A 72,089-nucleotide genomic window follows, 5' to 3' on the forward strand; every position below is an offset into this window, starting at 1 on the left:
AAATCCACACTGAGGAATGACCTATTCTGCACCTAAGTGGTCTACTTGTGAGAAACAAGGAAAAAACTAAAGTCTGGGATAGTAAGACCATATCTGGCATGTAAATTAGGGAAGAAACCCCAATCATCATAAAAGGGCAACATCAGAGATTCTTGTGGTGATAGAATGGTTCTGTATCTTGCTTGTGGTGACAGATACACAAACTTATCATGTGATAACATTGTATAGAACTAAACACACAAACACACATATGTGGATCCAAGTGAAACTGGGGAAATCTGAATAAGGTTGTGGATTGTTGTTACCATTGTAAATTGGGTAAAATTTAGGTGGATCTCTCTGTGTTATTTTGTACAACAGCATGTGAATCTTCAATAGTTTAAATAAAATTTTAATAAAAATGACAGCAAAATAAAGATATTTTCAAATTAAAAAAAAACCTATTTATCCTTCTTTGGATATAGAGGGAGAAATTTAAGGCAACTTTTTCACAATTCTCCCCTGGAATTTAGGTTGATTTTATAATTTTATGAATTTACATTGACTGCATTTATATAATAATTTAGAAAAAATAAAACCAGATTCAAAACTATGATATCAGTTATTTAAATATACTTGTGTAGTTTTTAGATTACAATTATTATTCTTGCAATTAGACATTTTGCATACTTATTTATTGGGGGGGAGAAAATAAACATTTATTCCGTACTATAAGTGAAAGTCATTGCTCTGGAGGCTTACATATTTCTCTGTTTCATGTTAATGAAGAGGCAGCTGTTATTAGAATTATTAATGCACTTTACAAATGGGGAAACCCAAGGGTCAGAGTGCATAAGTACTTGTGTAAAGTCACAGAGTGTTGGGATGAATGTATGCCTGTCTGACTTTCAACCCTATGTCCTTTCCCATTATTTAGGTTCTGAAATACAGACACAAGCACATTTAAAATATTGACTTTGGAGGAGAAACCAAGATGGCAGCATAGGTAAACACCTAAACTGCGGCCTCGCACAACAATTTCAAAATTACAACTAAAAGACAAAACAGATATCATCCAGAACCACAGGAAAGCTGGCTGAGTGGAAATTCTACAACTAGAAGGAAAGAGAAAAGCACACTGAGACTCAGAGGAGCTGCAGGAGCCAGAGGTACTGAGATGCGTGTGCGGACAGGACTGGCAACTGAGTGCGCAGCTGGCTTTCTTAAGCGGGAGGGAGACAAAAGCTCCTGACTGCGTTGAACTCCAGTTCCGGGTGAGACTCTGGGGACCCAGACTCATTTGGGGTGAAACTGGACTGTCAGGAAAGATAAAAGCACACTGAGACTAAGAGGAACTGCACAAGGCAGAGGTACCGAGGTGCTTGGGCAAGGAGAGGGCGGGCAACTGAGTATGCGGCTGGCTTTCTCAAGCGGGAGGAAGACAAAAGCTCCCGACCTCTCTGAACTCCAGTTCCGGGCAAGACTCTGGGGACCCAGACTCATACAGGGAGAAACTGTACTGTCTGGCAGCGGGTGGAACTCGAGGGCGGCTTTCTCTCAGAGGTGCTTGCAGCGATTACCATGGGACCCTGAGACACAGGGGCCTGTTAGGGCAGGGCTGACGGGAAACTGGAGCTGTCTGCTCTGCCCTGAGACTCCGCCCCATCCAAGCTGAGCACAGAGGCTTTTGCAAGTCTTGTCTCATAAGGGTGTCTCCAGCAAAGAAGTTCTCCCAGCATAGACACAGCTGATCCTCACAGCCAATTGGCCTGGAGGTCAATTCCTCCCAGTGATACCAACAACAATCAAGGCTTAACTACAACAAGACTGTGCACACAGCCCACAAAGGGGTGCACCAAGAGTGTCCACCTCAGGTAACTGGAGAGGCTGAGCCACTGGGCCCTATAGGACACCTAGCACACAAAGCCACTCTATCAACTCAGGGAAGCAACCAAAATGCGGAGACAAAGAAACAGATCACAAATGAAAGAAATGGAGGTAAGCAAACGACTGGATATAGAGTTCAAAACCACGGTTATAAGGTTTTTCAAGAATTTTCTAGAAAAGGTCGATAAATTTAGCGAGACCCTAGAGGATATGAAAAAGGACCAATCAGAAATTAAGCATACACAGACTGAAATAAAAAATATTATACAGAGATCTAACAACAGACGAGTGGATTTCAAGAATCAAGTCAAAGATTTAAAAAACAAAGAAGCAAAAAACACTCAACCGGAAAAGCAAAAAGAAAAAAGAATCCAAAAATATGAAGATAGTGTAAGGAGCCTCTGGGACAACTTCAAGTGTACCAACATCCGAATTAACGGGATGCCAGAAGAAGAGAGAGAGCAAGATACTGAAAACCTATTGGAAGAAATAATGACCTAATACTTCCCCCACCTGGTGAAAGAAATAGTCTTACAAGTCCAGGAAGCGCAGAGAACCCCAAACAAAAGGAATCCAAAGAGGACCACACCAAGACACATCATAATTAAAATGCCAAGAGCAGAAGACAAAGAGAGAATATTAAAAGCAGCAAGAGAAAAACAATTAGTTACCTACAAGGGAGCACCCATATGACTGTCAGCTGATTTCTCAACAGAAACTATGCAGGCCAGATGGGAGTGGCAAGAAATATTCAAAGTGATGAATAGCAAGAACCTACAACCAAGATTACTCTACCCAGCAAAGCTATTATTCAGAATTGAAGGGTAGATAAAGAGCTTCACAGATAGGAAAAAGCTAAAGGAGTTCATCACCGCCAAACCAGTATTATACGAAATGCTGAAAGGTATTCTTTAAGAAGAGGAAGAAGAAGAAAAAGGTAAAGATAAAAATTATGAACTACAAATATATATCTATCAACAAGTGAATCTAAAAATCAAGTGAATAAAAAAGTCTGATGAACAGAATAAACTGGTGACTATAATAGAATCAGGGGCATAGAAAGGGAGTGGACTGACAATTCTCGGGGGTAAAGGGGTGTGGGGGGTGTGGGAAGATACTGGACAAAAATCGTATACCTATGGATGAGGACAATGTGGGGGCGGGGTTTAGGGCAGAGGGTGGGGTGGGAACCAGTTGGAGGGGAGCTATGGGGGATAAAAGAGGAACAACTGTAATAATCTGAACAATAAAGATTTATTAAATTAAAAAAATATTCTTTGTTATTGGCTTGTCTGGTTGATCTCTTAGTATCTGGATCCAATTTAGAAATTTCGGTTATACTACTTTTGTGGTAATTATGTAGATTCTTTCAGCTCAGGAAAAATTGTGGCCCTAGCCAGTTTGGCTCAGTGGATAGAGCGTTGGCCTGTGGACTGAAGGGTCCCAGGTTGGATTCCAGTCAAGGGCACATGCCCAGGTTGCAGGCTCGATCCCTAGTAGGGGGCGTGCAGGAGGCAGCCAATCAAAAATTCTCTCTCATCATTGATGTTTCTATCTGTCTGTCCTCTCCCTTCCCCTCTGAAATCAATTAAAAATAAAAATTTGTAAAAAGTTAGCTTTTGATAAAATATTTCACAAAAACAGTGTCTGCCCTAGCTGGTTTGGCTCAGTGGATAGAGCGTTGGCCTGGGAACTGAAAGGTCCCAGGTTCGATTCCGGTCAAGGGCATATGCCTGGGTTGTGGGCTCGATCTCCAGTGGGGGGACTTGCAGGATGCAGCTGATCCATGATTCTCTCTCATCATGGATGTTTCTATCTCTCTCTCCCTCTTCCTTCCTCTCTGAAATCAATAAAAATATATATTAAAAAAAAGTGTTAGATATTATTAGAAGACTTCAGGGAAGTTCCCTCAATCTTTAAATAAAGCAAAAACAAATACAGTAACCTTAGTAAGAGGTTTATAATGTTTAACTCTTAGTGTTTATTATATGTCAGGTACCATGTTATGCAACTTACATATTGTTTAAAATTTCACAACAAAATAGGGACAAACCTGGGGTGTTTGACTCCCAGAGCCATACTTCTAATCGACTAGGTGACAATGCTATAAAAAAAAATCTATCAAGTGAAAATAATGGGGGATGAAGAAAAAGGAACTTTAAACCAAAAGTCTAGCATAGTCCAAGGTCAGTGACCAGGGCCACCATTTTTAGTAATTAGATGATTTAACTACGTTGTGTGACCTGGGAATCTAAGAGGGATCAATGTGCAAAGCTCAATGGTTACTTTAGGTTATTCATCTTCTACCCCTTTGTCTCATTTTATTTTCTTCATAGCTCTTTCACTTACTAATATCTACAATTATTTCATTATTTGTCTGTCACTTGCTCAACTTCACTAAAACTTAAGCTCACTAAAAATCAAGAATCTTGTCTTTCTTGTTCAATGTTGTATTTCCAGTGTCTCAAGTTGTTCCTGACAAAAATATTTGTTTAACGAATGAATAAATGCTTGGCCTTCCCTGGACTTAAATGGCAGAGGTTTAGACTTACAAACTGTGGTTCAAAAGATCACATTAAAAGGCATGATTAGCAATTTGTTATTGTTTAATTTTTTAGATTGACTAGGATACATTGAAAGAAAGGGAGGAGGAAGCTGGGGGAGGATGCTGGAGAAGAGGGGAAAAATATATATATTTACATATATATAAAGACTAGTAATGATAAGCCCTTAAACCTGAGGTTGGGAGTTGAAGCATCAGAAATTTGGGGCACTAGGTCAGTGCCTGAAATTGTTGGGGGCCCCCTGGAGTGGGATAGAAACTATCATGAAGGCTAACTTCTCAATTTGGTCTCAGAAGTTGTTCTACCACCAAAAAGGTTTACGGAAAGGAAGAGAAAGCTATTTAGTTCATTTTTAGTATGTGAATTACCTTGCATTGTGCATAGCTTTGATTACAATACAGTGCTCTTGAGACCTCCACTGAAAATAGTGCCAAATGTATGTACATATTGGGCACTGGTGCACCTAGTTTATGTATTGTGGATTCTTCATGGAGTCATTACTGATGTTATTATAATCCTTGTTAGCCTTACATCATTGTTGAGTAGGATATACATAAAGAAAAAAAGGTTAAAACAATAAAAATATTGAGAAAAACAAAAGAATCACATGTGAAAAACCAAAATGAATAGGTAAACAGGCATCTGTAGCATAGAGTGGGAAAAGCAACTAATTTCAATGAATTGGGGAGTGTCAAGGGAAAAAACTGTACTCTCTCAAATGGAACAGAGATAGTTGCTAAATGTGAGCTTACAATAGATAACTCTAGGCAGTTTGAAGTTTCAAGGAGTGCAACATTTAAAGAAGAGGTTCTCAAACATTTTGGTTTCAGGACCCTTTACACTTAAAAACTGAGGACCCCAAAGAACTATGCGCATTGAAGATACTGATATTTATCACATTAGAAATTAAAACAAAGACATTTTAAGAATAGTTATTTCTTATTTAAAACAATAAACCAATTAAATATGAAAGAATCTTTTATATGAAGTATTGACCCTAAAAAAGAAGATACCTACTAAGTGCTCCCGGTGACTGACTGACGGCTCAAATTTAAAAGCAGAGCCTAGCAGTGGTTTCTAAACAGGGGCCCGCTCAGGCAAACCCCTGCTAAACTGCCTGCCTCCAGCACTGACATGCCTGCCTACAATTCTGAGCCAACTCTTAACAAAGTTCCTATTTCAATCTATAGGACTGAGACTTCCCTTCTACAGTCAGAGCTGTGCTGCTGTATCTTCACTGACCAATCAGAGCAGCTTCATTCTGACCAATCAAACTGAGGAGTTGGAGCCTCATTTACATGAGGGTGGCCCAATCAGGGACCAGGGACAGGGACTTCTATAAATAAGATCCCCTGTGGCTTGGATAGCACACTTTCCACGGAAGACTGAAGACGGAGGTTCTGAGGCTGGAGTTGAAACATTGAGGCCACTAGCAGAGCAGGCGCAGCAGACTGGACCTGACCAGGGCAGAACAGCGCTTTCTGGCTGGAGAGAGGCCTCACCGGTGCTGTTTCATAATTGAGCTGCTCCTCATGCTGTCACAATTGAGCTATTTGCGCCAAGTTTCCTTCTTCACGAACCCACATTGGAGTTCCTGCTGGTTTGAATTAGCCCCAACTATCATTAGTTGACAAAAGTAACTACTTTACAAAACATTCTTTCACATTTTTGCAAATCTCTAATGTCTGGTTAAACAGCAGATGACTGCGTGGTAGGTAACATTTGCTGTTTTCAATGCTTCCATATCACATGTCATGTAGCCTCTGGAAAACTCCACTGTGAGAATAAACGTGCAAAAAGCAAATAACTTTTTATTTTTTTTTAATATATTTTAATTGATTTCAGAGAGGAAGGAAGAGGTAAAGAGAAATAGAAACACCCGTGATGAGAGAGAATCATGGATCGGCTGCCTCCTGCAAGTCCCCCACTGGGGATCGAGCCCACAACCCAGGTATGTGCCCTTGACCGGAATCGAACCTGGGACCTTTCAGTTCGCAGGCGGAGGCTCTATCCACTGAGCCAAACCGGCTAGGGCAGCAAATAACTTTTTAGTATTTTTACATTTGACCTTCCCCTAGAAAGCGTCTGGGAACCCGGACCACACTTTGAGAACCACTGTTTTAAGAGTGACTATTAGTCAATCCAACATCAACTGAAAAACAGCCCAGCCGTTCGGCAATCTTGAGCATTTACATGGGATTTACTTTTTCAGAAAGATGAACCAAGTCTATTCTCACTATAAAGCATCCAGAGAAAACACAAAAACGTGCCACTTTCATCCATCAAAAGAACTGAAGCAAAAATGAGGGACCACGAGTCAAGTAAAAGGATATTGAAGTTGGGATGAGGAGCACCTCTGGAAGGCACGGAGATCCACTCTCAGGAGAAGCAAAACCGGTAGAAGCCGCCACTGAGGTGGTCAGGAGGGAAGCGCTGTTGTTTTTGGGGGAAGAAATGGGCGGGGGGAGAAAATGGTTACCCGGGAAAGGGAGACGCAGGAATTAGGAACTAAACATCGCTCCCCATCACGTTGGGGCCAGCCGGGACCAGACGGCTGCCTTCCCTCCCCTTCATCCTCTGCCAGCCTCACGCCAAGGGGAGCGAGGCGCATAGGGACGAGACGCGAAGTTCAAGGCCTTTCTCGGGAACGAAAGGGCTTGAAATTTCCTTTCCAGAGCAGCGGATAAAATGCGAGATGGCCTGGTGCGTAGTAGGGGGCGGAAGCGGGAACGGAGAAACCCAAGCTGGGCGCCGAGGGCGTGGAGGTCGCTAGAGAAGAAGGACGGTTCTGTTGCTAAGCGACTCGTCCTGGGCCCGCCTCCCGCTCGCGTTGCTAGGCGACGGCGAGGCCAGGGGGAGGGCGGCGGTGTGGCCCTACGTGCTGACGCTAATTGTATATGAGCGCGAGCGGCGGGCTCTTGGGTCTTTTTTAGCGCCATCTGCTCGCAGCGCCGCCTCCTGCTCCTCCCGCCGCTGCCCAGAGTCACGGACTGCGCAGCTCCGGCCGCCGGGCTTCCAGTGCTCGCCATCGGTAACGGATGGGGGCCTGAACGAGAAGGGGGAACGGAATGTCGGTCTGGCGGTCGGCGCGGAGGGTCGGGGCGGAGGGACGGAGGCCAGAGCTGGGTCGCGGGGGGAGTCCGAGGCTCCGGCTCGTTCTGTGAGGCCAGAGCCGGGGCCGTCCGCCGAGTTTCGACCCCATAGCCCGAGAGGGCCCCGGGATCACCCCGCGCCTCTTTTTGGGGACAGCTGAGGAGGCGCGGGGGTTGGTGCGGCCTGGGAGGGCCGGGGGCCGTGCCAGGCAGCGCCGCGGGACCCCGAGCGCCACCGGCTTCTCCGCGTGGACGGGGGCGAGGCCGCGGTGTCGGTCGGCGCTCGGAGGGGGCGAGGACTACACCCCTGGCGCCCGGAGTGCCGGCCGGGCTCGACGTCCCCGTTTCCTCAAAATTAATACCCGGAGGAGGCCGCTGGGGGATGGAAAGAACGGCGGAGGCTGCGAATTCCGATGGGAGGGAGGGGCCGTGAAGGGATGAGGCCCTGGGGCGGGGAGGCTGCAAGGCTCCCGGGCTCTCCGCCCCTGGAGGTGGCGACGGTGTGGGGCGGGGAAACCCTGGCGGGTTCCCTCACACGTGGCCGCCACCTGGGACGGATGGGAGACCCCAGCTTCAGTGGCCCTTTCTTGCTGAAAGTTGTAGAAATGGTGGGATGTAAGAATGAGTAGTGAACAATGAGGGTGTCCAGCTCCTAGTCTGCTTCTCTTTGGTCTTCATCTTTTTATTGATACAGCAGGAGAGTATGAATGTTAGGTGATGCGTAAGCAGGGTCTCCATTGCTAGAATATTTTTGTGAACCTCAGGTACAGCTAGAATTTGGATGGGTGTCTTGACCAGGCTTTTTTATTGGGGGAGAATTGATCCTAACTAATGTACCCCTTTAACGGCTCTGAAGTGGCAATACCGAAGGCTTGCCATGTCTTTCATTCTAGGACTTGCATTGCTTTCTTAAAGTTAGTTCCTTTATTGAAGTTCCCAGAAAAGATAGGTTCTTTGACTTTAAGCGGAACTATGTATAAGGAAACCAGATTACCATAGGCTAGTCAATATAAACAAGAGTTAATTTCCTACACCACGTAGTCAACCTTATAATGAAACAACATTGAGGGGAACCACAATATCCGAGGACCTGCTGTATTTATATTTAGAACTGAGGGGGCCCTGACCAGGTAGCTCAGTTGGTTAAGACTGTTAACCTGTTATGCCAAGGTTGTTGGTTGATCCCTATCAGGGCAAATACAAGAATCAATGAATGAATAAATGGAACAACAAAATCAATGTTTCTCCCTTTGTAAAATCAATAAATAATTTTTTAAAACTGACTGGAGGTAAAAGATTTACAGTGATCTTCTGGGAGTATTAATGAGTATCAAATGCTCAAAAATGGGCCAAATTTAAATGTGCGTTTGTTTTTTAAGAAGCCTGAAGGGTAGATGAAACTAAACATCTAATATAATCTTGACTTCATAGATTGTTTTTCTTATTTGATATATAGCATTTAAAAATTTTGCCTGTACCAAAACTTAATACAAAATGCTATTATATTGATCATTAAAAAAAATAATTATACAGTACTATTGACTTTTTAAATGTTTTGTTTTTTAGAGAGAGGAAGAGAGGGCTAGAGAGATGGAAACATCTATGAGAGACATCTATCTATTGCCCCTAGTTGCCCCCTACTGGGGGATCTAGCATACAGCCTGGGCAATGTTCCCTGACCAGGAGTCTTGGTTCATGGGTTAACGCTCAACCATCCAGCCACACCAGCCAGGCGCTTTTTTTTGCTCACTTTATTACTTATTTAACTTCTCCATGTTATCTCCAGATTATTGATTTGATTCTAAACATTAATTACATAGTCCTTTTGTAGAAAAGGGGGCTAAAAGCAGCAGAATCTGTTTGATTTCAAGATGTTAAAGAACAAAATTAAGCCAAGTACATTTGAAGATCTAATTGGCTTTTTTAAAAGGATGGGCAGCATCCCATCCACCCCTTTGAGGATAGGGCAAGGTTGCTGTTAACAAAAAAGAAAACAGGGTTGTTTTCAGCAGGGAGGTTTCTTATTTTATTTTATTATTTTATTTTAATTTAATTTAATTTTATTTTATTTTATTTTATTTTATTGATTTCAGAGGATAGAAACATCAGTGATGAGAGAGAATCACTGATTGGCTGCCTCCTGCACACCCCTCACTGGAGATCAAGCCTGCAACCCCTAGCATGTGTCCTTGACTGGAATCAAATTGGGGACCCTTCAGCCCTCAGCCTGATGCTCTTTCCACTGAGCCAAACCAGCTAGGGCTGGGAGGTTTCTATTATGCAGTTGTCTCTTTCCAAGCGTGTGGAGGGGGGCAAGGAGATGGTCCATGGGACAGATTACTTAATTGGTGTTGAGCAAAAAATTCCAGATTGATTAAGATTGTTTCTGTCTCTCCCTTCCTCACTGAAATCAATAAAAACATGTCTTTAAAAAGATTGTTTTTGGGAGAGGATGAAACTTCAATTAGATAAGGTATTAAATCTAGGTTTGGTATCATGGGCTTTTAGCATGAGTGAGGCCATTTTGGGCCTGTGGTTTTCTCTTTAATAATGTCAAAATACTACTTTGCTTACTCTTCACTTTTTGCTTGGTTGTAAATTTGAAATACTAATGAAAGAAAGGATTAGAGGGAATGGATCCTGATTAATTTAGAAAACTAATGATCTATTCAAATCCTCAAGTGTAATCAAATCTGTGATGACTTGTATTCTGTTGATTCTTTGAGTCAATATTTTAGCACCTATTTGAATATATATCTTACATTATGAACCAAAAAAGCAAATTGGTTTTCTAGAATTGTGATGATGGTGTGAAGAAAAAGATTGGGGGATGGAGTAGTACTTATAACATTCTTTATATGAAGGAACATATAAGTCCCATTTCATGCTAATTTCATCTGAATAAGAAGTTCTTTCATGTTGGGCAGAGTAGGGGTTAGAAGGTGAGTTCTGTCGTTTTCACTCATCCTTGTACTAGTATTGTTTAGTACATTGACAGCAGACCACCAGATCACATTACTGGGCTTGCCACAGAAGTAACCCGTATACTTCTGGTTATCAACTGCCTTTTACTGCTGCGTACTAGTTCTGAAGGTTACCATGTTTTTATTTTTATTGGGAAAGGGGGCTGTAATTTTGAAGAGTTTATTTGGATTACCTTCTAAGGTAAACAGTTACAGAAGAACACAACAGTCAGCACTTATTGGGTGATTATTCAGGTAACATTTTAAATTCTGCATGTATTTATTAACTGATTTAGTGCTCCTGGAGATAGGTAGTATGACCATTTTATTGAGAAAATTGGATAGTTGAAAGAACTTATCCAAGGATGCATAACTGAGCAATGATGATTTATGAATAGGATTATGTATTGCTTTAAAAGGGACAGTTACCTTAAATTATGCTGTACATCAGTTTGGAATTCAAAAGCCCTCTTGCTTGGGTTTCACTATGCTTCAAAGAAAAGCTGTGGCACTTAATGGTTTTGAAGTTGTCTTCCAACATATGTCACATTTCAGGTGAATAAATTTTTTGTTTATGCTTGCATGTATTTTCAAATCCAGTACATTTCTTTGCCATTGGATCAGATAATACCTTAGGTAATGAGATCCCTTGAACAGAAGATAGTGTTCGCAAATAGGAGTTCATTTTGCTTGGGACTAAAGTACTGAGGCCCTGGACCACTGAAAATGTTATTGGAGCAGCAATACTTGAAAGACAGATTTATTGAAGTGCATTTGGAATGAGGTCTGAGGTAAAGGGAAATCTTATCTGTTAACTCTTTTGTTTTAAAACGTGTAGTTTGTAGTGATTGGCTGTTTCATCACAAAGTAGTAATTTTTCATAAAGGAATAATTAGTTTGTAATCTATGGAGCAGTAGGCTGATAGAGAAGGCACCTTGGTATTTGGAATGGTGGATTGGGTATGGCTTTTAAAAGTCAGATTTTAATTCCTAGTTTCTTCACTTAACCTCTGGTGTGTTGCTGAACAAGTTGCTTACTATTTTTTCTGTAAATAAGAGGAAAGCTTAATTCACTATAGAGTAGGCCCTATAAATGTTAACTTTCCTGCTCATTGAAAGTAAGGAGAACTTATTTAGAATTGGGTTTATTGCATTGATAAGTTACTAGATAGCTCATTTCTGGACATCTAGCTATTATAATATCACAAAATATTCAGTGTATGGCCTGATTCTATCACTTGCTACCCTCTTTTTCTCCACTGAAAGGTTTTCTTTGCATTCAAGTTCTCAGGGTAATGTATGCTTTCAGTCCTGATGAACCTTATCTTTTCATTGAGATCTTCTATATATTATATATTTCGGATGGTGAGTTGAACCTTTCACTTTTAAAAAAAATATGTATTTTTTATTGCTTTCAGAGAGGAAGGGAGAGAGAAAGAAACTTCAATGATGAGAGAGAATCATTGATTGGCTACCGCCTGCACTCCCCTTAAGAGGGATCGAGCATACAACCCAGGCATGTGCCCTTGATGGGAATTGAACCTGGAACCCTTCGGTCCACAGGCCGATGCTCTATCCACTGAGCCAAATCAGCTATGGCGAACCTTTCATCTTTTTATCTCTAGTAACTAGAGTCCTGATGCATGAAATTTGTGCAAGGGGCTCGGGCCTTCCTAGCCCCGGTTTTGTCCAGAAGGTCGGCTTTGACCTGAAGGTCTTCCGATGATCTGCTGTTTGGTCTAATTAGCATGTTAGCTCTTTATTATATAGGATGCTTTTACTTAAAGTTGGTTTTCTAATGTTAATACAGTGATACCAATTTTATTTTTTTGGTTAGGATTGTATTTCACTGACAATTTTTAATGGGGGACTTTAGTTAAAATACTTACTTAAAAACATTTGGATATCCTTTTTGCCCCTCATTTCTTATATCTTAGACCTTCCATTTGGGATCACTTGCCTTCTGCTTGAAGAAGGTCCATATGAAATTTATTAGTGAGAGTGCTGGAGAAATTTTTGCCCAAAAGTTTGTTTTATCTTCATACTTAAAGGTTGTTTTTGTTGGGTGTAATATTCTAAAAATCCTTGGCTGGCTAGTGAGGCTCACTGGTTGAACTTCAACCCATGAATCAAGAGGTTACTGGTTGGATTTCCGGTCAGAGCACATACCCAGTTTGCAGGCTCGATCCCCAGTAGGGGGGGTGTGGAGGAGGCAGTCGATCAATGATTCTCATCATTGATGGTTCTATCTCTTTTGCTCCCTCTCTGAAATCAATAAAAAAATATATTTAAAATCCTTTGTTATTTTCAGCATGTTAAGCATAACAGCACATTCTGTTGTCTTTTGGTATTACTGAAAAGAGCTGACTTATTTATCCTGATTGGGATTTGTGGGACTATCAATCATTAGTTCTGGAAAATTTTTTGCTCTTAATTTCTTTAAATATTCTGCCCATTCTCTCTATTCCTAGTACTTGTGTTAAATCTTAAATCTAACTTGTGTTAGACTTCGTTGTATCCCAAAATGCCTTTGAACTATAGTGTTTTCCATCCTTTAGTTTCTGCCATATTTTGGAAGATTGCTTCCAGCTCACTTAATTCTCTCTCTAACTGTGTTTAGTTTACTGTTAAATCTACCTATTTTTTTCTGGAAGTTCTATTTATTTCTTTGACAAATTAGCTATATCACCTTGAATAGATGACTGTTCCTTGTAGATAACAGATGCAGACATCGTATTTTCAAACACAATTAACATGGTTGTTTTTATCTATGTTTATACTTATACATTTGTAGCCTTTTTGACGATATTTAAATTTTCAGAGACTGGTTTCTGTTGTGTTCTTTTCTGTTGCCCCTATTGCTCTTGAAAATTACTTCAATGAATTATTTCAGGTCTAGGATGAAGGTGCCTTTCGCTTATATTTGGATATGCTGTCAGAGACCACTTCAAGCTCATAGTTTGGGGTTTTGAGGGCAACACTGATGAAATGAATTTGGGCTTTTTTCCAGGAGAACTGGTTTATTATCCCTGAGAATTTAGCACTTTGAGGTTACTGCTTAATTGGGGAGGGTTGTCATAAAGATTGCTCAACTTGAAAAGGTCCAGAGCTTTTGATTTCACCCTACAATAGTTTAAATTTGTAGTCGGCAGAGGAGAAACCAAGATGGCGGCATAGGTAAACACCTAAACTGCTGCCTCGCACAACAATTTCAAAACTACCACTAAAAGACAAAACGGATCATCCAGAACCACAGGAAGGCTGGCTAAGTGGAAATTCTACAACTAGAAGGAAAGAGAAAAGCACACTGAGACTCAAAGGAGCTGCGGAAGTAAAGGCAGAGGTACTGAGGCGTGCGCGGAGCGGGCTGGCAACTGAGTACGCAGCTGGCTCTCTCTCATTCGGGAGGGAGACAAAAGCTCCTGACCTCTCTGAACTCCAGTTCCAGGTGAGACTCTGGGGACCCAGACTCATACGGGGAGAAACTGGACTGTCTTGCAGTGGGCGAAACTCGAGGGTAGCTTTCTCTCAGGTGCTTGCAGGGATTACTGCGGGACACTGAGACCCGGGGGTAGGACTGACGGGGAGCCATAGCTGTTTGCTCCGCTCTGAGATCCCGCCCCATGAAGCCATTGCTGGTTGCTCTCTGCCCTGAGACTCCACCCCATCCAAGCTGAGCGCAGAGGCTTTTGCATATGAATGGCCGGGTCCTTTCAATTCTAAACTTACATAACAAACTGCAGTTGAGTCAGTGAGACCCAGAACATCCAAAAGAAGGCCCAAGGCCCTGCAGCAGCTTGCATTGCTTCACAGCTGGACCTCATCTGGGCACCTCCAAACCCCAAACAAAGAAGAGGAATCTGCAGATCTCTCTGTAGCTCCTGCTGGGTAGCCTCAGACAGAGGCTAAATTAGCACCTCCTTGGAGATCCAAGAGCCAGTGTACCCAGGGGTCAGAGTGGGACCATCCAGATTACAACTCCTCAGATCCATAAGGGACACACTCAAGGGGCAGACTCAGTGAGCACCAAAGCCCCACTGAAGCAAGTCTTGTCTCATAAGGGTGTCTCCAGCACAGAAGCTCCCCATCGTAGACACAGCTGATCCTCATAGCCAATTGGCCTGGATCCTCACAGTCAATTCCTCCCAGTGATACCAACAACAATCAAGGCTTAACTACAACAAGCCTGTGCACACAGCCCACAAAGGGGTGCACCAAGAGTGTCCACCTCAGGTAACTGGAGAGGCTGAGCCACTGGGCCCTATAGGACACCTAGCACACAAAGTCACTCTTACCAACAGGGATGCAGCCAAAATGCGGAGACAAACAGGTCACAAATGAAAGAAATGGAGGAAAGCAAATGATTGGATATAGAGTTCAAAACCACGGTTATAAGGTTTTTCAAGAATTTCCTAGAAAAGTCCATAAATTTAGTGAGACCCTTGAGGCTATGAAAAAGGACCAATCAGAAATTAAGCATACACTGACTGAAATAAAAAACAATATACAAAGATCCAACAGCAGACTAGAGGATCGCAAGAATCAAGTCAAAGATTTGAAATATGAAGAAGCAGAAAACACCCAACTGGAAAAGAAAAAAGAATCCAAAAACATGAAGATAGTGTAATGAGCCTCTGGGACAACTTTAAGCGTACCAACATCAGAATTATGGGGGTGCCAGAAGAAGAGAAGAGAGCAAGATACTGAAAACCTATTTGAAGAAATAATGACCGAAAACTTCCCCCACCTGGTGAAAGAAATAGACTTACAAGTCCAGGAAGCGCAGAGAATCCCAAACAAAAGGAATCCAAAGAGGACCACACCAAGACATAATTAAAATGCCAAGAGCAAAAGACAAAGAGAATATTAAAAGCAGCAAGAGAAAAACAGTTAGTTACCTACAAGGGAGCACCCATACGACTGTCAGCTGATTTCTCAACAGAAACTATGCAGGCCAGATGGGAGTGGCAAGAAATATTCAAAGTGATGAATAGCAAGAACCTACTACCAAGATTACCCAGCAAAGCTATCATTCAGAATTGAAGGGCAGATAAAGAGCTTCACAGACAAGAAAAAGCTAAAGAAGTTCATCACCGCCAAACCAGTATTATATGAAATGCTGAAAGGTATTCTTTAAGAAGAGGAAGAAGAAGAAAAAGGTAAAGATAAAAATTCTGAACAACAAATACATATCTATCAACAAGTGAATCTAAAAATCAAGTGAATAAAAAAATCTGATGAACAGAATAAACTGGTGACTATAATAGAATCGGGCATAGAAAGGGAGTGGACTGACAATTCTCGGGGGAAAAAGGGGGTGGGGGTGCGGGAAGAGACTGGATGAAAATTGTACACCTATGGATGAGGACAATGTGGGGTCGCAGTAAGGGCAGAGGGTGGGGTGGGGACTGGGTGGAGGGAGCTATGGGGTGAAAAAAGAGGAACAATTGTAATAATCTGAATAATAAAGATTTATTAAATAAAAAAAGTAAAAAAAAATAAAAAATAAATTTGTGGTCAGCAGTTGCCCTCATGCCAAAAGGGACTTCCTTATACTTATAATTTTGCTTCCTCTTTTGCCTTTTTTGGGGGGTTAGGAATTCCTTACTATCTTATTAGTATTTTCTTTGCTTTTAGGATTTTAACAAATAATTGTTTTTTTCCTTTTTTTAAAACAATATTTTTTTATTGATTTCAGAGAGGAAGGGAGAGGGAGAGAGAGATTTAACATCAATAATGAGAATCATTCTCACCGGTTTGGCTCAGTGGATAGAGTATCCTCTCTATAAAAAAATCAATAAAATATATTTTAAAAAAGTAATAATGAGAATCATTGATGGCTGCCTCCTGCACGCCCCCTACTGGGGATCGAGCCTGAAACCCAGGCATCTGCCCTTGACCTGAATCAACCCGGGACTCTTCATTCCCCAGGCCTGTGCTCTATCCACTGAGCCAAACCTGCCAGGGCAACAAATATTGTTTTTCATTTGTAGAATTGATCTGCATGATCTAACTTCTTGCTGCCAGGAATGGAAATTCTTTAGTTTTCTTAGAAAGCATTTTCATGTGGGATTAGTAAAATTCTCATTGATTTTAATTTTTGGCTGCAGTAAAATAATTAATGTAGGTGTTAACCTAAACTTGTGTTTCTCAGTGTAATCTGATTATCTTAAGATGGCCTACTTCAGAAGCTATGTTTCTTATTTAGAATGTGGATTTTTGGGTCTGCTCCATCAGACCTGATGATTCAGAATCTCTGAATCTCTTTCAAAAAAATAAACTATTGTTTGAATTCTAAGTGTAATACCACAAATTGGACACTGAGGGTTAGCAATGTAGGTGTAATATTACTCTAAATATTAGATCTTGGCTGTTAAAATCAGTACCTCTTCTTAACACTTTAATAAGCATATGAAGCATGTTGGTATAAGGAATCATATCTTACATCATTTTGTGAGTTAAAGACTAAGGTTTTAACTTTTTAAAGATAAAAACTTCATTTTAATGGGGGGTTCTAAGCTTGATTAAGAACTTTTTTTTTAACTAATCTGCATTATCAGTAGCATTCAGCCATTTTTCTGCCTGACTCTAACACACTTTACCTTAAGTTTTAGTTTTCTAGAAGCAGGGTTTTTAAATTTGTTTTTGGTTAATCCTCACCTGAAGATATTTTACCATTGATTTTCAAAGAGAGTGGGAAAGACAGAGAGAAACACATTGATTGGTTGCCTCCTGCACGAGCCCTGACCAGGGCCCAGGCTGGGGAGGAGCCTGCAACTGAGGTACATGCCCTTGACTGGAATTGAACCCAGGTCCCTTTGGTCAGTAGGCCGATGCTCTATCCACTGAGCCAAACAAGCTAGGGCTTAAGTTAATACTAATCCTAAATAAGAAAGAACTTAGGCTGTGCTTTGATCGGTTAACCAAGAGCATTGTTGACAGTGTTCCAGCAAGCATATCTAGGTTAGGCTAACGGGTGTGGTTGTCATCAGTGATATGATATGAAGTACATTTGAAGAGACAGGAAGGTTTAGTTGACATTGGTTGGGACCCAGACCTTTAAACTATCCTATATACTAGTTAATAGCTAATATGCTAATTAGACTGAACAGCAGAACCAACGTCTGGACGACCTTCCGGATGAAGCCGAGGCTGCGAGGTCCGAGCCACTTGCATGAATTTCGTGCATCGGACCTCTAGTCTATAATAATAATCTATAATAATAAAAGCATAATATTAGACCCAGTCTGCACGAAGCCGTAGCGGGCAGAGGCTGCATTTCGTGCATCTGGCCTCTAGTCATTACATAATTTAAAAGGCTGCCATTTGATATAAGGATTTTTAAACTTTTAAAAAAAGATTTTAGGGGGATCATAATGAGTATAGAAGGTGGCAAATTTTGGCTTTTAAACATGAATTAGATAAAAATTAATGCTGTTCAAAATGAAGGGGGTTTTGTTCTGTGAGGGTACTAAGTAGCCTGAAAGTTTAAGCAAAAATTGACCATTCCTGGGTGTCACAGGAATTTGAATAAAGATCCTTTGTAGTGTTTCTTTTCTGTGATTCTAACATACATTAGACTTTTTAGCAACAGTGCCATTATAAAAGTCCTTACATGATAGATTCTAAATGCCTACTAGTAACTTGCTTATTTTAAGTTGTATCCTCTGAAAACTTACTTGGGCTACATGAAAGTCTCTGTTCCATGATTTTTCTAAAAATATATTTTTATTGATTTCAGAGAGGAAGGGAGAGGAAGAGATAGAAACATCAATAATGAGATTGGCTACCTCCTTCATGCCCCCTACTGGGGATCGAGCCCACAACCTGGGCATGTGCCTTGACCAGAATCTAACCCGGGACCCTTCAGTCCACAGGCCAATGCTCTATCCACTGAGCCAAACCAGCGAGGGCTTAACTGATGCTTTTTTAATGGGAGTATACATTTCTTTTGGGATAGTTTTCAACATGGTTTTGATTTAAAGGGTTTTGGTTTTAAATAAATTGTATGCTTTTTTTTTTAACATTGTTGTTTCTCTCCATAGATATTTGGAGTTCCTAACAACATGGCAGACATTGAAAAGTAAGTGACAGATAGTTCCTTTCTTTTTCAGATATTTGTACTGTGATATAGTTAGCAGTACTAGCTATGTAGTAGGAAATGTATGGTAATGACTAATGTTTAGTGCCTACTCTTTATAAAAGTTCCATACCATGTATCCAAGACAAAAGGTAGTATATATATTCATTGTCATAAATATAGTAAACCACTTATCAGTGTTTATTCTTAGGAAAGTGCTGAGCACAATAATGAATCATAAATACTTGCAGAGTCCACTTTACCCTATATGTATTTCCCAAAGATTTTTATGCCAAACATTGTAATGTACCATACGTACAAGATAGTGTTACAAATTGTCTATGTAGAGTTTAAAGAATAATAGGACACTATGTACAGCTTTTAAAAATAGGACATTACTACTGTTAGAATGTGTGTCCCCTCTCAATTGCTATCTTGGCTTTTGTCTGATTTGTTTCTTTGTTGTTTTTCTTTAGAGATTTACCACCTGTAAATTCTTAATGTTTAATTCTGACAATCTGAATAGTGGTCACACACTTAGATATATAAAGAAAAAGGCAATATTACCATTAGTTGAAAGTTCCAAGATCTACCTAATAAAAGAGTAACATGCTAATTGACCATACCTTTGTGACGCCCACCAGCCATTCAGGACTGAGTATGCAAATTAACCCAACCAAGATAGCAGGTTAATTTGCATATGTAGGCACAGAGCGGCCAGGGGCTTTCCGCACCACCCCAGCCGCTCTGGGCCTCTGGGCAGCGTGGGAAGGGGGAAAGGCGGCTCTGGGCCGGAGCGAAGGTGGTGCCAGCAGCCAGGGGAAGGAAGGCCCATTCTTGCACGAATCTTCGTGCATCAGGCCTCTAGTAGGAAAATAAAAGGCTGTCTGGGTCATAGTCTGGCTTTAACTTTACTGAGGCTTTTTCAACTTTTCAAGGGCTTATTTTGGAGAAGTCATTGGGTAAGGTCATGCGTCCTGCAAACAGGGTTAATAATATAGTGTGGATGGGTATCTTGCAGAAATATGGTCAGGAAAAATGGGATATGCTGCTTGTAATTTTACAGTAGCCTGCCAACTTAGAGGACAGGTTAAAACAGAATACTTGGGGGTAGGGATGGCATGATATGATTATCTACAGCTGTTTCAGACAACAGAGCATGGAGATGGAAAAGCAGGAAAATTTTAGCACAAGGATAACACATTGAAGTACTATATATGTAAGAATCTGACTAATTTTCCCATGCATGCTGTCTTCAGAATAAAAAGAAGAGTGGCAGCAGGCATTTTTGTGATCATGGCTTTCAAAGTATTGTTGCCTCAGTCACATTCCTCCAATCTGGATTTCTTAGCATTAGCTAAGAAATTGTGCATCTGTTTCTATCTTACTGAGGTTTCCTCAGTTTCTCCTCTCTCGGTTTTGCTGTTTGTGATATCCCCTGTTTTCTTTGTTGGTTCTTTAGTATCTTGGAAGAGTACAAGGGAAGTAAATTATTTTAAATGGCATGAATGAAAATGACATTTCTGCTCTTATGCATGATAGTTTGTAGAATTCTAACTTAGAAATCGTTTTTCTAAGAATTTTGAAGGTATTGCTGCTCCATTGTCACCTGGCTTCCAGTCTTGCTGTTTTGAAATTCAGAGTCATAATTCTTGATCATTTGTATGTGGCACTTAAAAAAAAATCACACAATGTATCTTTATTCTGGAAGCTACTCTGGTTTCAGAATTCAGAAATTTTATATTATTGGAACAATTTTTTTTTTTATCGCTTGTGTTGTGCATTCACTGGTGGACCTTAAGTACCGGGGAATATTCTTATTTTGATTCTGTTTTCTCTTTCTGGATCTCCTGTTATGTTGTATGTTGGACTGATTCTTCTAATTACCTTTTGTACTATTTTCCATCTTTGTCTCATTGCTCTTTCTAAGGAAAGCTAAAGAAACTTTATCTTTCAACTCTTTGTATTTTCTAAATTTTTATTTTTTTAGTTTTCATGAGCTCCTTTGCTCTCTGTTCCTGTTTTTTAGCATCTTGTTCTTGTTTTATGGATTATAATATATTTTTCTGGATGCTTCCTTCCCCTGTGTAGTCTTATTTGCTCAAAAATTTTATCCTTCCTCTGTTTTGGTCTCAATGTAAGAGGCTTTCCTCAAAAAAGAAGGTAATCATTAAGATTGGGGTGGGGTGGGACAGGCAGTTGAAGAATGTTTTAAAAAGTTGACTGAACATTTGAGTGTTGTGGGGATGCTTGTTCATTTGGGACTTTAATGTAAGGTCACCAGTGTGGGCATTTGTTATGAATCCCCAGTGACAGAATGTTTTTTTTGCTTTTTTTTCCTGGGCTGGTCAGATACACCTTAGTGAAGGGTGGGTGTTCTGGGAGCCAAATTGGGAGATGACTGCTAGGGAGGAGTCTCTACATATTCAGTATTCTAGTGTGCATATTGTCATATCTTTGATACTAGTAACTGTCTGTGATCCTTCGGTCCAGCTTCTCAGTTTAACCCTTTCCAGAGAAGAAACTATCATCTGCTGTAGTGAGGGAAAGGATCTGAGAATTTAACTGCTTAGCAGGTTTTGCTCTGTCCTCCCTATTTTATTCAGATTAAGTGTTCTTTTTAAGATTCTGTGTTTGAGCTGGTTCTCAGCTTTCCCACTGCTTAGATTTCAGTCCTCAGTGAAGTTGCTGCTCCTGAGTCTCCTTGTCTATTCTTCAGAGTGTGTCTGTTTAAAAACCCTTTATCATAATTTTAGTGGGGATCCTGGAAGGATTGAGATCAAATGATTATGTGCAATTTGCCATCTTAACTGTCTTTTTTTTTTTTAATACATGTTTTTATTGATTTCAGAGAGGAAGGGAGACAGAGAGAGAGATAGAAGCATCAGTGATGAGCAAGAATCATTGACCAGCTGCCTCCTGTGCACACCCACTACTGGGAATTGAACCCACAACCTGGGCATGTGCCCTGACCTGGAATCGAAATGTGACCTAGTTCATAGGTCGATGCTCAACAACTGAGCCACACCCTTCAGGCACTTTCATTTTTTAAATTTTGAGGGGGGAAAAAAAAGAGTTCATGACCTCTTTCATTATTTAATTTTGGATGCCTGTGAGCCTTTGGAGAGGAAAGGGAAGAGGGGATTCTTGTTATGTAAAGCAAAAGTAGCAAACTTTCTGTGTAGAGGACCTGATCTTAAATATTTTAGGCATTTTGGGCCATATGATCTTTTGTAACTACTCAGCTCTGCTGTTACAGTGTGAAAGCAGCCATAGACAATACATAAATTAATTAACTGGCTGTATTCCAATAAAACTTTACTTACAAAAATAGGAGTGGGCTGGATTTGGCCATGTCACATAGTTTGTGGACCCCTGTTTTAAAGCTTTAAGATTTAGATGTTTAATAAGTGGTTGAATGAAATGACACTGAAGGAAGAGCAAGTTTACACTATGTCATAGATACTCCAGAAATGATTATTTTGTTTTTGATGAGAAGGCTGATTTTATTTTTCCCCTTTAGTTGATGGGAATGTAAATTTTGCTAGCAGAATACAGTTGACTTTTTCTGTGCTTGTCCCCATGTGAAACTTAGATAGTATTTGTCCATATATGAAACATTTTCAAATGCTTTTCTGAACATGTAAAGCAACTGAATCAAATAAATAGTAAAATCCCTATATATTGACTTAGATATTATTTACCTTTTTAATGCTGATTATAATCTCAATCTTCAGAAACTAGATTTTTAAGATGAAATGGGAAGACTGTTATCTTACTATTTTTCACCTTCTCTTCCAATGCTGCCATCCTCCTGGCTTTGCTCTAAGCATAAAGTAGTCTCAGGCCTTTTTAATTTTTACTGTTTTTCCCCATCTTCACTGTGAAGTAAAGAAAAAGGATGAAAGTCCACAAAGATAGTGAGTACAGGCTGATATACAGTAGTTGCTCCACAGCCATCAGGGATCCAGAATTCTTCTGTTTTTCCAAACTCCTTCATCCTTAGCTGGTGACTTCTATTCTCTAGGTTGCCTCATGGTCCAGTGTGGCTGCCCAGGCTGTAGCCATCACATCCATATTCTAGGGAGGAAGCAAGGTAAAAAAAAAAAAAAAAAAAAAAGCCTCTTAGCTATTTACCATCCTATAAAGGGAGGTTTCTCAAAGTTCTGTATTACTACGTTTTCTCTTACTGCTAAAATCTAGTCATGTAAGCCACACGCTAACTAAAAGGTAGGCTGGGAAATGTAGATTTTTTTCTAGCTTTGTAAATTGCCATCTCATATAATATTATGGTGCTGTTACTAAGAAAAATCAATAGATATTGGGTAGGAAACATACTTCCTGACATCACATTCTCTGAACCAAAACCTGTTAAACCATATTTTTAAAGCTTGAAGTATAACCTTTATATTTGACCACATGCTTTTAAAAGAAATTTAAAAATATTTGTACTTGTTTACATATGAAGTTAGAAAGAAAACAGAATTACCTTTTGGATTTTCTATTTCATATTTTTGAAAAAGGCATATCAACCTAGGAAATGAATTGAAGTATTTCTACATATTTTATATTTTCGGTAATTTGGTACATTTGAACCTTGGTGTGATACTATGATATTGTAGCAAAGAACAGTCTGAACTTGATCAAGATTTGGATGATGTTGAAGAAGTAGAAGAAGAAGAAACTGGTGAAGAAACAAAAATCAAAGGTATTATTTTAAATTTTTTCAGGCTCTAGTGATTACTGGCACTTGTCTTCCAGAGCAGCGGTCGCCAACCTTTCAGACCTCACGGACCACTGGTTGGCGACTGCTGTTCTAGAGGGTAGTAATAAATACCGTTCTCTTTTTGATCCTTATCCCCCAGCCCGTACCTCAGTTTAGTAACAGTTTGATGTTGGGGGAGGGAAGAAAGAAAGGAGGACAAGAGGAAGATGGGGATGAAATGATAGTAAAGGAGGAAGGTGTGAGTATAGTGATCCCTCAGAAGTCACTGTGTTTGTACCCTCTACTGCTAGAGTGACATGGCATAGTTGGGTCAAACAGCTTAGCTACCCATGAGTTTTGTCTGAATTTAGAAATGTTAGAGATGTTGGGAGTTGTTTTTGGTGATGCTTCTATACAAATACCATTTGTTTAGATTTACTTGAAAATGTTTCGTATTTAATATGTAGACAATATATATATAGTGTGTGTGTGTGTGTGTGTGCGCGCGCGCACGCGTGCACGCCCATGCCCTTTTTAATCCAACCAAAAAAGAGACATTAAAATTAGTGATGGTGGTATGGAATTACTTTAGGTTTTGTCCTATAGATAGAAACCAAGAATATTAAGGTAACAGATGAATCAACTTTTCTTTTCTTTTTTTTTAATAAATATATTTTATTGATATTTTTACAGAGAGGAAGGGAGAGGGATAGAGAGCTAGAAACATCGATGAGAGAGAAACATCGATCAGCTGCCTCCTGCACACCTCCCACTGGGGATGTGCCCGCAACCAAGGTACATGCCCTTGACCGGAATCGAACCCGGGACCCTTCAGTCCGCAGGCTGACGCTCTATCCACTGAGCCAAACCGGTTTCGGCTCAACTTTTCATTTTTAAGCCAGAATGAGGTTAATTGTTAAGACTAGTGAACTTAGTTTTAGCTTTCATTATGCAACATTTTCTTAAAAGATAACAGACCATGTGTCCTTAGTGGCCGGTATTGATATTCTGAAGACATGGGTTATCACAACTGTACATCTAATAATCAAATTAATATTAGCAGTCATTTGAAAACACAATTGGAAAAATTAGATGGAAATTTTGGGTAATGTCTGTTGAAGAAGATAGCAAACTAATTTTTGCATATATCTAGCTTACATTTGGATTAAGTATAATTTCGAGACATGCTGATAACCAAATTTTGATTGGTTTTAGTTACAACCTTTGACTTATCTCAACTGTTAACTTTCTCTATTGAGACATACACAGGCACATTATATAAACAAACATCAAATAAATAATTTAGGTTACTCATTGTACTTTTTCCCAGGCTCCAAACTGTCACTATATTTGCAGTTTTCTGATAATGTGTTGTCTGCCTTCGAAGAATTATCGAGTCATAGGTAGGCATCTGGATGAAACTATGAACATCCCAAAATGCAAGATGGCTGAAACATAAGATGGTAGTAGTAAGAGAAGGAATACTGTTGATAGAAGTTGTGTAAATGGTCTTGAGACATGGCATGCATTAGAAATCATTAGGAATCTGAACATTAGGTTTTCCTAGGGTGAATTTTCTTTAGCTTGCTGCTCATCTCTACTCCTACCAGCTAGTCAGGAAACCTCATGATTGGATTGTCCTATTAAAATAGCATAATACGTTTTCATAAAATCCTTCTTTCGATGCCCCCCTCCCCCTTTTTTTTAAGCGCGTCAGCTGACTGTTCAGATGATGCAAAATCCTCAGATTCTTGCAGCCCTCCAAGAAAGACTTGATGGTCTGGTAGAAACACCAACAGGATACATTGAAAGGTACAAGTTCTTTTTCATAGTTCTTATTTCTCTTTCTGTAATCAACATTGCAGGTGTAACTATTTTTAAGGCCATCTGGGACTTATGTACGTAATAGTGGAAAGCTCATGTTTGTTAATATCTAGGTTTTGCTAAGTACCAACAATTTAGAGTTGGTCTTTTTAAAGTTTAATTTCGTTTCCACAGGAAGTATACTGATCTTAATCATTTCTGAGATTTATTTAGAAGTTTTATTAGAAATGCACAGAATTAGAAGAAATAACAGATTTCTTATTTAATTTGTTGGCAATATAAATCATTAGTAATAGCTGAAATATTCTATTCTGCTTGCAATTTTTTATATGGCTTTATGATTTTCAGATCCATCCATGCTGTTATCTATATGTATCTCTAGTAGCTTAGCCTCTAAATGTTTCCTAGATCTCCTTGGTGTTTGTCCACCATGTTTTTTATTATATGCGTTTTCTTTGATGGATAACTAGATTGCCTCCAAGCTCTATCAACACGAAGTCCATTGTAATGGTCATTGTACATTTCCTCTTAAGGAACTATGTAAGAATATTTTTGAGATTTGTACTTATCAGTGGAATTGCTAGTTCTGGGCTTTGCAAGCCTTAAGTACTTCCAGCTAGCTTTCTAGGATGACTGTATCCAGTACAATGAAGGTTGCTTTATCTTTGTGTCCTTTCCAACAGTTGGCATCATTCAGCTTTATAGTTTTTTACTTTTACCAACTGAAGAGGTGCAGGCTTATTTTATTTGGATTTCCTGATTTCTGATGAATTTTTCTCATCATGATTGTGAGGCTTTTAGGTTGCTCATTTGTATCCTTTGCCCTTTTTCCTATTTTGGGCTTACTGTCTTTTTCTTGTTTTGCAGGGTTTCTTATGTATTCTAGGTATTAATCCCTTATTAGTCATTTTTACTTACTTTACACATAGCACCCTCTATTGAACAAAATTATTATTTTTTATGTTTATTCAATTTTTACCTATGATTTGTTCTTTTGAAGTTAAGTCTCTCCTAGTTCCTTCTCTATTTCCGATTGACTAGTTTTAACATTAGGTCTTCAATTCCTCTAGGGTACATCTTTGTATTTAATGTGAATAGGCATTCATTTTTTTTTTCTTTTTTAGTGTGCTAGCACATTTATTGCATATCACTTTTTTTATAAACTCGTATGTTTATCTTTGAGCAGGACTCTGCTGTTTCATTGATTTTTGTTTGTTTGTTTTTTTATCCTCTTGTTTTGTCATTGTCACACTTAATTACCATGGCTTTATATAGTATGTTTTAGTATCTGGCAGGATGAGTTGCTTTCTTCTGCCACCCCTCACCTCACACAAGCTCTCTACTCCCACTCGCTTCGTGGTTTGACCTAACCATCTGTAGACCTTTATCATACATACATGAATGACAGTAAGTTTATCAGGGTTCGTTCAAAAAACAAACAACTAAAATTTCGTTTTGTTTTGTTAATCCTCACCTAAGGATATTTTTCCATTGATTTTTTAAAATATATTTTATTGATTTTTTTTTTTTTACAGAGAGGGAGAGGGATAGAGAGTTAGAAACATCGATGAGAGAGAAACATTGATCAGCTACCTCCTGCCCACTCCCCACTGGGTATGTGCCTCCAACCAAGGTACATGCCCTTGACAGGAATCGAACCTGGGACTCTTGAGTCCGCAGGCTGACGCTCTAGCCACTGAGCCAAATCGGCCAGCGCTCCATTGATTTTTTTAGGGAGTGGAAGGAGGGGGAGAGGAAGAGACAGAGAAACATCGATATGAGAAGGACACATTGATTGGCTGCCTACCACTTGCGCCCAACCATGGTCAGGGATCGAGCCTGCAACCGAGGTACATGCCTTTGACCGAAATCGAACCCAGGATCCTTCAGTCTGTGGGCTGATGTTCTATCCACTGAGCCAAACCAGCCAGGCCCAAACTAAAATTTTTGATAGCTATTGCATTGAATAATTAAATATATTAGCATGGTAGGGATTATATCATTTTTCATATTAAATGGTTTCATCCATATCCTTGTATTTATTCAGATCAGACTGTCCTTTATTATAGCTTTTCTATATAGTCTGTTTTTGGTTAATTCCTATATACCTTAGTTGTGTTGCTATTGTGAATAGTATCTTAATATTTTAATGTATTTTATGGCTGGCTGTTCTTGATGCAGAGAAGGAGGGCTCTTGATTTTTTTTTTTTTAAAGTTGATTTTGTATTGGAAATCTTGGTACACTTACTATAGTAATTTATTCTATATTTTCTCCAACGGGTAAAAGATCTTACCTGAAAATACTGGCAGTTTTAGCTGTAATCTTCAATGCTACGCTAAACCACATGTTTGTTTTTCTTTATTTATAACATTGGCCAATATTATGGTAAGCATCAGTGTTAAAATGGGCATCTTTATCTTATTTCTAACCTTAACCAGGAATGAATATAAAATCTCCATTAAATTTTGTGTCTATGATTTTTATGACCTTTTTTTTATATCAGTTTAGATGGTCTTCTGACTTTTCCTTTGAATCATTAAGTACATATTAAGTATATATTTTTTGAAATACATAGTTTGGATATCAAACTAACCTCACATTCCTGGAATAAGCTTAATCATGATGTATTGTTACATCATTGAGTTGGGTAGTTAATACATTTATTCAGGATCTTTATTCATTCGTGAAATGAATATATGCATGTATGGATGTACAATAAAAAAACTTTCAAGGGTGGTAATTCTATCCCCTGGTTTTAGAGTCAAGATTTGGACTGCCTAATGAAATGAACATGGCTGCTTTTACTTTTTTTCCTGTTTCCTGAAATGACTTGTATAAGATAGAAAGTAACTGTTTCTTGAACCGTTGGTAGAACTCTTCTAAAAATTGACTTGGATCTTTGAGATTTGGGAAGAAAGGTTCTGGGAAATTTTTTCTTATTTTTTAAATCTAATTGGCCTCTTCAAGTTCTCTTATGCCAATTTCAAAGTTTATATTCTTCTAAATAATGGATGCATTTTACCAAGTTTAAAATTGATTAGTATATACCAGTAATTCATGCTATTTTTTAAAATCTGTGATTAATTTTCCCTTTGTATTTTGCATCTTCATCAGTTTTGCCAGTTGCCTCAATCTTACTTGTTTTTTAGAACCAGCTTTTGATTTTTTATTTTCGTATATATATTTGTTAATTGCTGCTCTTTCTGTGGCTTTAATATTATTTCCTTATTATTTCTAATTTTCCAATTTCTGTTTATAATTTTTTAATTGAATGCTTAGTTCATTTAATTTTTTAAAGAGATTAATTTGTATCTTTGACCTTAATCTGTTTTTGTAAATGTTCTGTGAGTGTTAAATATGAAGATCTATATGCTTAAATTAATTGCCCAAGCTTATTCATTTTGTTGTTTGGGTTCTTCTTACTTCTCATTATTGTATGCTTGATCTAATAGTCTGGGAAGGATGTGTTAAAAATCTTAATTTATCTGTTCTCACTGTGAATCCATCAGTTGTGGATTGTGTCGTAAATTGTTTTGAGATTAAGATAGTTTTCTTTTGGGTTTTATTTACCTGGCATGTCTTTTTCCATCCTTGTATCTTACTCTAATGTGAATGTTTGCTTCATTATTAATAATTTCAACTCTACATTTCTTAAAAGTGGTAATAATTTGGTCTCAATTGCTACCATATTTTCCTTATTTTTAAATTTATTGTTGGGTTTTTCTGTTTTCCATTGAATAGAACAAAAGGTGACTTCTGATTTCAAAGTTAAATGCATTCCTTTTTTGTTGTTCTTATAGGAGAGTGGCTTATAACCCAATACCTAATTTTATTTACCCCTGTTGATTTTTTAAATTCACCAATATCTATATTGTTTATAAATAACTTCTAGTCCTGTTTCTTTCTTTTAAGGCAACAGTAAAATTTCCCAAGGTATTTGAACACCCTCTATCTATAGCCTCTCCTGGATTTTTTTTAAACTTACAAATTATTTCTTAAAGTTCTCAATTATCTTAAAATTTCACTTTATTCTTGTATATATACAGTATTTTCTTTTGAAGCCTTATGTCAGTTTGATTTTTTTTTTTGTAGGTTATTTGTTTTCTTCATTGAACTCTTAGAATTTTCTTTTGTCTTTGATAATCATAAATCTCATTAACATGTCTGGGGTTAGGGTAAAGATTTTCATACTGCTTTTTAACTTTGAGAAATTCTCTCTCTCTCTTTTTTTTTTTTAGATATTCACCGCCCTTTGTTTTTTAGCTATTGTTAACGTCATTCATATCTCATAGCTTTTCTGTCTCTCCTATCTGGAGAGCTTTTCAACCTCAGACTTTCTTCAGTTGAACCTGTCTTGTTTATCCTATTTGTTGGTCATTTTAGTTACTGCATTTTTCATAATAATCCTGTCTTGTTTCAGATTTCTTGGTCTTGTCTCATACTGCTACTATCTTCCCTATTCTCTAAGTATATATATTCTGTTGAAATTCTTAGTCTAATAATTCTGCTTCAGGTGATAAGTATTTCATTCATTCTGTACTCAAGTGTCTAGTTATTTTGGCCTTAGAGCTTAGGGATTATGACAAGTATTGAGGGAGGAATGAAGATCAGACTCTGGTTTGTGACAATCCTGTAGAGTTTAAGGAGAAGGGGATGAGATGAACCTAAGGAGAGTTTCAGTTACTTCGGATTTAAAGTTTGCTGACAATTCTGGGCAATTTTTTGGCTGCTTTGGGAGGAGGCAGTCTCCTGGTTGTAATCCATTGTATCTGGATTGAAGGGGGTGGAGTCAGTGCTTGTGGGTTTTGAGTCAGTCCAGTTTTCATCAAATCTATGTTATTCTAGAAACACTGGCACTGGGCTCTGAAGGGTGAAGGGGACAGCAATGAGTGTTGAAAGGCAAGCGCAGAACTTAAAGGCTACCCACTCTGGTCATTCTAGGGTGTTTTCCCAGGTGGTAGCTCAACCCCTATACCGGTTAAACACAGACTTCAATCTTAGAAGTTGCTTGTGTATATGTGCATGTATGGTATATGTACATGTATATGTGCACATCGGAGTGGGAGTAGAGGCCAGAAGCCCAATGACAGAACATTAAGCTTTTTGTTTGTAAGAAATAAAGTTGATAATGTTTTGGTATTTATTTTTTTGCTTGGTTATCTTTTTTTAAAAAATATATTTTTATTGATTTCAGAGAGGAAGGGAGAGGGAAAGAGAGATAGAAACATCAGTGATGAGAGAGAATCATTGATCAGTTGCCTCCTGCACACCCCCTACTGGAGATTGAGTCCACAACCCAGGCATGTGCCCTTGACCGGAATTGAACCTGGGACTCTTCAGTCCGCAGACTGACGCTCTATCCACTGAGCCAAACCAGCCAGGGCTTTACTTGATTATCTTAACTAAAGTGATTTAGTAAGATACTTGATTTACAACAATCTGTCTATGGCAGGAAATTCTAATCTGGATTCTAGATCGGTTGTACAGATTTACTGAAGTTAGGTAAATTTTGAATGTTAGCATATTTTGGGAGGTAGAGGGGTTCATACATGTAAGCATTCTTTGAGGGGCTCACAGACTAGGTGTGTATAACCTTTTAAATATCTATGTGCTATAGTAAATTGTATAATACATGAGTTACATCTCAATAAAGCTGTTAGTTAAAAAAAAAATGTCCCCTCGTCATAAAATATTATAGTCTTATTTAATTTCAAATTCCAAATTAGAGACTACAATAGAAAATAATGGTGTAGGGTACTGTCCTGTTTACCAGTATACATATGCTTCTTTCCTTTCCTCTAATACTAACTTGTACAAGTGAGATATTGTTTTGTTTTTTTGTTTTAAGAAAGTTCAGGTTATCATTTAGCATTGTCATTTCATGGCTGCTTTTTTCTTTTCTTTTTTTAATCCTCACTCGAGGATATTTTTCCATTGATTATTTTAGAGAGGGGGAAAGATAGAGAGAAAAATCAATGTGACAGAAACACATCGATTGGTTGCCTCCTGTACGAGCCCTGACCAGGGCCTGGGCCAGAGAGGAGCCTACAGCCGAGGTACATGCCCTTGACCAGAATTGAACCTGGGACACTTCAGTCTGCAGGCCAATGCTCTATCCACTGAGCCAAACTGGCTAGGGCCAGACTTTTTAACTTTAGAAGATAGGCTGTATTTTACAGCTGAGATGCCAATGCGTAAGAACAAAGCTGAACTTGAGTACAATGAAATGTCTGGGTTGATAATCTGATTTACATTTCCCCATCAGTTTAATGTACTTGGCTAAATATCTACTTTTGAACTTTTATAGTACAGAGACCCATGCATTTATACCTCTTAAAGTTTAATTATTTTGAGTTAGTATATCTTTGCTTCAAATAGGAAACCTATTATGCTTCAATTTCAATATGATAAAAGAAGTGTAACTTGTATCTTACTGGTATGCTATGTAATTGATGCTTTCTAACCTTTCAGCTTGCCTAAGGTAGTTAAAAGACGAGTGAATGCTCTCAAAAACCTTCAAGTTAAATGTGCACAGATAGAAGCCAAGTTCTATGAGGAAGTTCATGATCTTGAAAGAAAGTATGCTGTTCTCTATCAGCCTTTATTTGATAAGGTAATGCTTTCTATTACTTTGTTTTACATATGTAAAATTTGAGAAGGTAATAAAGCTCCAGAAGCAAAAAAAATTTTTTTTTAAGATTTCTTATTGATTTTTAGAGAGGAAGGAAGAGAGAGAGAAAGAGAAACATCAATATAAGAGCGAAACATCACTTGGGTGCTTCCTGCACACACCCTACCTTGGGATCGAGCCCACACCTTGGGCATGTGCTCTGACGGGGAATCGAACTGGCAGTGCACAGGACGATGCCCAACCAACTGAGCCACATTGGCCAGGGCCAGAAATAAACTTTTTTTAGCTCTCAGCAAAAATGGTTATTAGATGTATTTGGGAAACTATCAATAATAGCAATTCAAGTTATGGTATGCATTAATTAAAATCTATGGGTTCCTAATGAGAAACAGCTAGTTTTTAGCTTGGATATCATTTAAGCTTTTTTTTCTTCAATCATTTTAGCGATTTGAGATCATTAATGCAATTTATGAACCTACGGAAGAAGAATGTGAATGGAAACCAGATGAGGAAGATGACATTTCGGTTGGTACCAACTTTAATTTGGGGTGTTTTATACTTTGGGAATGAAAGCATTTCCTTCAAACTCATGATGACATACAAAGGATTGTTCCCTTTTTTTCAAGTGAAGAAATGGAGGCGTCTAAGTGACTTGCCCACAACTAATAATGGCAGAGCTGAGACACAAATCCAGTGCTCTGTTAAATGACCCTGTTTCTCCAGAATTGCTATTTTAATATTGTTTGCTTAAGAGAATATAATATTTTTATAAGAAAACATCAAGGGATAAAACATTGGACAAGGTTTATATTTCTTTTGCTTTTCCTGTTTACTATGCTTAAAAGTAATTATTTTTCATGACTTTAAAAAATTATTTTTCTAAACTTTTTTCTACACCTCATAGTCCTAGTGGTTCTCTTTGGGAGCAGTATAGTTGTAGCAATATTTATAAAAGTAAGGTTTGGTATGGGTAACAGCAGTGTTTACACAATTGGACTAGAACTGTTTGGGCTGAAAGTTATAATTAGTGATTGAGGGTTTGTTGGTTTCTATACATATGCCACTACATTTAATTTAAGGGGATGTATAAGATTTTATCAAGAGGTTTAATTTAGGTTTTCAGTAATGTATGCTGTTATTTATCAAGGAGGAGCTGAAAGAAAAGGTCAAAGTTGAAGATGAGAAAAAGGATGAAGAAAAACAAGACCCCAAGGGAATTCCTGAATTTTGGTTGACTGTTTTTAAGAATGTTGACTTGCTCAGTGATATGGTTCAGGTAATATTACTCATAAAAATATCAGGTTACCTCATAGAGTGTAAACCTTTGAAATATAAATGTTTGATGACTAGTCTTTCCATAGTTGATATTTGTAGAATGGTTGCTTTCTTTTGAAACAGCTGTTGTCTGTAGAGGGGAAATTGCAGCTTTTTTTAATGTAACCAAATAAATTATGATTCATTTAAAAAAATAGATAACGAAATAGTCCCTTTAATAATTGGTCATTATTGTCTTGTGCTTTCTCAGACAATAGCTTTGTGCCTTCTGTCTCAGATGCTTAGTGTGTAGGTGGGATGTAAGAGACTTAACCATGTCAATTGTTTTACCCAAAAGACCTTTTCAGTCTGAAACAGCTATTCTAAAGTACGTTTGTATTTTATAAGAACGCTGTAAAAAATACATATTTTTATTGACTTTAGAGAGAAGGGAGAGGGGGAAAGAGAAACATCAATGATGAGACAGAATCATTGATTGGCTGCTTCCTGCATGCCACACACTAGGGATAGAGCCTGCAACCCTGACCGGGAATTGAACTTTGACCTCTTGGTTCATAGGTTGACGCTGAACTACTGAGCCACACCAGCTGGGCTATCTTTAACTCTTTTACAGTTGTCACTTTCTCTGCTGAACATTGTCTTATAATCAGAAGCATTTCTTGAGCCACTGCCATCTGCACTGTAGTCCTTGTTTCCTGATACTATGATTGTTGGAAGTTAGTATCAAGAAAAAGAAATGATCTCAAAACAATGACTCCTTATAGAAATTCTACTTTAACCAAGTAGGAAAACATCAAGCAGAAAGAAGGAAAGGAACACGAGCAGCAGTTACAATCACAATCAATCAGGAAACATTTAAAAGCAAACATGCCTATTTTAGACTTGGTTTTGTGCTCTTCAGCCCATTCAATCTGGATAATGAAGTAGTCATTGCTCCATAAAACTTAACTTGAAAATGTCAGTCATCTCGGTGTTCATTGTCCAGTAAGAGAACACTAGTCCTAAAATGCCACATTACTCATTTTTTTTTCTTTTAATTTTTTTAATTTGAAGGAACATGATGAACCTATTCTGAAGCACTTGAAAGATATTAAAGTGAAGTTCTCAGATGCTGGCCAGCCTATGGTAAAAACTTTGAAATACTTTCAATTTTTGTAACAGATATTTACAGATAAATAAATGGAACTTTCTAAAAAGAGGTGTGACGTTTAAGAGTTAGAGATGGGGATGAGGAGAAATTAAAGTGATACTTGATATACTTAATTATTGGTAGGAAATAAATGTTTAGATGTTGATAATGTGATGCAACATTTCCTCCCTCTTAACTATTTTCAAAATATAGTCTATCATTGTTTCTGGATTAAAAATGTGTTAAAAAATAATGCCAAGGAAACATGAATAAGAAAGTACTTATTTTGAATTAGGCATGTGTCTGGGACTTACATAAAATAGAAGATACTAGAGGGTCCCTAATTTGCCATTATGAGAGCTCAACGAACAGCTTTTTCCCAAAATCATCAGTAGTATAATGTAAAGTATGGGCAAAGCTACTAAAGGCTATAGATTCTTATATTGGCATGTAATAAGGTTGGGCCTTTTCTCTGTCCAGCTTAGGTTCTACTCTAAGATTTAACATTTCTCTTTGTGGGGATGGAGAGAGGAATGAGGACTGGTCAGTTTATTCAGATGTGCCCAACCTATTTCATAAACATGTTACTAAATAGTATTGTATGCTGAACTAAGTTTTGTGCCCATTTTTGCTTTTAACATAATGGGGATTTATGTGACTGTTTCCCAGAGTGGGAAAAACACTGTCACTTAGAATTTTATGTTTATAAAAACTAAAGATAAAGCTTTACTTACTAAAGAATTGAAATTGATTATGTAGGAATTTAATTCGTTTTTATACTTTTTTTTTAAGAGTTTTGTTTTAGAATTTCACTTTGAACCCAATGAATATTTCACAAATGAAGTGTTGACAAAGACATACAGAATGAGGTCAGAACCAGATGATTCTGATCCCTTTTCTTTTGATGGACCAGAAATTATGGGTTGTACAGGGTGAGTTTAATTTTACTATATTAACAGAATGTTAAGACTGTATTTGTAATACTTATGATTTGTGGTATTGGTATTTCTATGTCTGTGTGTTAGATACATTCATAAATAGTTTATCTCCAAACATTTGAGTAAAATGTTATATGAGAACTTAGCCATTTTCCTAGAATTCTTCTTGGCCTATGAACTATTACATTTCTCCAAAGGAAATGCACATTTAAATTTATTATATTGTGAGTTTATGGTGATTGTAAATATGTTTATTGAAAAAATTTGTTTAGAAATAAAATTTTTCTCTTTACACTGCTATAGAAAGCATTTAGACCAATTTTGCCCTCTAAAATTTGAAATTAAATATACTATTTATTTGGGAAAATCTTAGCATTTGAAAGTAATGTGTTAATTGTGATAGGAGATTTTTTTTTCTCTCTCTTTGTTTTGGAAGGTGCCAGATAGATTGGAAAAAAGGGAAGAATGTCACTTTGAAAACCATTAAAAAGAAACAGAAACACAAGGGACGTGGGACAGTTCGTACTGTGACCAAAACAGTTTCTAATGACTCGTTCTTTAATTTTTTTGCCCCTCCTGAAGGTAAATAGTGTTTTAGTTTGCATATTGGTGGTTATTTTATTATAAGCTTTGTTTAATTTTTTTATTCATTTGAATTTCTCTTCTCAATTTTGCAGTTCCTGAGAGTGGAGATCTGGTAAGCTGAATTACTATTTAATTGTTGAATTGTTTACTGTGTATGAAATTAAAGGACTGGTTCTCAAAAGTGGGGAGTGGGGTAGTTGCTACTAGCATTTTGTTCTGAGGTTTATAGTGCATGGGGATGCTCTTGATGCATCTGAAAAGTTACATTCAAAATGCTCATAGTACTTTCACTGAGAAATGCTGAAACGCTCAAGATTTTCTTTTCTTTTGAGACTTGGCAAATACTTTGAGGGATTCAAAGTTTTCAAGACTATAGTTTCCTTCCTTATTGAAACTAGAATGTATTTGTGAAAGCCTGAGTGAGATTCTATTATTCCACTTGGTGTTTTCAGTAACTAATATTTTAAAAGGAAAACTGCAGTTAGGTAATTAAGTTGCTTTATTTATATTTTACTTTTAAGCCATAAAAAATAAACAATAGCTAGTTCACTAATTTTTACTTCCCAAATTTCTGAGTATATACATTGTTCTGCTTTCTTTTTATTAAAAACTGTAAATGACTGTTGGGTCATACCACATTTAAGTAAGTTTTCAAATGACAGAAAGTTAAAAGTGAAGTTGAGAGTTACTTCATGATTTAAACCCAAGAGTCTTGCATGTGCTGATTTAAATAACAAAGTTAAATTTTGTGCTTTTGATTTTCTTAAATAGGATGATGACGCTGAAGCTATCCTTGCTGCAGACTTTGAAATTGGTCACTTTTTACGTGAGCGTATAATCCCAAGATCAGTGTTGTACTTTACTGGAGAAGCTATTGAAGATGATGATGATGATGTGAGTGGATCTGAATCCTGTAATAAAATCATTTAGTGAGGGTATGGTAATCAGAATTGGTGAGAGTTTTAATGAATTGTTGTAATTTTTAGAATAATGCTATTAGGATAATTCCTGATGTCCTGTAGATAACTTTTCTGAGTTGTTTTAAATAGGTCCTCTTTGGGTTCATTTATTATAGTTTTTATTTTTCTGCTAATAGGAAGACTGCTCTGAATTAGTGAAACTGCACAATGTTTGGTTAGTACTGTAGATCTATTATGCTCTTGTCTTTGACCAAATAAAACATGCCAAGAACTTTTTTTTAGTGCTTAAGATAACAGTAGTAGGAAGCATAGAATTTTTATTCCAAGGAATATTAATTAAAGATTTAGGTAACATTAGGTTGCCCTCAAAGGTTTGGGTGCCTTTTATTGCTAAATGGCAATAATTCAGATAGACATTTTGTGCATTGTGTTCCACACATAAGTATAAGAAAGTAATATTTACAATACTGTTACATCATACTTATCATTCACTTTAGGGAAAATATTTTTCCTTTTTTTAGATACTAGTGGATACAATGATGGATGTAAATATGTTCTCAGAAGTTTGTTCACTTCATCAAACTTGACCCTTTTTTTCCTTTTTTTAGTATGATGAAGAAGGTGAAGAAGCGGATGAGGTAATGTTTACCAAATGAGCAAATAATACTGTTTAACATAATGAGAAGCAAATTTGACTTATGTATTCCTTTGCTATAATCATTATTCTGTGATAATGCATAAAAACATTTTTGGAAAAATATGATTTTAGAATCTACAGCCAAACAATGTATGTATAAGGTTTCAATAAATAAATTGTAAAACTCAGAACATTTTTTTTTATTTCAAATAATTCTGTTCTGCTGCAGGGTTATCAGCTCTTTGAAGAAGTCAAAAGCTGCAGTAAACTTTTTCCACGTTGGCTGCAGTAAATCTTTTCAATAAAAGCTGTCTGGATGTCTCAAGTTGTGTTGGGAAATTTTTCATAATAGAAGCTTTCATAATAAATTGCATTGTCACCAAAGTCTGTAATCATGAAATTCTATTGACCTATAGAGTAACTTGTATTAAATTCTTCCTACATTATGAGCCATTTCTTGCCTACTATGTACCTACTTCATGGATGCATTTTGAACTTTAATATAGGAAGGGGAAGAAGAAGATGAGGAAAATGATCCAGACTATGACTCAAAGGTGAGTATAATTAGCGCTGTTTTCTATTAAATTTAAGGCAGGTTAAATAAAAGTTAATATCTTAATATAAAGTTTAATTTTATCCATTAAAAATGTCTAGCCCATTAAATGTATAAAGTCCTCACTGGCATTTCAACAATACACTTAATTTCAGTGCATCTCTTCAGAAACTTATTTTAGGTCTGACCTTATATTTTTAAATTCCAGGCTAAGTAAGCCCTAGACTCCTTTTTATTTTTCACTTTTATTGTTTTCAGAGAGGAAGGGAGGGGTGGGGAGAGAGAGAGAAACATCAATGATGAGAGTCATTGATTGGCTGCCTCCAGCACCCCTTACTGGGGATTGAGCCTGTAACCCAGGCATGTGCCCTGACCTGGAATCCAACTTTGACTTCCTAGTATATAATATAGGTCAGTGCTCAACCAGTGAACCATACCGGCTGGGCTAGGATTCTATTTTAATGGCATGCTATCATGTACATTTTTTAAGAAGCGTTTTAAATTATAGCTTGTGGTTTTAGGCTGTTTCCCCTCCAAAGGAAAGCTTATAAACAAAGGTCAGCTTTTAAATTATCTAAATGTAGGAGTACTTGGGATTGGGGGAGCAGTATTATCTGTTAGATTCTACCAACCACCTCCCTTCTCCATCTGAGTCTCAGGAATTTTGTCATAGCAGGGTTAGTAAAGACCTTTGTTTTCTTACAAAATACATAGGACATTTTATCAGGATTTTTTTGAAACTGGTTTCTCTTTGATTCATTCATTTGCTAAATGCTACAAAATATCCAAAGATACTTTAACCTACTGGGCAGGTAAGAGGAGATAGTTATAAATCAAATTAAATATTCCAACAGGTATGACTTACTCCTAACAGCTAAATTTGAATGGAATTAGTATTTTTTGAGTAACTGATCTATAAAAAGGCAAAAATAATGGCTATTATAACTAACAAATTGCTTGGTTATTTAATTTTTCAAGATTAAGGCTCTGTCTCATTTTATGGAGTTCATTCTATTGTGTAAAATTTGCATTTTATTTTAGCATTTTCATGATCTACTTATGTTTGAATAATAATTTGCTATCATTGCTAATACCCTTTTTTTTGAATTTGGCCAAATTTTTGACAGCGGTGAGATAATGTGATAAGGTAGTTAATTACTAATGAAATATTAACTGAAGCTGGTAGAAAAAGATAGATTGACTTATTGTTTTCCTTTAACAGAAGGATCAAAACCCAGCAGAGTGCAAGCAGCAGTGAAGCAGGATGTATGGCCTTGAGGATAACCTGCACTGTAATAGCCTAAACACAACTATTATTTACTTACAGACTTACGTTTTTGTATTTTCTTGGTAGACCCAGTAATTTTTTTAAAAGGAAGGAATTGATACTTTAAAGACAATTTTGTTCTACCTAGCTTTCTAAATTTAGTTTTTCTGCCAGATATGTTGAATGCAGAAATTCTCTCACACATTTTCATTCCTTGCTATATAGTTTGGTTCTTCTGGGGTATTTTTATCATGTAACTATTAGATACAGCTATGAAAATAAACTAACTGTTAAATGAAACAGATTTTTTTGTTTTGCTAATTTTTTTCTGAAGAACCAAAGTATTTTTTCAGCTGGTAGTTAAGTGGGTTTAAGTTTTGTCTTTCATTACTTTGTTATAGAAATGCAGTGCCTATACTGAAACAATTCATTTTTAAAAACGAAAACAAACTGGTCAAGACAATCTATGGTTAAGAATTTCCAGTAAGACTGTATCATCTATTTGATTGTTCAATGGATTTTTAATATTTTAGGTGACATAGTTAACTATAAAGAACCCTAACTCAGTTGTATGGTTATTAGTTACCATAGGGAGATGAATAAAACTTAGTATTTTCAGACGTTAAACTTTTTTTTTTTTTAACTGTACTTTTAAATTTAACCTCCATTAATTAAACATCTCTTCTTTGTGGTAGGGTCTACCTTCTGCTTCCCTGGAAAGGATGAATTTTCATCATTTGACAAGTTCATTTCAAGTTTTTTGTTGTTTGTTTGTTTGCTTGTTTTTGTAGCCTAAAATAAAAATGTCAAATATAATTTTAGTTCTCACAAGATAATGTCTTATAATTTTGTACTAATTCAGGCAGAAGTGAAGCCTTAGCTTGAATTAAGTATTGTACCCAGTTTACTATCATATTGAAGAAAAGGGTGTCAACTCTGGAAGAGGTGTACTGCATTTAAAAAGAAAGTATAAAAAAAGAAAAAAAACGATGTAATTTTTTTTAAGAGTAAGTTAAGTTTTATTTCCTTTGGTTAGAATGAGAGAAGGCCGCAAGCCTCTGATTAATTCCAGTTCTTATTGTTTAAAGTATGAGTATGTTGTTTACCCATGCTTCTGTTTACTATGTATTAAAATGGGTAGTACTGTTTACTTAACTACCTCACGTGTTAGGCATATTAACTTAAATTATATATGAAATGTTTCTCAACCTTATTTGAAAGCTTAAAAATTTGGAACTTTTTGCACCACAAGTATGATATTCAGCCTTTTAGTCTACCGCAGTTTGCTAAATAAACCAGAAAACAAAAGTTAAGTACTTTACTCTGGATCTGGTCAGGCAGTGCTCTTTTAGTGGCTCCTTATTTAATAGAAGTAGATGGATAACCAACTATTTCAAAGGTCCAAGAATAGTTTTTAGGTATTTTTAGTTATGACCATAGAGATCATGGTTCTAAAATAGAAGTAAGGCCGTTTTTAAAGGGGAAGGGGGAATCCCATTAAATTGATATTGTAGAGCCACATTTAAAATACCTCAGGCTAATTACTGTTAATTTTTTCTGGTGAACTTAAAAGTTTTGGCAGTGAGAGTGGACTAATTGGATTGTAATTGGAAAACAGCTTAGAGTTTCTGCTCGTAATAAAATAACATTAGGTTCATTTTAGAAATGATAGCATTTCCATTTTGAAAATTGAGTATTACAGTCTTAAAATGTGAATGAATACATTTTGTTATTTGTGTAGTACTATCTTTTTCACTCCTGAGATTTTAATTAACTACTGGAAGTCCTTAACCAATTGCAATAGTTTATAGGGGGAAAAAATACCATGAAAACACCTGATGTTTTTCCTTTTCATTTTCAAAATGATTTTGGTTGCTTTGATTAGACCTTCTGTGCTAATGTTTTTTTTGTACCCATAGTTCATTTGAACACAAATGAACTTTAAAAATGTTAACCTAAAGATAGGTTCTCATTTTTATATGAACTTTAAGCAGCAAAACCACTATATTCTTTTTTCTTTAGGAAATAGCTATTGCCAAAGTGAGGGAGTAGATACTATTTCATCTTGTTATATAAAGGGCAATGTGATTTGCAGAGGAATTGTTCTCTTAATAAAGTTGGGGTTTCAAGGGATATCAGTGTTCATCTATGCCATCTCTCCAGTTCCAAAAGGTTCTATTCCATTCAAGAAATTTGAGATATGTAATTGGAAGACCTTAATAAAATTTGCATTTAATTTTATAAAATGTACTGGTGATGTTTTGGGTGGTTTTTAAATTAAAAATACTACCTTTTTGTAAGAACAGAGAGTAGAGATGTTTTGAGTTGGCTATTCTGTGCTTAGACCATTATGGTCTGTAAATTTGATTACTTTTAAATTACGAGCAACCTCCCAAGCCCTGCTGAATGGAGTTTGTATTGGAAGACTAGAAAGGACTTCTACAGATCTTACTGAGCTAACTGTAGACATTTTTGAGGAGACTTCAAATTTTCAGTTACTAGTTTTCTCAAGCCCAGGCATTGGCTGCCAAGTTCTCAATAATTGAATTAACTATGTTACTGCTGCTTTTAAGACTGAATTTGTGGGTTTATCCAAGTTGTAGGCAATTCCCATTATTAAAAATATAAAACTTTTGAATTGTGAAAGCATGCAGAAATATTAAACTAATATTAAAATATTCTTTATTTGATTGCAGGACATGGTTTAGCATTTGAGTCCATTTTTATGGGATGATCTTATAAAAATAGTAGCATTTATATTTTTGACTGTTTAAACTAGATGTTATTTTAAATGTACAAAATAAACGATTGGCTTAGAGCAGTGGGTGGCAAACTCATTAGTCAACAGAGTGGCAAACCGTGGCTCGCGAGCCACAGTTTGCCGTCCACTGGCTTAGAGGAAGCATACGTACATTCTTTTATAGGAACCTTTGAAAAGAAAAAGCATGTGAATTTAGTATAGTTATTTTTTTTTAATCTTCACTGTATTTTGGTAATTGTAAACCATTTTGTTTTGAAAAATATTCATAATTTAGGTGATTTGCTACTTAAAACACTAATAGCTAAAAATTAGATGGTGAAATTAACAAATTAATTTTCAGCTATGTAGTGATGATTTTTTGTATGCTGGTTTAAAAATCCAGTTATTGGATAAAATTTTAGCCAAGTTCTTGGACTGATTAAGAACTTAAGAGAAATGGAAACATCTTTGTTGGAGTGTGAAATTATTGAAGGATAAGTGTTTATCCATGAGAAATTTTGATTGTATTTAGTTGATTACATTTTCAAAAAATAACAGCATTCTTTGTATCTTGTGTTTAAGTATAAAATGAGAAACAGAGTCTAACAATTTAGAAATAATAAATTGTCAGCAGGAAATAAGTCCTTAATGCAGTTGTTTAATTTTGAAATGTGGGATAAAATGTTGCTTAAAATCAAGCAGTGCTTTTAGATCTTCATGTATTTTAAACTTAAAAGCAAGAGGGAGGAACTGGGAACAAGTGATGAAAATAAAAGGACCAGAAGTTGGCAGATCTCAGCAAGAGTTAATGATAGTAATATTCATAATTTGTCATAATGAAATTAGGCAGTTGTAGCTCTGAGCTTTTCATGGAGTGGCAAAATAGTTTACTTTTGTGGGGATAGCAACTATTAGTTTTTCTTGGTTGTTAATCCTCACCTGAGGATGTTTTTCTGTTGATTTTTAGAGATCGTGGAAGGGAGACAGAGCTAGAAACTGATTGGTTGCCTCCCACATGAGGCCCCTCGGGGCCTGTACAAATTGGACCTGTACAAATTGGACCTGTGGACCCTTCAGTCCATGGGCTGACTATCCACTGAGCCAAACTGGCTAGGGTGAAAATCGTTACTTTTTAAAGTGTTAAAAACACTGGAAACTACCTTAGTATTTCAAAAGTGAAATTACCTTCCAAGAATTTTTAAACCAAGATAAAAGGACATTTATGCTAGTGGCCTCCAGGCTAATTAGAGGCTACCCTGTCAAAAGCAGGGCAAATTTCCTTTTATCTGCAATGAAGTAAAATACCAGGATTTTGGCAGAAGGGGGTGCTTATCAATGTTTTTTTCTAACAGTTGAAAGAATTCCTGTATATTCTTTCCTCATCACCATTTATTGATTTTGCTATAAATTTACATTGTGTATGCATTGTTTTTTTAAACTTTGACAAAGTTGCAGACATCATGCCCTTTCATCCTCTAAATCAGTGGTTCTCAACCTTTCTAATGCCGCGACCCTTTAATACAGTTCCTCATGTTGTGGTGACCCCCAACCATAAAACTATTTTCGTTGCTACTTCATAACTGTAATTTTGCTACTGTTATGACTTGTAATGTAAATATCTGTCTTTTCCGATGGTCTTAGGCTCTACAGGTCGAGACCCACAGGTTGAGAACCGCTAGCAGGGTTGCCTAAGACCATTGGAGAAAACAAATATTTACATTACGGTTCATAACAGTAGCAAAATTACAGTTACGAAGTAGCAACGAAAATAATTGTAAGTTTGGGGGTCACCACAACATGAGGAACTGTATTAAAGGGTCGCGGCATTAGAAAGGTTGAGAACCACTGCTCTAAATGCAGCAGTTGTTAGACTTTCTGTCCCAGCCCTAAAATTGGCTATTTCTCCGAAGATCTCTGGAAACCTTTAAGGGGAATGGTAGTTAGAATCCAAGTCTGGGTGCTGGATGTGCTTATTTCTGGGATGTCTGTGTTTCAACAGACTTGGGAAACATCAGAAACTAAACACACACTGGACACTTCAAAGTTAATGCAGCACAATGGGATTCCTAACCTTGCCCGAGTCCATATTTATAACTACCTTCATCTAGGTGGTGAGTAACTGATCCAATTGGGAATTGCAGATGAGGTTGCTCTACGTGAATAAGAAAAGAGTAGAAAAGAAAAGAAAAATGTAAATTTAAGACTAACCTTGTAGGCCCTAAACAAATGATTGCCATATTTAATGGACATTGGAATAAAATAGTTCTTACACTGCAAAGTAGAATGGTTAAACAGCCTTTAGAGTCCATTTGTGTTTATTCAGGCTCAGTGTTTTGATAAGTAGTGAAAGATTTGGTTAGCACTGAGGACATACTGGTATTTGCAGAATACTTGAATCTTAAATAGGTGTGCATTCTAACAAAATCCTGAGTTTGTGATTAAGATCAATCTTTAGCCCTAACCGGTTTGGCTCAGTGGATAGAGTGTCGGCCTACAGACTGAAAGGTCCCGGGTTCGATTCCGGTCAAGGGCATGTACCTTGGTTGCGGGCACATCCTCAGTGGGAGGTGTGCAGGAGGCAGCTGATCGATGTTTCTCTCTCATCGATGTTTCTAGCTCTCTATCCCTCTCCTTTCCTCTCTGTGAAATAGCAATAAAATATTAAAAAAAAAATGCATGTTGAGAGAAACAAAATGGCGGCATAGGTAAACGCCTAAACTGCTGCCTCGCACAACAATTTCAAAACTACAACTAAAAGACAAAACGGACATCATCCAGAACCACAGGAAGGCTGGCTGAGTGGAAATTCTACAAAGCATACTAAGACTTAGAGGAGCTGCAGAAGGCAGAGGTACAGAGGCACGAGGAGAGGGCTGGCAACTGAGTGCAATGCTGGCTTTCTCAAGCGGGAGGGAGACAGAAGCTCCCGACTGCTCTAAACTCCAGTTCCAGGCGATAATCTGGGGACCCAGACTCATTTGGGGAGAAACTGGACTGTCTGGCTGCAGGCAAAACTTGAGGGCAGCTTTCTCTCAGAGGTGCTTGCAGCGATTACCACAGGACACAGACCCAGGAGCCTCTTAGGGGAGGGCTGACGGGAAACCATTGCTGTCTGATCTGCCCTGAGACTCCACCCCATCCAAGCTGAGCACAGAGGCTTTTGCAAGTCTTGTCTCATAAGGGTGTCTCCAGCACAAGTTCTCCCAGCGTAGTCACAGCTGATCCTCACAGCCAATTGGCCTGGAGGTCAATTCCTCCCAGTGATACCAACAACAATCAAGGCTTAACTACAAGACTGCACACAGCCCACAAAGTGGTGCATCAAGAGTGTCCGCCTCAGGCAACTGGGGAGGCTGAGCCACTGGGCCCTATAGGACACCTAGCACACAAAGCCACTCTATCAACAGGGAAGCAGCCAAAATGCAGAGACAAACAGGTCACAAATGAAAGAAATGGAGGAAAGCAAACGACTGGATATAGAGTTCAAAACCACGGTTATGAGGTTTTTCAAGAATTTTTTAGAAAAGGCCAATAAATTTAGTGAGACCCTCGAGGATATGAAAAAGGACCAACTAGAAATTAAGCATACACTGACTGAAATAAAAAATAATATACAGAGATCCAATGGCAGACTAGAGAATCTCAAGAATCAAGTCAAAGATTTGAAATACAAAGAAGAAAAAAAAAACCCCAACTAGAAAAAAAAAGAATCCAAAAATATGAAGATAGTGTAAGGAGCCTCTGGGACAACTTCAAGCGTACCAACATCCGAATTATGGTTGTACCAGAAGAAGAGAGAGCAAGATACTGAAAACCTATTTGAAGAAATAATGACCGAAAACTTCCCCCACCTAGTGAAAGAAATAGTCTTACAAGTCCAGGAAGCGCAGAGAACCCCAAACAAAAGGAATCCAAAGAGGACCCTATGAAGACATCATAAAATTTCAAGAGTGAAAGACAATATTAAAAGCAGCAAGAGAAAAACAGTTACCTACAAGGGAGCACCTATATGATTAATCAGCTGATTTCTCAACAGAAACTATGCAGGCCAGACGGGAGTGGCAAGAAATATTCAAAGTGATGAATAGCAAGAACCTACAACCAAGATTACTCTACCCAGCAAAACTATCGTTCAGAACTGAAGGGCATATAAAGAGCTTCACAGATAAGAAAAAGCTAAAGGAGTTCATCACCGCCAATCCAGTATTACATGAAATGCTGAAGGGTGTTCTTTAAGAAGAGGAAGAAGAAAAAAGTAAAGATAAAAATTATGAACAACAAATACATATCTATTAACAAGTGAATCTAAAAATCAAGTGAATAAAAAAATCTGATGAACAGAATAAATTGGTGACTATAATAGAATCTGGGGCATAGAAAGGGAGTGCACTAACAATTCTCGGGGGGAAAGGGGTGTGGGGGTGCAGGAAGAGACTGGACAAAAATCGTACACCTATGGATGAGGACGGGGGGGTGATAAGGGCAGAGGGTCGGGTGGGAACTGGGTGGAGGGGAGCTATGGGGGGGAGGAACAATTGTAATAATCTGAACAATAAAGATTTAAAAAATTTTTTTAAAATGCATATTGTCCTAGCCAGTTTGGCTCAGTGGATAGAGGCCTGCTGATTGAAGGGTCCCAGGTTCAATTCTGACTAAGGGCATATGCCTGGATTGCGGATTCGATCCTCAATAGAGGGCACGCAGGAGGAGGCAGCCAATCGATTCTCATTGATATTTCTATCACCCTTTCCTCTCTGAAGTCAATAAAAATGTTTTCTTATGCTTATTTATTTTGCCTTTTCCTGAGTCCAGAAATTATTCAGGGTAATGGTAAGTGAAGTCATAATTTGTTGGCCTGTCCTTTATCTCTAATATCTACCTGGAGCCCTGGATATGGGCTATGAGAGGTTTCTGTTGAGATCAGATGTGATTTTCGGCTTGGATCAGGCTAGTCAATACTTAAGTGTTTCAAAACTGTAGAGGCTGGATTTGTTCTTTGCTATTCAGTTGCCTTGGTGAGTAGACCTAGAACCTTTAGAGCAACTTAGGCAGCAGCAACCCAACCTATCTTGCCTGTATTTGCAGTTTCAGCCCTGCTTGTCTGCCTTTTCATTCACTTTCTGCAACTGACCTTTTGTGTATATGTCTTATTAAGTTCAACATGGTCACCTTTTTATTTACTCTTCAGTTGTGATCTGGTTCTATTATTTCAAGAAGTACTCTAGGGATACTTGCTCATGATTGGATTTCCTAACTTCCAATATTGTACTTCAAAGATGGTAAGTATATAGCAAATTTTTATATGTACATTACTCAGGATTTATCTGCACTCCCTCCAGTGTACCAACCACCCTAATATATTAAAACCCTGGGCCGTAATGACCAGTAACAACCAAGGCTGGACCAACTGGAAGTCAGTCCTGCAGTCAGCATTGGGTTGCCATAGCAACCAAGCACTGACAGCTGAAGGGGCTGTGAATCGGGGCCAGAGAGAGGCCTGAAGAGAGAAGCAGGGACTGATCCATTACCCTCTGTGGCAGCTTTTGATCAGCATTTGCTTCTCTCCCAGTCTGGCCAGCAGTTCCACACCTTCATTTCTCTCCAGGTCTCCACCAGGGCTGCTGATCATCCCCACCTTTCTGATCAGGCCCCATTGATAGGCCCAGAGAGACTGACTGGCATAGAAACCGACCAATCAGAACCAAATTGGCCAGCAGAGGAGGACAGTTGGGGGCAAGATCAGGCCTGCAGGGGAGGGCAGTTAGGGGCAACCAGCTTGGCAGGGGCGGGCAGTTGGGGGTGAGATCAGGCAGGCAGAGGCAGTTAGGGGTGATCAGGCAGGCAGACAGATGAGTGGTTAGGAGCCAGTTGTCCGACTCCCAGTTTAGGCCCAATCCCGGCAGGCCGGGCTGTGGGAACACCGCCCCCACCCCGCCCCATGCACAAATTTTGTGCACCAGGCCACTAGTCCTATATAATAAAAGCATAATATGCTAAGTGTTTGACCGTCCAGCCAGTCGCTATGATGCACTGATCACCAGGCGGCAGACACTCTGTCCAATAGGTTAGCTTGCTGCTGGGGTCCAGCCAACCAATTGGGACTGGGTGAGATGGACCGGACACACTCTGGAGCTCTCCCACAGTCCTTCCCCAGCCCCGATTGTGCACTGGTGGGGTTCCTCAGCCTGGCCTGTGCCCTCTTGCAATCCGAGATCCATTGGGGGATGTCAGAGAGCTGGTTTCGGCCCAATTCCTGCAGGCCAGGCCGAGGGACCCCACCAGTGCACAACCCATGCACCAGGCCTCTAGTAATACTATATGGGGCCATGTAGAAAGTTAAGTCCTTGATTCTCATTTCAATCTCATGTCAACCAAGATACTCCAAGATCCTTTGTAGCTGTCACATTCTTGCATACTGAGTTGCTTTTGAGGAAACCAGTAAGACAGCTGGACTGTGAATATTCATAAACTCAGTGGTACTATTAGTGTGGACAGTATCAACAGTTATTGCAGTTACCTAGTACTGCATAACAAAAGTACTACCAAAACTTAAAGCATTAACAAGATTTTTTTGGCTGACTGCTTGGATAGTTCATTTCCGATCAGCCTCAGCAGGGCAGGTTTTAAAGGAAAGCAAATGGAATCATCTGAAGGTTCTTCATGTACAGGTGGTTGATGAAACTTCAGCTGGGATGTGGTCAGAGCTCTGCCTAGACATTGTCTCACAGGACGATGACTGGTTTCCAGGAGTTAGGCAACAGTGGATCCTTTTTGTGGCCTATCCTGAGAAATCATCGCTTCTGTACTGTATTGGTTATAGAGTCAGTCACTGAGTTTTAGTGGGAGGGGACTACACATGGCTGGAGGAATGGTAAGATTTTGGAAAAGTTAACTGGAATCTTCTGCCACAAATTGTCTTTTTTGCAAAATACTGTTGGCTACAATAGTATTGATACAGCAAAAGCTGCAATAGTTTTCCAAAATAACCAGAAACATAAAGGTTAAATTATATATGTATGCCTGTTTATGGAGAAAAAATGTCTTATCGTATGGGAATCACATCATTTGAATTTGTTATACACAATTTTTGTGAATCATAAAAATGTCATTTGACAAGTAAAGGAACTTCAAATGGTATCTTAATCAGCATTTTGGAAGACCCACGTGTATATAATCAATTAAGACAACAGAAGTAATCCCTTATTTAATCTTCATACTTGTTTACCCATGGTAATTATTCCCTCTATATGTAAGGGTAGAAATTCAATGACTTAGAAAAATCCTCACCAGAGGATATGTTTTTTTTTTTTTTTTTTTTTTAATGTTTATTGATTTTTAGAGACAGAAGGAGAGGGATAGAAACATCCATGAGAAACATCATTGATCAGCTGCCTGCTGCACGCCCCCCCTACTGAGGTTTGAGCCCGCAACCCCAGCATGTGCCCTGACTGGCAAACGTAAATGAAATCTCATTAGAAAAGAAATAAATGTCCTAGTTTCTGACCTGTTACGGGATTCCAATAGTTATTCAAAAAATGATTTATTTAAATCAGGTACTTAGTAGCTATGAAATCTGTGGTCATATTATTGTTGCTTTTAACATGAGGATTTGCTTTTTCAAATAGATTTAGTGGCAGTGTGGAAACTTGCCATAAGAAGATTTCCTGAGTTCTATCTTTGGTAAAAGTGTCCCTCTACCTTTTTGGGCCTGGCTACCTGACAGAATTCTTTAGTCCTTTTCACTCCTCAGCGGTTGGTCAACTGTCCTGTCACTTATGACACAACCTCCACCCTCCAGTCATTAGCCTACAAGCGCAGGTTCCGTTTCTACAGTAAACTTGCCATTTACAGCACCCAGGCAAGTTTATCATATCATCTATCTTCCTTTGTCCTCAAGCTTTCAGAAACAATGATCTGTACTCACTGCTTCTACTTTTCTTCCTCTAAAGCCAAGAAAAGGACCTTGCTCATTTACTGATTTTTTTTACAGATATCAATAATGATCAAATTGAATAGTCTGTTCTCTCAGACAATACAATATGTTGTAATAGAAGACTGCAAAAGAAGGAGAGGTCCTTGGAATCTAGTCTCGGCTATCAATCCGATATTTGGTTGCAAACAACAGGAGCATTTACCTACTGAAGTAGAAGAGGACTTAGGAAAGGATATTAGGTGCTTGGGGCTCTTAACGGAGGGCAGAGGCGTGGATGCTATTCAGCCAGGGCAATGCTCAAAGTAAGCTTAAAACTTAGGTTCAGCTAAAACCGGTTTGGCTCAGTGGATAGAGCGTCGGCCTGCGGACTGAAAGGTCCCGGGTTCGATTCCGGTCAAGGGCACGTAACTTGGTTGCGGGCACATCCCCAGTAGGAGGTGTGCAGGAGGCAGCTGATCGATGTTTCTCTCTCATCGATGTTTCTAGCTCTCTATCCCTCTCCTTTCCTCTCTGTAAAAAATCAATAAAATATATTTTTAAAAAAACAAACAAAAAAAAACTTAGGTTCAGTGCTTCCACTGTCCGTCACTGGAATATCTGGTGCTTCTCTATGGCCACACCTGAAGACTCAGAAGTCAGAGTATCAATACTTTTGAGTAATAGTAGTTGTAAGACTCCATGATATTGGTTCTTAGTCTCCTTCATTGACTACCTTCCCCCTTGCTCAAAGGTAGTATCTTCTGTGTGCTGGACTTCAAGCAAAAAGAAGAGAGCCAAAGCCCTGCTCCATTTTATCCACTCATTTTCTGTCACTTCAAAGCTAGTATTACCCTAACAAGTAATACAGCACCAGACTGCTTGAACTGTTATTTGTTGACCATCTTCAATAAAATGTCACCTGGTTTGACTCAGTGTATAGAGCGTTGGCTTGCGGACTGAAGGGTCCCGAGTTTGATACCAGTAGAGGGCACATGCCCAGGTTGTGGGCTCCATCCCCAGTGCGGGGCATGCAGGAGCAGCTGATCAGTGTTCTCATCATTGATGTTTCTATCTCTCCTCCCTTCCTCTCTGAAATCAATAAAAATATACTTAAAAAATAAAAATAAAATGTCTATTCAGCCTGCCTGCCCTGTTTTGAGTAACAGCAATATATTTCTAGCCAGAACTAACATTTAGTCTCCTTAACCTTAAGCGCTGTCCATCCAGAATCAGCAATCTCCATTATGATTTATGGTGCCACTAGGCGCAATGATTAAAACACTTTTTTAAGATATTAACTAATCAGATTGGAAGTGGAATATGACTAGGAAGGAATTAACTCAGTAACAAGAAATGTAAGAGGTGGGATTTGAACTGGGCTTTGAACAAAGTGTTAAGAGGGTTAGGGAAAGCAGATAGCACAAGTAATAAGCTCACGTTGAGTTGAGTGCAGGAGAGTCTCTAAAGTGTAAACGTAAGCAGGAGTTATTCTGTGTGAGAGGGGTGGTCATGCCAGGGTAAGGAATTAGAATGTTCTCAGATACAGTGGGAGGCAACTGCGAGTTTTCTATCATAGTTCAGGAATAGAACTAGTAGCAACACAACATACAGGATAGAGTGGATTCAAGGGTTGGGCTATTACAAGAGAACAGATGAAAGCAGCAGGAACCTGAATTAGGCTATAAAAAGGACAGACCACTAGTTAGTGCTTGATATACAAACGGGTTGTAAGGGGTTAAAACGAATAGAGCATTAAACACTATTCCGACTTGCTTTAAGTTGTGTTACACAAATTGATCACTAGGAGGCATCGGTTCATTCTAGTAAGACAAAACGGAAGGTGGCTAAGCTAATGCACCTAAGAAGTCTGGATAGTTTAGTATTCAATTGAAGAGAATTAACATTTAGCCCTTTCAGTTTGGCATTTGGAAATTATCTTTATGATTGATTTCTAGTGAATGGTATGTAAAAATGAAGAAGTGAATGGCTAAGAAGTTAAATTGCAGTCTGAAAGTGGGCATTTATACACTGAGAGTCACTTGTTATTGTAGATTATTTGGCTTTTGACTTTTTTGAAAGACACTTGAACTTTGCTGTGCCTATATCTTTAATAATCAGTCAAGTTTTTATTGCATATTGCAAATTGGAGTTTAATAGATTAAAGATTTTTATGATACTGTAATCAAGTTGTAAGTGAAAGTAAGCAGTTCTTAGTAACTTTTCAAGTCCTCTGAAATCAGATGCTTTTAAACCAGTATTAATTAATGGATTTTTAAGCAAGTATATGGCCATTTAACTGCTATCAAGTCAATTCCATTACTATTTTTTGTCCTTTGGTTACTCTTACTAGAAACCAAAAGGATAATAGTTGATATAAATACCTATCACAATATTAAATTTCATGTGACTTTGAAAAGGAAAGGTTTGTAGGACTTATTTTAGATAGCATCTATAGAGTAAATAGCATTTACATTCTGAGGCCTAGCATGTTAGTAGTTACCCAGTGTATACCAAATATACACTGAGTGCCAGATTATTATGATCTCTGAATGCATAATAATCTGGCCACTCAGTGTATGTATGTATGTGTATATATATATATAAAACATAACTTGATTACAGTATCACAAAAATCTTTATTAAACTCCAATTTGCAATATGCAATAAAAACTTGACTGATGCCGAAACCGGTTTGGCTCAGTGGATAGAGCGTCAGACTGCGGACTGAAGGGTCCCGGGTTCGATTCCGGTCAAGGGCATGTACCTTGGTTGCGGGCGCGTCCCCAATGGGGGGTGTGCAGGAGGCAGCTGATCAGTGTTTCTAGCTTTCTATCCCTCTCCTTTCCTCTCTGTAAAATACCAATAAAATATATTAAAAAAAAAAAACTTGACTGATTATTAAAGATATAGGCACAGCAAAGTTCAAGTGTCTTTCAAAAATGTCAAAAGCCAAATAATCTACAATAACAAGTGACTCTATAATATATATATCTACATATATATTAGAGGCCCGGTGCATGAATTCGTACATGGGTGGGGTCCAGCCAGCCTGGCCAGGGGGAGGGGACATGGGCGGTTGGCTGGCCTGCCTGCTGGTTGAACTCCTGGTTGAGGGGACAATTTGCATATTAGCCTTTTATTATATAGGATATACACTGAGTGGCCAGATTATTATGCGTTCAGAGATCATAATAATCTGGCCACTTAGTGTATATTGGTATGGCATATTTTGAAAGCTTTTTTAATAAAACTTTTTACAGCTTGAAAAAATTTAAAAATAGGATGCATTATGAAAAATCCATCAAAAACATGTAAAATTGATTTTATGTCCGAGGCTTCTGATTCATTGGAAATTTCTACATCTGATGAGTCCTTATTGTGTGCCAAGAAGTGTACTAGGTTGGAATGATCCTTTCCCTCTCGAAGAGCTTACATTCTAGAGCAGAAATAAGCAATAGGCATAACAACTGAGTAGTGTGTTAGGAGGTAATACATGCTATGGGGGAATTAAGGGGAATTGGGTGGTTGCAATTTTTAGAGTGATTAGGATAGGCCTTGTTGAAGGAAATTCTGAGCAAGGACTTGAAGTGATTAGGATGATCCTGACTGCTGTGTTAAAAAGATTATAAGACAACAGTGTTAGGATCAGGGAGACAAGTTAGGAGCCCTTTGCAGTAATTTAGGAGTGAGATAATGGTGATTCCATTAACCAAGGTGGTAAGAAAGAAGGATGAAATATAGATGTAGTTTGAAGACTTAACTGGTGGGGGATTTCCTAGCAATTTGTGGACTGGGTATCAAGAGACATAAGTAAAAGATAACTGCAAGGCAGGCATGCTTATAAACATTTGCAATCCTGGGGCAAGAGTACGATGGAGATACACCAATCATTGAATATTTAAAAGCTTGTTAAATGAAAACACATCCAATGCCCCTATCTTGACAAATACACCTTCATAAGTACCTGGGGCCAGACTTAAATTTCAGATTCTTTTTAAAATATATATATATATTTGTATTGATTTCAGAGAGGAAAGGAGAGGGAGAGAGATAGAAACATCAATGATAAGAGAATCACTGATTGGCTGCCTCCTGCATGCCCCACATTGGGGATCGAGCCCACAACCCAGGCATGTGCCCCTACTGGAAATTGAACTGTGACCTCCTGATTCATAGGTCAGTGCTCAACCACTGAGCCATGCCGACTGGACAAATTTCAGATTCTTTAAGTCCAGTGCCAGAACATTACTTGTGAGCAGAGCTGATCCTCATCTTCCTTCTCTTCCCATCCCTGGCTCTGAGTTCTATGGCAGCAGGCCCCCCCGCACATTTATTTGTGTGGACATCCTAGCCTGCATGTTCAAAATTCACCCTCCTGCCACACCAGTGCACACACTGGTGATATAATGCATACTCTGGAACAATTGAGGCCATTTAGGCAGGGTCTTTGGAATCCTGAGTAATTGGGGTATAGTCTAGAATGAGTGTGCTCCAGATAGAAATGTCCTTTTGACTCTTCTAAAGTTCAGGGCTCTGAGCAAAGGCTCTCTGCTTGTTTCAAGGGCAGTACTGCTCTAAGGTTTTTGGCCTGAACAACTGTACAGATGGTATTGCTACTGAGAAGGGGACTGCAGGTGGAGATCAGGGTGAGGAGATAAGCTTGGGAACACATATATCTGAGTTCTCTATTAGACATCCAAGTAGTATAGTAGAGAAGGATAAAAGGGAAATGTTCAACTTGCAATACTGGCCTGCAATATATTAAAACTGAAGGCTGTTTTAACTACAACCATTCTAACAGGTTAAAGCTGTTAAAAATCCATGACCTCTAAGTGACTTCAGACCCTTATTGAACGAATTCCATCCAGGAATTTTTTTTAACCCATTCTATATAATAAAGAGGTAATATGCAAATTGACCTTCATGCCCTCACACAAGATGGCCGGCAGGGGAGGGTAGTTGTGGGCGATCAGGCCAGCAGGGGAGGGCAGTTAAGGGCAACCAGGCCAGCAGAGGAGGGCAGTTGGGGGGACCAGGCCTGCAGGGGAGGGCAGTTAGGGGCGACCAGGCTGGCAGGGGAGGGCAGTTGGGGGCAATCGGGCTTGCAGGGGAGGGCAGTAGGGGGCAATTGGGCTGGCAGGGGAGCAGTTAGGCATCAATCAGGCTGTCAGGAGAGTGGTTAGGGGGTGATCAGGCTGGCAGGCAGGCGAGCAGTTGGGAGCCAGCAGTCTCAGATTGTGAGAGGGATGTCCGGCTGCCAGACATCCCCCAAGGGGTCCCAGATTGGAGAGGGTGCAGGCTGGGCTGAGGGACACCCCTCCCCAGTGCACGAATTTCGTGCACTGGGCCTCTAGTCATATATAAACCTATGAACGTCATACTTTCTAGAGCACTGCTTATCAATTTTGTATTAACAAACACTCTGTGAACCCTGCTTTCTTTTTTTTAAAAAATATACTTTTATTGATTTCAGGGAGGGAGGGAGAGAAAGAAACATCAATGATGAAAGAATCATTGATCCGCTGCCTCCTGCCCGCCCCCTACTGGGGATGGAGCCCACAACCTGGGCACGTGCCCTTGACCGGAATCAAACCCAGAACCCTGCAGTCTACAGGCTGATGCTATATCCACTGAGCAGAACCAGGTAGGGTTGAATCCTGCTTCCTATGATCTAAAATCCCCTCATGGCCCTAGCTGGTTTGGCTCAGTGGTAGAGTGTCAGCCTGTGGACCGCAGGGTCCGGGGTTCGATTCCTAGTCAGGGCATAAGCCCGGATTAAGGGCTCGATCCCCAGTAGGGGGCATGCAGGAGGCAGCCGATCAATGATTCTCATCATTGATGTTTCTATCTCTCTCCCTCTCCCTTCCCCTCTGAAATCAATAAAATATATTTTTTTAAAAAATAAAATCCCCTCATACTTTTTCTTCTAGTGAACTACTCAGAGAATGTCTTCATTAGTATGTGTTCCCTTGCCTGGCATGCTAGTATTACTTTTTTTAAACATTGGTAGTCTTATTCTCTGTGTGTGTGTGTTACTTTTTTATGAACAATTTCTTTAAGAAAATATCTTGATTTCAGAGAGGAAGTGAGAGGGAGAGATAAAAAGAAACATCCATAATCGGTTTGACTCAGTGGATAGAGCATCGGCCTGCAGACTAAAGGGTCCCAGGTTTGATTCCGGTCAAGGGAATGATATATACCTTGGTTTCGGGCACATCCCCAGTAGGGGGCATGCAGGAAGCAGCTAATCAATGTTTTTCTCTCATCGATGTTTCTAACTCTATCCCTCTCCCTTCTTCTCTGTAAAAAATTAATAAAATATATATATTTTTTTTAAAAAGAAAGAAACGCCCTAACTGGTTTGGCTCAGTGGATAGAGCGTCAGCCTGCGGACTCAAGGGTCCCAGGTTCGATTCCAGTCCAGGGCATGTACCTTGGTGTGGGCACATCACCAGTAAGGAGTGTGCAGGAGGCAGCTGATCGATGTTTCTCTCTCATCGATGTTTCTAACTCTCTATCCCTCTCCCTTCCTCTCTGTAAAAAAATCAATAAAATATTAAAAAAAGAAAGAAAGAAAGAAAGAAACATCAATGATGAGAGAGAATCCTTGATCCACTGCCTCCTGCACGCTCCCTACTGGGAATTGAGCCCAAAACCTGGGCATATGCCCTGACTGGGAATTGAACAGTGATCACCAGGTTCATAGGTTGATACTCAACCACTGCGCAACACTGGCTGGGCTGGTAGTCTTTGTTTTATTCTTTAGCAACAAGTAGTTGGATATTAATTTGGGAATCTTTGGCATATAGATATTATTGAAAATTATGAGACTCTAATATGAAAAGATTGGGACAAAATGGATGACCCTGTAAAAGAGACTGAGACAGTGACCAGGGGGTGTCCTTGAAGCCAAATGAAGAACTGTATCCAAAAGGAGAAAACAATAAACTGTGTCAGATGCTACTGATAGACAATTTGATGCAGCCAGCCATTAATATATAATTTGAATTTGCCATTTCAAATTTGTTTACCAGAGCAATTACTTTGTTAGCCAGCTTTCTAAATTTTAGTAACTTCTAAGTGACGCTTGTAGATTTCCATTATATGTACAACTGAACTTGTGGTGTTTCTTTGGAACAGTTATTTCTTATAATTCATATTTTGTGAATTTATTTCATCGCCAATAGGATCATTTTTGTGAGTTGGTGGTGATCAAAGCTGTCACCCATCTACAAGATTCCTATGCTACTGAGATTTCCAGTAATTAAGTGCTTTTGAAAATTGTGCTTATTTGGACATTCTGAAGAAATTTAAATAGAATGTGGGTGTTGCATCTTGATAAACTGCAGATTAGATAACACCAAGTATACTGAGTTTCTCCTGGGAAAATGGTTTGGGCTTCCAGATTACAGCTTATTTTTCACCCAATCAAGTTTGTATTGTACCACTTTTTTTCCCATATAAAATGTCTTTCCCAAATTCACCTGCCTTTGGGGACTCTGAATTACATATTTAAAGGAAGTATTCTTTCCAAATGGGCTGAAGAATGGCATTCTGTTAAAAAGATGAACAGCTGGTCATGCAGACATTCTCTGGAATGCTCACTTGTCCGACAAAGACAAGGAAAGAAATGAGATGTGCAGTGTAGTGTTTCTTATTGTTATACAGAATTGCTTACCTTTTTTTTTTACATCATCTTACCAAAAATCTATGTAATTTTTTTAAAAAATTGACCTTTTCTTTAAAAGACTGCTAGTCCATTAAATAATGTGAAGGTCCTGAGAACCTGCCAACTGCAAATTTAGTGGGACTCAGGACTGTGCTGGGATTGATCCTCCTGTTCAAAGATTATCCTTTGTTCTTGATTACCTTAGGGTTAAGTTCGTATTTATTATCATAGCACAAAGGATTTGACTCTTGCTCATCTCCAAGTTCATCTCTCATCACTTCTTCCCCTATTGAGTTCTTTGTTTCAGCCATAAGAAACTAGCAGATGAGCTAAGCTCTCCCTTCTTCTTGGCACAAGCAGCAGCCTTTCCTTTAACCATGGCCAATTCTGACTTGCCCACCCCTGGTTTATTTCCTCTTCGTGTGATTCTTCTTCACATCCTCAAGGTCAGTACATAGGTGGGGTTCTCTGTTTACTTAGTGGATGAATTTCCCCACCAAGAGGTTTGGTTTCAGTTTATGCTCTTTATTCTGGTTTGTTTCTCAGAATTTCTGTAGAAATTGTTTGAAGGTGGAAGTAGGAGAGAGCTAGGGGCAAGGACAGCATTACCTTCCCCAGGTCACATATAAATTATAAAACAGAGATCTGGCCCCGTAGGCATTTGTAACGAGAGGGACCAGCGGAGACCAATCTGCCCTTGGAAGGGCTAAGCTGTGCCTTGTAGTGTGGAGTCTCAGCACGGGACAATCCCCGGATTTTAGTTAGAGTTGAGTTACTGTTGTGAGATGTTGCCGACTGTCCAGATGGGTCCAGAGGGAAGCTGGAGAATTTGTGTCCAAGGTGAAGATAGGCTAGTGCCTGCGCTCCCGGAGGAGAGAAGGGAGGCGAGATGCCATCTGAGGTCGCCTTCCTCCACCCCTTCCAAATGGGACAGACGGGAGCGCTATTGCTTAACAATTGCCCTCTCTGTCCCAAGAAGACATAATGACCGTGAGCAAACGAGTGTAAAGACACCGTGTCCTCTCGGCCTTTGTGCACTGAGACGTTTACGTAGGGTCGGGGAGGGCACACTCCCGCGGATTCCACGGCTCGCGAGCCTCATCCCCAGCCCCCTCGCCTGTCCAGGCCAGGACTCCGGCTCTGCGGGACTGCGGAGCCCGGCGCGATCGCAGGGCTGGGTCCCGAGGGCGGAGGGAGAGGCTGACGTCCCGGGCACTGTCTGGTCGCTGCACCCACCTCGCAGCCCCATCTTCATTTTCTGAGGCGGTTATCAGACGGCCCCCGCCGCCGGGGAGAGGCGGGCGGCTGGGGATGGCCTCTCAGCGCCCTGTGGGAGTTGGCATTTGTCGCCGGGCAGCGGGGGCACCCTTGGCTGTCGCCCCTGAAGGAGAAGGGGAGTTTCCGGGGCTCGGGTCCCCGCAGTCACCCTCAGGAAGGAGCGTGGAAGCGAGTGGGCGGTGAGAGGCGGAGCGAGCGAGGGGGGCGTGGGCGCGGTCGGCTCTGGACCGGCCCCAAGTTAATGAGGCGTGCGCCCGCGGCAGAGCGCCTCTCTGAGCTGGGCTTTCCCCTGCGGGGCGGGCGCCAAGAGCCGCCTTTTCCGCTGGGTGTCACTCGGGGGTGGGGAAGATGGCCCATTCAAAAGCGCCGCGAGGGGGCCCGGCCAGTGCCCTTCGGTGAGCGCTCGCAAGAGGACGGCCGAGGCCCGGCGGCTCGCAGCTCCGGGACCTGGTGGCGCATCAGGACGCGGCTGCCCCTCTGCCCGGACCCCGAACTGCCGTCGCTCTGCTTCCTGCGCGTCAGCCTCCTCTGCGCGCTCCGGGCGGGCGGCCGCCGCGGGACCCGCTGGGGCGAGGACGGAGCGCGGCTGCTGCTGCTGCCCCCGGCCCGGGCGGCTGGAAGCGGAGAGGCCGAGCCGAGCGGCGCCCCCTCCTATGCCGGGAAGATGTTGGAGAGCAGCGGCTGCAAGGCGTTGAAAGAGGGTGTGTTGGAGAAGCGCAGCGACGGGCTGTTGCAGCTCTGGAAGAAAAAGTGCTGCATCCTCACCGAGGAGGGGCTCCTGCTCATCCCGCCCAAGCAGCTGCAGCACCAGCACCAGCAGCCGCCGCCGCAGCCCGGGCAGGGGCCCGTGGAGCCGTCCCAGCCCGGGGGCCCCACCGCGACCATCCTCGAGCCGCCGGCCAAGCTCAAGGAATTGCACTTTTCCAACATGAAGACGGTGGACTGCGTGGAGCGCAAGGGCAAGTACATGTACTTCACGGTGGTGATGGCCGAAGGCAAGGAGATCGACTTTCGGTGCCCGCAGGACCAAGGCTGGAACGCCGAGATCACGCTGCAGATGGTGCAGTACAAGAACCGTCAGGCCATCCTGGCGGTCAAGTCCACGCGACAGAAGCAGCAGCACCTGGTCCAGCAGCAGCCTCCGCAGCCGCAGCTTCAGTCCCAGCTCCAGCCCCAGCCCCAGCCCCAGCCCCAGCTCCAACCCCAGCCCCAGCCCCAGCCCCAGCCCCAGCCCCAATCCCAGCCGCAGCCTCAACCCAAGCCTCAGCCCCAACCCAAGCCGCAGCCCCATCAACTCCACCCGTATCCACATCCACACTCGCATCCGCACCAGCACCCGCATCAGCTACCGCACCCGCACCAACAACCGCTCTCGCAGCCGCACGGCCACCGGCTTCTCCGCAGCACCTCCAACTCTGCCTGAAGGGGGCAGCACCCGGGCAAGACGAGGTAAGGCCCCAGCAACTCCGGCTCCCGAGGGCCGTGCGAGGATTGGGCTGTTAGGAGTTGGAAGTGTGTTTACGGGTTTGGCTCTTGGGTGGAAAAATGACAAGTTATTTCAAGTTTCTGGGTAGGTGGAAAGAAGCGAAGCAAGCTAGAGCCAGGAGAAGCCGGGCAGAGAGGGGAGCGTGGGGGCTCGGGCTAGGCGGAGAGGCCTGCTGACTGCCAGCTGCCCACCCACCCACCCACCCTGCACGCACGCGTTCAGTGGGGTGCACCCAGCGGCACCTCTGGCTCTTGCCATGTCTGGCACTTGAGGGAGCGACCCCGGTGTCTTAGGGAGCACGCTCTGTCCGTCTGACTGGCCCGGAGGGAACTGGGTCTTGGAGGAACCTGAGCCACCTACTTCATTCGGTGTCCTTTCTTTCCAGGTTTTGAGGACTCGACGAAGTGAGAGCACCTTTCTATTGTCCTCATTTGGATGGAAAACAAGTCTCCCTGCTCTGCACCAGATCAAGTAGTTTGGACATCAGCCGACCGATAACTTAAAATTCCTCTTAGTTTTCTGCATACTCTTCCTCATCACAATGCAGGAAATGATTTCAAGGCTAGAAGGCTTTATTTATGAACCTTTGAAAGGATCTCCCAGTATGGTGGACCTTCTAGGAGCAAAGATGTACTGTAATTTTATTTTAATGTATTTTGATTTATGATTATTTATTAGTTTTTTAAAAAAATATTTGTTCTAAGACATTTCTGAATGTAGGCCATTTTCCAAAAAAGGAACTTTATTTTTAAAAACCTATTTCCTAGTAAGTTCTAATCTTGGAAAGGAAAAAAGGGAGGTGTACGGGAAAACATTGAGACTTCATTCATTCATTATTCCTAGGTCATTTTCAGAACCCCGACACACTCATTGTTATGCCAGGTGGTTGAAATTAAACTCTGTGATATAACTTTTTTTTTGAGGTTATTTTTTTTCCTTTAGACTCTGTGTTGTGTAGAATAGAAGTTTAAAGAAGCTAAATGTTCAGAGCTGTGTAATTGTGAAAATCTGTTTTTCTAAAAGGAAATGAGTAGTAATGATCTCTAATTCAAAATATTTAAAACAAACCCACCTGATGGCAGGATGATCTTGAATGTGTGGTAGGACTGTCTACTGTAGAAAAAACCTTGCTTATGTCATCTGTGAAGGGTTTAATAAGGAGATATTTATGGTTTCTGAGTATAAATGTACTAGGTGTTTCATTTCAAAAAACATAGTGGGGGGGAAAGGGAATCATTCAGCTTGTCTGAGAGAACATGTTTGTGTTCTGTCCACACTAGAGATTACCCTTCTCCAAGGGCTTTGCACACTTTACTGGAACCACATTTCCTTACTTTATTCTAGAAGCATATCCTAGAATCTTAAGAGTTTAAAAATACAGTTTGTAGCTATTTCAAAGGACTGAGAGTCATAACTTTTTGTTTTCTCACTGAAAATAATGTTAATCAGAGAAACCAATTGTTTTGCTTTTTATTGTTCTGTGAGAAATTGGAGGGTTATATGTTTTGTTGCCAGGTTAACTAAGCTCAGAAATTGGAAAGGGAAGGACTGGATAAACACCGGATTTTCAGTAGGAAAACAACCCCAGTCTTGTTTTAGTAGCCACTTGTTCCTGAGGGGTTGGGGGGGGGGGTGCTTTTAAAGGTGGAACAAGCCCTCTTCTGTGTTAAATCAAAAGGATAGTCAAAATCCACAAGGGCAGATGCTACTTCAGTTTAAAACGAGCCATAGATGATACAAAATCCTCTTGGGGCTGAAAATCACTTCCTATCTGCATGGCTTTACTATCGGGCCTCTGTTTTCCATTATCTTTTGCAAAGTCTAGATCAGTATTTTTCCAGCATCCAAATTGGTAGGTCGATATTAGGCCGATGCTAAGTTATGTAGTCAAGAAATGAAAACAGAATTTTATGCTAGAGATGCCTTTATTCTCCTTCCATCTGGAAAGGAGTTTCATGGTCAAATTGCTTTTTAGTGCAATATTTAAATGATGGAATTTTGAGGCCATAACTCTAATCCAAAAAGTTGCAGGGGTAATCTAAAACTTCAGCAAATGACAAATAGAACTTAAGGGGACTCCCACTTCCAGAGGCTGTTTAAGTTGTGGCTGTGAACATACGCTGCAAAGATTTAAAAAATCATACACACACACACACACACACACACACACACACACACACACACACACATGATGGGCAGCTCAGAGATTCAAATCTAAAGAGTTCTTAAGCCAAGTTTGGTTCAGCTTCTTTGGAACCCCTGCTGTACTTTTAAGATAAAGCCTCATTGTCCCAGTGTTTTAATATGTAGATCATATAGCCCCTATGACACCCCAGCTTTTTTCCAGATAGAAGGATTTTTCTTCAAATTCTTGTGCTATAAAAAAAGATAATATTTATACCAAGTAGTTTTAAAATTAAGATTTATTAGGCTTATATATAGGCTAAGTACTGGCTGGTGGCATTTTTCCCACCACCATGTCTATGGTTCTTAATGGGGCCATCAAAATCGTGGTTCCTTGTCCTGTCTTTCCACAGCCCTTAGTCCTTGGTCTGCTGTGATATTTATGTTGAGTTGACCCTCTTAGTGGCTCTCTAGTTTGAAGGTCTCTTAATTTTTAACTGTGAAGACTCAGAAATGAGAAAGGAGAGGAGTGGGATGGTTTTTGTTGTTTTGACACTTTGAAATTATTATGGTTGAACGACTTTCCAGAACAAAGAAACAACTATGCTTGACAAAGCGCAACAAAACAAAATACAAATGCAAAGCATTTTGCGTGTCCGTGGTTCTATTCTACCTATAAAAGAGTGATATTAAACACTTAAGGTATTACAAGGCCTAACCAATCACCTTCATGGAAAAAGATAAAAGTATTTCTTTCAACCCAAGAAAAAGAAGAAGGAAAGGGCAGGTCCAACCGAAAACTCACCCCTTAAATAAACATAAAATGTGAAAAGTTGGAAAATTTAAAGGATTTCCCATCTGGAAACTGAACTTTTATGTTTGAACTTCTTGGCGCCACGCCTCATACACAGCTCAATAACTATTTGTTGGGAATAATGAATGAAAGGAGGGGAAAATGTGTAACTTCCCAGCACCCAGAAGGTGGTTTCTCTTTCTCTTGCCTCACACTGAGCTTCCTTTACGCTTATTTCATTCCCTGAGAAAAGCTAATCCTGGACAAGCTACACCACATGAGGAAGCTCCTTTGGCATACTTTCTTAGTGGAAATCAAATCTGCTTATGCCCTACAGGGAATGCTGAGGTCAGAGTAAAGGCCTATAAAGGGCTCTTTCAAAATGAACATTTCCCTCAGAGGAAGCTGGAATTTTCTCATATGGAAATCGAACCAACTTTATTTCACTTAACATTTTTCAAATGGAGGTAGAAAAACCCAACTCATTGCTTGAAAGAATTCCCCTCATATGTAAACACTGTTAGGAAGTCTGGCTTAAGTTAAAAGGCATTTTTTGGTGTGTGTGTGCTTTTTTAAAAAAAAAAACTGCCCTCATATACCCATTTCTCTTAAAGATTCCTCATTTTAAATCTGATACTACAAGTTTTTGCTAGTGTGGAAGTTCAAACGCTTCACTTGTTTTCAGTCCCCAGGGAAAGTGACTTGGTTTTAGCCTGTCTCCACGTGTTTACAATATCATGTTCAATGGCAGGTTTAGAAGAGAGTCTACGACTTATGTGAAAACTAGATTAAACCCATAGAACATAGAGCTTTGTAGGATGAGGATGGGCTGTGAACATTCATTCTTCTCTTTGTTTTTTGTTTTTGGGGTTTTTTTTTTTGTGTGTGTGTGTGTGTTTTTTTTTTGGTAAATGTCAAACTTCCTTTTGATTTACCAGTAAAATGCCTTCAGCCAGCTAAAATTTAAATTTGGAAGCTTCAGAGCTTGATATTGAATACATCAGTGATTCTTTCAAGAGGAATATGCCAGTTTACCCAAAACAACCTGAGATGTATTAATTATTAAGTTGTGTTGGGTGGGTTTTTAATAACTACTTTCTAAAGTTTGGACACAATTTGAAGGGTAACTTTTTGATCTGTATGTTGTACAGCCAATCTAGAATTACATAACATTAGATGACAAAGTGATCTGCAACTTTGTTGGCAGGACATCTGCTAAATGGAGCGTAGGATCCAATAGGGTTTTCTTAGGGCATTATTGTCCAGTGAAGGAAGCAGAGGGACTTTGGGGCATTCTTCATAAAAGCTGGAGAGGCCAACTCCCTCTTATCCCTCTGAAGCTGGCCTACTGGTGATCAGTGGGATAGTGAGGAATTGGATTTTAATAATAGGTGGTCCTTCTTATTATTAATTTTGAGAAGGAAGATAAAATGATTGTCTGTTACATTCCACTGTCGGCTTTCTGCTTAGTTTCAGAATATTCAAATATCGGCTTCTGAAAAACAAGTATCACAATGTACCAAATGCTTTACTATCACATTCCTGAACTTAAGTATGCTCACAATTTGTGTAAATATGTCTCTTAAATGATTTGGAGAGATGTGATTTATTTTTCATATTTTAAAAATGCATTCCATTTTAAATAAAGTATCAAATGAGATGACTGATCTGTGGACCTTTTGAAGGCCTTGCTGACCGGGCTTAGACACTATGCTTTCCTATGAGAGAAGCGTTCTAAAGGGCTTGTCTGTTGAAAATCCCATGACCATTCTGGGAAGAAAAAGACCATTTGTGGGATTGGAAATTTATTTTTAAAAACATTAGCTGGGCATTTTGAATATAGGATCTAAAAATTCACTCAGATATTTTGGGAAAATAATTACCTTTCAGAATGCTAATGAATTTGAGTTGAATTTTCCATAATGCCCCAGAGAATGAGAAATGGTTCCAGTAATTGGCTTGAATTACTTGAGTCCCAGAGATATACTGGTTCTTCTATGCCTCTTGAGAGGGTAGAGCCTTGACTCAGAGAATCACTCTTCAAACAGGTATCTATAAAGCTTCCTGTTTTACGTTGAGAGCAGAATAGAGGGTTGATTCTTTAAAGGAAAATAGGATAATTTTACTTATACAATCTCTATTGGCATCTAAAAAAAACCTTTAAATCTCAAAAGAATTTAACATAGAAAATTTGAGTTTTTTCATTTCTCTACTGTTTTAAGCAGGATTTTTTTTTTTTTTTAAAGAAGAAATGAACCCTGGCCAGGTAGCTCAGTTGGTTAGAGCAGGTTTAATCCTTGGTCAGGGCACATACTAGAATCAACCAATGAATGCATCAATAAGTGGAACAACAAATCAACGTTTGTCTGTCTCCTTTTCTCTCTCTCCCCCTCTCTCAAATCAATAAATAAATAAAAAAGAAGAAATGCAATCTAAGAAGGCAAATTACTGCCATTGGGAGGGGACTTGGGGTATTGTGTGAGATAAAGGTATGTAGTAGGCAATAAAGCATGGTTGGTAACAGCCAAGATTTGAGAGTCATAGTGCCTGGGCTCAAGTCCCAGGTCCATGACTTACTAGCCATGCAGACCTTGAGTTACATAACCTTGTGGAAACTCAATTTTCTTCTCCACAAAATGTAGTTAATAAAGGTATCTACCTTAGGGTTATTGAGAAGATTTAATAAGTTAGTACATATATGAGTGCCTAGAAGCTCCCTGTATTTTAGGGCACACAAACTGGCTTGGGAATCATTGTAGTCATATTAATATATAATATCTGGCGTCTTAAAGCTATAAATTATATTTTCTGAGATCTCATCATTTCTTTTAAATGGTAAGAACAGCCCAGTCGTCATGGCTCAGTGGTTGAATGTTGACCTATGAACCAGGAGGTCACAGTTTGATTCCTGGTCAGGGCACATGCCCTGGTTGCTGGCTTGATCCCCTGTGTGGGGTGTGCAGGAGGCAGTCAATCAATGATTCTCATCATTGATGTTTCTATCTCTCCCTCTCTGAAATCAATAAAACTATACATTTAAAAAAATGATAAGAACAGTATGATAACAACATCCTTGAGTTCAACTTTGAAAAAAAGAGAAAAAACATTATTTATAGTACTAATATTTTCATTTGCTTATTACTTTCCAGTCTTGCTTCATATGCTTATGTATTTAGAGTTACAGTGAAACAATGAGTATTTTGATTGTTTCATTGTAACTTCGCTATTATAGATGTGTTTTTTATACTCGGTCCCCTGGCATGGTAGTGTTGGTGGCTGTCATGCTCTCGGTGAGTTCTTTTCTCAGAATTGTCCTCAGTGTTGTCTCAGGGAGAACCATAAAGCTTTAGGACGCACCCTCTTGAGGGTAATCCACATCCCATGTTTGGTCTCTGGGGAGTGGATAAAGACCAGGCCCTGAGCTGGGTTGCTCAGCTCGCTGTTGGTTAGAGCATTGTCCCAAATGCCAAGGTTGTGGGTTCGATCCCCAGTCAGGGCACATGGGTGGAACAACAAATTTCTCTCTCTCTCTCTTTTCCTTTCTCTAAAATCAATTAAAAAAAAAAAAAAAAAAAGATCCGGCCCTGTTGTCTCCATCAGGACAGCCGTAAGGGCCATCTCAGCTCCAGTGCTCCCTGTAGAATTGGCAGAGGCCTGTCTCAGTAGCTCCCTTGAGGAGCTAGTATGGATATACTATGAAGTGGCAGTGAAATCTATGAGTGCAATCTCAGAGCCACTACTTAACCACTTTACTTGTAGTAAAGCATTATGTAAATATTATTATTATCTAAAGACCATTTCAAAAAGGATATTTAGATATTTCTACTTCTATTATGCTTATATAGATACAGAAATTACATGTGCATATAATACACATAATGTGTATTTCAGTCCAAATAATTTAGATTTAAAAACAGGATATTATTGCAATTAAAAATAGCATTAAGTAATTCTGATTTTTTTTTTATAGGATGTGAGCCAAATTTATGTTCATAGTAAAGTGGGAGCAATCATATGAGCACAATATTGCCACTGTCCAGAATCAGTGACACAGGAAAACCTGAATAATGAACTCTATGAACACAGTTATTCAATTGAATGAATATGAATCTATTCATCAAGGTATTCTTCCTTGCTTTGCGTCTTTCTCAAAGACCTTGTTAGAAACCCTCACCACACAGAAAGGCAAATAAATGCCATGATGTGTGTGTTCTAGAGCCCTGGCCTTCCTTGCCTATAAAGTGAGTCTGGTTATCAAAGATGGTGCAGGTGGGGGCCGGAGGACTTGGGAGAGTTAGAGGACCTGGTTGGACTATTGATGTAGGCAGAGCTCCTTCGTCTGAGGGTTATTCTGAATCAGATTTTATCTTGAAGGGATTTTTAGAACCTGAGGAAAGAGAGCTCCACTCTGCTACACCTTGATGCAGAGCCAGAATTAACTGCTGAGATATGGTAGATGTGGGAGTGCTTGCTCCCTGCCAGGGCATTAACCTGAAGCATTTGATGTTTAATTGAGCTCTGGAAATAAAAACTTGAAAAAATAGTCGAAAAAATGTGGTTATGTTGAATATTCTCAAACCCTGCCAGTCATTTGTAACAGAGTAAACACACACTGCATGCAGTCCTTTAAGACCAGACATGCTTTGCTTTTGAAGTAACTGATAAAGGAGTATTCAACTACTGTACAGAAAGACACAGGAAATGACTCTTGGGGAGTTTCAAAGTTCTAATTATGTCACGGTCCTCCACTGGCTTTCTCCTGAAGCTGATAACTCACATACAGTTCCGTTCCTACTGGAGCCAACAGTTCAGTTATTTTGCAAGTGTTTTGTACTTGGCTGTAGCAAACTCTGCCGAATGGTGTGGCTTGCTCTGTCAGGGCTGACTCATCACCTCAAAAGAGCAGCCTGGCTTTGTGACTAATCACAGTAAAAGAAACCGAACTTGTAAATGGTTATAGGCATATTCTCTTTCCTCTATTTTTTAAAAAAATATCTTTTTATTGAACTTTTAGAGAGAGAGAGTGATAGAAACATCCATGAGAGGGAAACATCAACATGGATTGGTTGCCCCCTGCATGCTCCTTGCTAGGGATTGAGCCAGAAACCAGGGCATGTGCCCTGACTGGGAAATGAACTGGTAACCTCTTGGTGCATGAACTGATGCTCATCCACTGAGCTACCCCAGCCGGCTCTTTCTTCTATTTAGCTGCTAAAGAAATGTTTATTTCTACAAAGCTTGGCTGCAATTTGTAAACATATACCTGCCTTTAATGATCCTTCCAAGTAGCCCCTAATACATACATTTGTGTGTGTGTGTGTGTGTGTGTGTGTGTGTGTGTGTGTGTATATTTATATATCCACTTTTCTTGCTAGTAACTTTCATGGCTCATGAAGGTGAGTTGGTCAGTTTTTGTTTTTGCAGAACCTGACGTCTGAGGGGTTTGAAACAGCACTGGGCAGAGCTGGCTCCCCCAGAGCTTTGGGCATCCTGCTTTGAGGGTTGGCCCCAGCCTGCCCAAACCCCTGTTATAAAGCAGTGGTCTGTGGTACTGCCAAGTCCCTTTGTAATTGCCTGTTGTCCTGTTTTGACACCATCAGTGGAGGGAATAGCTCAGTCTCAGTGAGAGAATAATTTAATAACTTACTCTTTTAGTTTCTGAGAGCAAAGGAGGCTCCTAACGTAGCGATCAGTATATGGTTGAATGTGTGAGGGTGAATCTGATCCTTGCTACAATGCACTGGCTCACCAAAGATTAATTATAATGATTCCCAGAGATCCTCATTAAATTCCTGATGCCTATAAAGAGTGCCAGGCAGCTCCTGGGAGACCTGAGCTGCATGGCTGTCTCAAGCTGGTGGGCCATGGTTTGTATTTGCCTTCTGTACGATGGTAGGCAACAATACCTCTCCTCCATCAGTGTAAATGGTGAGTTTGAGGCCAGAGCTGAAAATGGAATTTTAGGAGTTTAGACAAAGCCTCATTCATCCCTCCCCTTTTTGCAGAGGAAGAAAGTGAACACAGGAAGGGCCAGGGAGCTGCTCATGGTCGCAGCCAATTAGTCAAAGCCAGGATTGTAAACCAAACCCAGCTTCCCTGATTAGTGCTCTTTCCACTGTACCACTGCTTTGTAGGGCTTGGAGGATAATTTATGTAAATTCAAGGTGTTATTCTTGCAAATAATCACTTGAAACTTCCAGACACCATCTACCCCCGACCCCCACCCAAAGTATAATTTTTTTAAATTATATAAGCTGTCAAACTCTCTTAAGGCAGTTATAAATATTTAAAATGAACTTTCATTTTACAGTTTTCAAAAGTGAGTTCTGACTTCAACCTTCCAAATATCATCCAGGTGGTTTAACAAAAACTTCAAGCAAGCAGAAAACGCACGAAAGAAAACAGATATATCTTTTAAAACAAACGTATTTTAAACATGGTTGTTAGAATATATCTTTTTTCAAAAATTAATTGAAAATTATTTATTTAGAAACTAGGTTAAAAAGCTGTTTGGAATTTATGTTATCACACGACTCCTAAAATATTCATGGAATGTTTCCGGTGTTACTAACTACCCCTCACCCCCAAGGTCTTGAAATTATCTCTGGAGCTGAAAAATGTTGAAGTGATTTGAATGTTTATACAGTTGCTTAAGGAGGTAGCTGACTGGCTTTTCTCGCCTCTCCGTGTAAGTGTCAGGAGAAATATTCCCTGAAAAAGGTGTGTCCAGGGTAATGGATCCATTGGCAACCATGAAATCCAAAAGGTAGGGTGGTCAAACTTGTTATTTCCCTTCCAGGGAACTAGGTGAATGCAATCCACAAAGCTGAAAATTCAATCATAAGTAACAGTTCATCACCTACCTAGGAGATCATCACCTAAAACTAGACAACTTGGAGATTTCAGAACTGGTACCTTTCATTGAGAGGATGAGGGGTGGGGGGAGGAGAGGGTCCCCAGTAAGGACATGTACTCCAGCATCCAGTAAACAGGTTTTTAATTCAAAACTGTGTCTGCCTCTGGGTGACGCCATTCTTTCCTCTTACATAAAGTGACCTTTACAGGCTTCATTCACAGCCCTTGGCTCCCTCCGAGGCACAGCGCTTGTCACAAGGCAGCGGGTTGCCTGCTTGTTCTTATTCAAGTGACGACTGGGAGTGCTTGATAGGGGGTGATGCTGACAGCCTCTCTCTGACAGGAGATTGTCAGCATTCTTGACCCGGGCACTCCAAGAGCCTGGGAAAACACTTTGATTTCAATGTGGCTTTAAAAACAATACGCAGTTGAACCAAATAACTGTGTAAAATAGATCCACAGAGCAGCTTTTGTGGGATTAGCTGGGTCTCAGTGCCCCTAAACAAACTCATGACAATGTCAGTGTGCTGAGCAGGGTACCCTCTGATTTGTATGCATTCAACTTGACATACAAAATCACTGTTCTTACCTCAAACTTACTGCCCAGAAATTAACATATAGAACAGGAGTGAGAGACAAAATTTATGAATTGGAAATATGAAATCATGTATTAAATACAGGGTGTGAGCTGTAAGGGTGGGCAAGAGGATTCCATACTGAAAGGCACAGTCAACGGGGCGGGGGTGATCCAGGCAGGCCTAGGAAGTGAAGAAATCTTGCGGGGAGGGGGGTGGGTTGGGGGAAGTGAGCAATGAGGGGGAGGAAGAAAGGTATTTCTCTAAAGACTTCCTCAATTCACACACATTTGGTTTATTTCTAACTAGTGATTAAGATTAAGTGATTTTCTTTGTGTGTGTGTGTGTGTGTGTAGATTATTTTAGAGGGAAAGGGAAATGAATTATTAAGCTTTCTTTTCTCTTTTTAAGACTTTGTTTTTCCTCTGAGTCTCTGAAAAAGAACGTAAACATAGAATAAAGCAAAACTGAATTTTCTATAGGATCAGATCTCTTAAGAAACATTTTCTGTCATTTGGCTTGAGTTTGAAAAATTGACATTCACTAGAATATTTTATTCTAGATACTAACTCACAAAAAGTGGTGGAGGTAACCATAGCTGTCCCACAAAATTGATATTAGCGATTAATTCAGGCTTAGCCCAGTAATGTTAACATAAAAAAACCATTGAAACCTGTAAAGAATTTTTGTGAGTTTATTTGAGCCAAACTGTCGACATATGCCAGGAAGCAGAACCTCAACGAATTGAGATAATGCTCTGGAGAATGGCGGGTTACATCTGTATTTATACATTGCAATCGAAGGAAAGGGACTTAGGTGGGTTACATGAAATCCATTGGTGATAGATTAGAGAGGTGGGATAAAGCAAAGCAGGGGAAACCCCTAGGATTGGATAAAAAGTAAAATGATAGACACATACTTAGGTGGGTGCAGGAACAATTAACATGATAATGAAGGAATTTGTGGTATCTGTCCTGGCGCCGAGCACATTAGGTTGTGCCCCAAGGGGTCTGGAAAAAGGGAAGTTACGAGTTTCCTAGACATTTCAAGGGTATGTTATCATAGATGCAAAAAGACAGATAGGCTCAGTTAAGGTAAAGGTTGACCTTGTCAGTGAAGATACTGGCCTAGGATGTAACTGTCCACCATAACTGCTTTTAGTTAGTTTAATTTCAGACCATCCTTTGTGGTTACTTTAGGTCTCTGAGTTTGCACGACCGCCATGCAGGCCTCCCCGAGCTGGTCAGGTCAGCATGTGGCCCCTTCGCCCACAGCACCTAGCTCCTAGTAAGTGCTCAGTGAAGGAGAGGCACCACCAGAAAAGAAGACAGCTGGGGTTGGTGATGAGTGTGGCAGATAGTTTTCAGGTCTAGTGACCAGATTTTCCATGTTTTTTTGCACATTTTTCTTTTTTGGTAAAAAAAGATAATGTTTTATTAACAGTATACCTAAAACTGGTTGCCAATTCACATATAAATAAAACAGCGCATACTTTAAAACAAGAATTAGGAAATGCAGACACCTATGTAAAAACTGCTTTTATTTCTCCAGGTTTTATTATCAATGATTTATGTTGGATTCCTATTAGCAAATTTAATTAAAAATAAACAAAATTACTTTTCCTGTA

General features: G+C 39.4%; 2 protein-coding genes across 6 annotated transcripts; both read left to right on the forward strand.

Annotated features, from left to right (window-relative positions):
* Nucleotides 1-7,142: 7,142 nt before the first annotated feature.
* On the forward strand, nucleotides 7,143-42,417 carry NAP1L1 (nucleosome assembly protein 1 like 1). Of its 5 annotated transcripts, none has more exons than XM_080661691.1 (16): nucleotides 7,272-7,461; nucleotides 18,531-18,568; nucleotides 23,188-23,273; nucleotides 24,980-25,082; nucleotides 31,567-31,708; nucleotides 32,171-32,251; nucleotides 32,874-33,002; nucleotides 34,055-34,126; nucleotides 34,923-35,062; nucleotides 35,505-35,650; nucleotides 35,746-35,765; nucleotides 36,425-36,547; nucleotides 37,182-37,211; nucleotides 37,717-37,764; nucleotides 38,986-39,055; nucleotides 39,726-42,417. In XM_080661691.1, the coding sequence occupies exons 2-15, from the start codon at nucleotides 18,552-18,554 to the stop codon at nucleotides 39,019-39,021; spliced, it is 1,173 nt and encodes a 390-aa protein (XP_080517817.1). In that variant the 5' UTR covers nucleotides 7,272-7,461; nucleotides 18,531-18,551; the 3' UTR covers nucleotides 39,022-39,055; nucleotides 39,726-42,417. The 5 variants fall into 5 exon arrangements, with proteins under 5 accessions (XP_080517819.1, XP_080517821.1, XP_080517817.1 ...); XM_080661692.1 differs by having other exon boundaries at nucleotides 7,305-7,461; nucleotides 32,877-33,002; XM_080661693.1 differs by lacking the exons at nucleotides 37,717-37,764; nucleotides 38,986-39,055; nucleotides 39,726-42,417 and adding an exon at nucleotides 37,440-37,535 and having other exon boundaries at nucleotides 7,143-7,461.
* Nucleotides 42,418-58,566: 16,149 nt separating this feature from the next.
* Nucleotides 58,567-64,691, forward strand: PHLDA1 (pleckstrin homology like domain family A member 1). Its single transcript, XM_080658632.1, has 2 exons — nucleotides 58,567-60,078; nucleotides 60,501-64,691. The coding sequence occupies exon 1, from the start codon at nucleotides 58,871-58,873 to the stop codon at nucleotides 60,050-60,052; it is 1,182 nt and encodes a 393-aa protein (XP_080514758.1). The 5' UTR covers nucleotides 58,567-58,870; the 3' UTR covers nucleotides 60,053-60,078; nucleotides 60,501-64,691.
* The last annotated feature ends 7,398 nt before the right edge of the window (nucleotides 64,692-72,089 follow it).

Source organism: Plecotus auritus (genome assembly GCF_963455305.1).
Source record: "Plecotus auritus genome assembly, chromosome: 3".
Classification (NCBI taxonomy): Eukaryota; Metazoa; Chordata; class Mammalia; order Chiroptera; family Vespertilionidae; genus Plecotus; species Plecotus auritus.

Coding starts and splice junctions, on each gene's coding strand:
- NAP1L1 (XM_080661691.1), top strand. Junction 33,003..34,054: donor TGCTCAGTGATATGGTTCAG/GTAATATTACTC, acceptor TTTAATTTGAAG/GAACATGATGAACCTATTCT. Junction 35,766..36,424: donor TTCCTGAGAGTGGAGATCTG/GTAAGCTGAATT, acceptor TTTCTTAAATAG/GATGATGACGCTGAAGCTAT.
- PHLDA1 (XM_080658632.1), top strand. CDS start 58,871: ATGAGGCGTGCGCCCGCGGCAGAGCGCCTCTCTGAGCTGGGCTTTCCC.